At 37.7% G+C, this 72089-nt stretch overlaps 2 pseudogenes; both read right to left on the minus strand.

Annotated features, from left to right (window-relative positions):
• Positions 1-263: 263 nt before the first annotated feature.
• On the minus strand, positions 264-17647 carry LOC101432609 (netrin-G1 pseudogene; annotated as a pseudogene).
• A 36845-nt stretch (positions 17648-54492) lies between these two features.
• On the minus strand, positions 54493-55957 carry LOC101432156 (SWI/SNF-related matrix-associated actin-dependent regulator of chromatin subfamily D member 2-like; annotated as a pseudogene).
• Between the last annotated feature and the right edge of the window lie 16132 nt (positions 55958-72089).

Genomic DNA, 72089 nt, shown 5'->3' on the forward strand with positions numbered 1-72089 from the left:
CCCAGATATGCCTGTTTTATTTATTTCCTCACATCATACAAAGTGTTGAGTGATGTTGGTGTAGAAAGGAACCTTGTTACCCCAGATGAGTTTTGTGGACACTTGTTCTTTAGGGTGTTAATAGATGTGATTTGTTTAAGCAAGTTTGGGAAGCTTTAGCCAGTAATCTTTATTCTAAGCATTTCCACTGGAGTTCAATATCAATGCTTATTTTTTATAACAAGTAATTATGTTTACTAGGCTTCTCATTTGTATATTCTTATTTACTGGGCATCATTCTCCCTTCCATGCACCTTTACATCTGAGAGTGCATAAAAATAGTGTTCCAAGTGTTGCTCATCTACAAATATTTCCCTAGTGTCTGGTCTTAAAAGCCTTAGCCATAGTTCTGTGATTTTAAAGAAATCTCGGAAAGCAGACTTGGCCCTATGGATAGGGCGTCTGCCTACCACATGGGAGGTCCGCAGTTCAAACCCCGGGCCTCCTTGACCTGTGTGGAGCTGGCCCATACAGGTGAGTGCTGATGCATGCAAGGAGTGCTGTGCCACGCAGGGGTGCCCCCCTCATAGGGGAGCCCCACGTGCAAGGCACTGTGCAAGGAGTGCGCCCTGTAAGGAGAGCTACCCAGCATGAAAGAAAGTGCAGCCTGCCCAGGAATGGCGCTGCACACATGGAGAGTTGATGCAGCAAGATGACGCAACAAAAAAGAAACACAGATTCCCATGCTGCTGACAACAGAAGTGGACAAAAAGAAGAACACGCAGCAAAATGGACACCAAGAACAGACAACTGGGGCAAAGCGGGGCGAATCCGGCTGTCCATAGAGGGAACCCATATTATGCAGCTAAGGTCCAGCAAAAAATGTGAACCTATCTTTGATTTCAAAGTGGATTATTTTGCTATTTGTCATGTACTCCAGGGAGTACTCTTCTGTGCAAATGATTTCTGAGACCATATGCTGTGATAAATCCTTCATGGATTTAGGATCCATGTGAAAAGCATTTAAGCAGTCTGTGTCATAATACTGATGGGGCTGCTGTATTTGTTCATAATCAAGAGGTTTCTTCAGATCATTTGGTCTGGATACCCTGACAACTGTGTTGTGTGTAAGTTTAATGACTTTGCTTCAAGACAGAGTGATGTTAATCTGGAGAGGCTTGGGATACTTTTTCCAAGTAGCAGACTGCCAAAATGTGGTGGGATGTCTTTCTTCCAAACCAAACATCAGCTCAGGGGGATGAGCCAGCTCAGGGATAGCTGCATCAAACTCATTATTGCACATGTAGGGTTCTCCCATTCCACAGAATGTCTCCAGAGGGTCTCCATAGGTAATATCTGGAGGATCTAGTTTCACTTTTAGATGGTTTGTCATGTCCATGGATTCCAGCTGACAGGCCACATAATCCCAAATTTCCCCTTCTGTGTAAATCTGAGTCTTACAGACATCATAATATCCCCACACCAAAGGGTAAAGCTGCATCACTGAGGACCCTAATCCAAAGAGCTTGAATTGGCAAGAATCTTGACTAAGACACCTCTGAATTGTTGGCAGTCTTTGTGGTAACAAAAGCAAAGTTTTTGCTTATCTGTAATCTATGGCTATTTTACTTATACATACAAATATATACCTATATTTAGGGGTAGATCTGTGTATTTAAAAAAAGAAAAAAAAAAAAGAGGATGAGACCTCACAGTAGATTCTGCCACCAAATGTGAAGTGTTACAATATTGTGTGCATTTGAGTATATTGAGGACTTTGCTGGAAGCCTAACATACTTATGTGATAGGTGTCAAAGACAACTTTCAGCTTTTTCTCTGTCCTAGCACATACCAATTAGACTCAGGTCTATTTTGTTTTTTGTAAAAGATGTAGCAGGTAATACTTTAACCAAGTGATGGGTCTTCCATTGTACATCTGATAACTTTGAGTGGTCCTCGATGTTCACGACTCACAAAAGATGCTCAGACGTGCTGAGATATCAGTTTCGGAAGCATAGGCATGAGTGTCTATAGCCCAGTGTCTGTTTTCCATCAATTATTCTATTTTTCTGGCACCAACACCTGTGTGGCTCGTTCGCCCTTACACCGGCCGAGCAGAGCCGATTGCATCGGGCAGCGGCCTTGACCTGCCTTCTCCGCCTCGGGTGGCTACCTTGGAGCCCACCAGCGGCACCTAGATTTGCTTTTCTTTTATACCATCCAAAACATTTCTTCACATTCGTTTTTAGTTTTATTGATTTTTAAATAAATTGTTTAGGTTTTGTTTTAGTTGGAGAAACAGCAAATGTGCTGAAAGGGAAAGGATTTTGAATCAGAGACCAGACTTAGAAACCTACCCCTGATTTCTTACCATGTGACCTTGGTTACACCTCTCTGAACCTCAGTTTCCTTATCTGCAATGAAAGAGGTGTACTAAGTGGAAGACACTTAACTACTACTGTTTTTTAAACCTCCTCCCCTCCCCCCTTATCATCTGAATAGCACTTAGGCATGGTGAATGGTTTATATTTCGTGGTAACAAGCCACAGAGCTATTGCCATTTACAAAACAAATTTAATTGACGCTGATGCTATTTTTAAGGTCCAACCAATACCACAGATTTGCTTCCTTGCAAGTATAGATGTAAGCAAGTATATTATTAACATTGCTTTAAAAGTTTAATACCTACATGTCATTCACTTAAAATGCTGCTTTTGCAGCAGTTACTTGAGGTCAATAGGCTTCTTGTCTAGATTTGAATGGACTTATCAGATGACTTAATTGGCATAGTGAGCTTGCCCTACAGACAGCTTTACTTAGATTTTAGTTCCTTTTTTTTTGATGATTTCTCATTTCTTTGTAGATTGTGGTAGTTTTCAGATGCACATTAGTAATCTCAAATATGCTAGTTTTTCTCCCCCCCCTTTCCTACATTGCCTCTGGTGGAGGAAATATGATTTAATGTTACAACAATAATAATAATAACAATTGTATAGCACTTTATATTCAAGGCTTTTCTGTATCTGTTCTGTAATTTTCATCTCCATATAAACTCTGTAAAGTAGGTGGCACAAGGAAAACCGTCTTCCTAATTCAGATGAGGAAACTAAGTCCCAGAGAATCTATGATTTGTCTGAAATCACAAGAGTGTTTGGAATTCATTGTTAAAATTACCTGTGCAAAGATTATTATTTTTAAAGATTTATTTTTTTAATTTATTTCTTCTCACCCTCTCATTGTTTGCACTTGCTATGTCTCTTCCTTGAGTGCTCATCTTTTTTTTAAGGAGGCACCGGAAACTGAATCTGGGACCTCCCATGTGAGAGGGAACCACCTCTGCTCCTGCTCTGTTGTGTCTCTCATGTTTTCCTCCTTGTGTGTCTTGTTGTGTCATCTTGTTGCGTCAGCTCACTATGTGAGCCCATTGTGTCAGCTTGCTGTCCTGCTTGTCTTCTTTTAAGAGGCACTGGGAACTGAACCTGGGACTTCCCATGTGGTAGGTGGAGCTCAATTGCTTGAGCCACATCTGCTTTCCAGATTATTTTTACTGTATAAAATAAAGTGGGTTCTTAAACTTTTTTTTTGGACTGAACACTTCGAATCTCTGATGGTGTTTCGCTCCAGATAACAGCAGAGAAAAATAAAATACACATTTTTGTCTCTTTGTTTCTCTCCTCAACCCAACTAGTTGAATGAACCTCTAGTTTTAATAGACCTGCTTATGGATCCCAGGCTGATGTACCTGATAAGAAAAACTGTTTTGGCTGATTCATGATCCTATTTTACATGTGTATATAAATGTCAATTCTGAAGACACATGGCATAGATCTTTCTCCTAGCAATGCACTTTGATATTTCTTAACCACAGAACAAGAAGAATAAAAGCTGATCAACTTGTTCAAACTCTGTTCCATGGGGAATAGCAAACATCAAAATATTAACATCTTTTTTTTAAGAAAAGAGAATGCTGTATTCCAATAAGTTTAACAAATTCTGCCTATCATATCATGGACTCTCTTGGAGATTCACTTTAGCATATAAAGGACGCTAGGAATGCTGTAGTAAAGAAACCCTCATACCTCTTTTTAATAAAGATTTCCCCCACTTTATCAAACCACATAGCCTCCCCCCACACCCATTTGGGGAATTCCTATCCGCATTGCCTTTGGGTAATGGTGGATACTTTCATCTGATTCTCATGAGTCTTAGCCGTGTCTGCCACCTCGCTCCACACCTACTGGCAATGTGTGGTTGCATCACCTTTTGAGGAGTCTGGGACTGCTAGGTCCTGAGCAATCCTTTTCTTTTTTAACCTAAGCCTGATTTGAGGAAAGTCGCTTTGCTCTATTTAACAGTCCAATGTGTTTAGATTGTTACGGAGCTCATTTATCTGCTTTTCATTCTAAAAGCGTTTTGTAGACCACAGATAGGGACCTCCTTTTTCAGTGTCAGCAGTCTTTCCCTGTGTCTCTAAAGTTCTATTTATTATTTCAGTGATAGTTGAGACTAGAATTTATCTTAACATAATCTTCCCTTCTTCCATTATCAGGAAGGTTGAGTGGCAGAAGAATGTTGCAGATGAACAAATGGATCTGGGGCCAAGAGGCATGGGCTCAAAGCCTACTCCTTCCTAGCTTTGCAAGTGAGGCAATTTGCAAAACTGCATCTCTAATATGCAGATAATAATGTTATTATTATCTTCACCGATGATGCAGTTAATGATGAACACTCACTCACTATGGTCTAGGTCTGTGCTTATCCATTACTACTGAAATTTAGATGGATCTGGCTCTCATGACTTACTGGACCTGCAACGAATAAGCACTGAAACATTAGCCTTATCATTATTATTCTTTCGACAATTCTATTAATTATGTTGTAATTGTCAAACCCTCTCTGATTCCAGAAGTGGGGATAACTTTGATATAAATTGTTCATTGAAATTTTAATTCCAGTGCCCAGAGTTCCCGTTATGGAATTGAAATGTTATTTTGTTGTTATTAATAGCTTACACCAGTAAAGTACAGACTATTTTCTTTCTTGCTTATTTGAAAGAATTTGCCTGCCAAACTAAACCTCAGGGTAAAAGAGCTATGCATGTGGGAATGTGTCAGGATGTATCTAAATGAGCTTCAGGAAGGAAAAAGAGGCAATTATGCTAAACCTTCTGGAAATGCACAAACATCAAGAAAGTCAAAATTATGGAAAAAACAACCCAATTCTATTCCTGTGTTTATTTTTTATTTATTTTTTTGCTCCTAACCATTTCATTACATTTTGGTACAAAGTGAACGAATAGCTTCATTGTAAATTTGTTGTCACAACCTAAATAAAAGGCTCAAAAATGAAGAAAGGTAGGTTTATGATTTCTGTTCTATGCCTATTTATTCCTTTTAGAATTATAGGGGATATGGACTTGGCCCAATGGATAGGGAATCCTGCCAAATGGGAGGTCTGCCATTCAAATCCCGGGCCTCCTTGACCCACGTGGAGATGGCGCATGTGCAGTGCTGATGCATACAAGGAGTGCCCTGCCACGCAGAGGTGCCCCCCATGTAGGGGAGCCCCACGTGCAAGGAGTGCGCCCCGTAAGGAGAGCCACCCAGCATGAAAGAAAGTTCAGCCTGTCTAGGAATGGCGCTGCACACATGGAGAGCTGAGGCAGCAAGATGACGCAACAAAAAGAAACACAGATTCCCATGCTGCTGACAACAGAAGCGGACAAAGAAGAACACGCAGCAAATGGACACAGGAAACAGACAACTGGGGGGGGGGGGCAGGGGAGAGAAATAAATAATAAAAATAAAAAATAAAATTACAGTTTTCCTCTCTTGTTGTGGGAATAATTCTTGCTCAAGAGTTTTGAGTGTTAGTTTGTTTGAATCAACATTAGTTTCCTCTTCTTTTTTTATTATTGTTTTTAATTTATTGCTCTCCCCTCCCCCCCCCCCCCCAGTTGTCTGCTCTCTGTGTCCATTTGCTATGTGTTCTTCTGTGTCTACTCTTATTCTTGTCAGTGGCACCCGGAATTAGTGTCTCTTTGTTGCGTGATCTTGCTGCATCAGCTCTCTATGTGTGCTGTGCCATTCCTGGGCAGACTGCACTTTTTTCACACTGGGTGGCTCTCCTTACAGGGAGCAGTCCTTGGCTTAGCCAACCACTTTTCTAGAGCATCCATTAAAAATATTTTATACTTTGTGAACCAAGATACAAAATCCAGAATGTAATGCAGATACTTATATAACAAGAGAGAAAACAAATTTCCACAATTTTTATTTTACAAAATCAAAATAAAATAATAGTAATTGAGTACAAGCTTTTGTAATATAGTTTGGCTAATGAGAAAAATTGAAATCTTTTTTTAAAAATAACATTCTGCTAAAATTGGAGTTAAATTTAGTGTTCCATATCATCATATCAATTGCAAATGTTCATCTTTAAAAATAATTCTTAGCTCACAGAAACAGATTTGGTACATGGGCCATAGTTTGCTGAGCCCTGCTCTAGAAGAAACTTCAACTGGAAAATAACAATTGGGAGATTTCAATTAGCTTTTAAAGTGCTTTTATTTTATAGTAACTTCAATGAAACTCCTCATTTCTTTATATTGGCAATTTTTAAAAATCTTTGAGTATTAAATTACAATACCCTATGTGGCTAAAGTGGCAGAAAAAGAGAACTCTCAATAGATTCTGTGTGGGAGTCTTTTCAGGAAGGGAGTTTGTCAAAATGTGTCAAAATTCTAAAAAAGTGCACATACACTTTATTTGACCCAGTGCTTTCCTTCTAAGAAATTAATGTAATGAGGATTATATCAAAGCATATATGTGTGAGGTTCTTTATCACAGCATTGTTTATTGTAATGAAAATAAGGGCACATCCTAAATGCTCAGCTTTAGAGGGATAAGTCAACTCAATTAATGTGAAGACAAAAGATTATTATGCAGCTAATGCAAATTATTTTGTGGAACTTTATTTATTGACATGGAAAGATGAATACAATAATATGATTAATTGTTCTTAAAAAGCAAACTACAAACATTATGCATAGTGTTTATAAAATACGTGCAAGCATACACATAGAAAAAATGGGATTACAGGCTAAATGTTAACAGAGTTTATCTGTGAGGTAGAAATAAAGATTATTATTATAAGTAGCATAATAAGTACTATTTTCTATTTTTAATACATTTATTTTTTAATTTTTTAAAGATACTTTGGATTACATAAATGTTAAATAGAAAATACAGGGGATTTCCAAATGCCCCCCTCTCACACTTCCCACATTAACAACATCCTTCATTATTTTGCTATATATGTTACAATTGATGAACACATATTGAAGCATTGCCACTAACCATGGATTATAGTTTACATCACAGTTTACACACAATTTTCTAAATTATGACAAAATATATAATGGTCTATATCCATCATTGCAATGTCATGCAGGACAATTCCAATGTCTTGAAAGTGTTCCCATGTTAGTCTTCCCTCTCCCTCCCCACAGAACCTCTGGTGACCACTGACTTTATATCAATGATGAGTTCTTCCATTGCTAGAATAATAATAAGTCCATGGTAAAATAATAATAAGTCACTTTAGTCTATTGTTCATTCTCCAATCTTGAGAATTTTGGGATTGTTGTGTTACATATAATTTTGTGTGTGCAAATGTTATGCTTTCTTATTTAAAAAAATTTCAGGACGAGCTCTATAAATAAATTCTAAAGGAAATGTTATTTGCTTTAAGGCATTGGACCCCAACTTAGATTATATATTTTATTATTTTTTATGTATTCCTTCTATACAATATTAATTTTTTGGTTTCTGGTAATGCTCTTTATTATTTAGTTATATAAGTTGTAGGTTTACAGGAAAATCATAGAAAAAATACAGAGTTCTCATATACCAACCTATTATTAACACCTGCATTAATGTGGTACCTTTTTTACACTTGAGGAAAATATATTACTGTAATTATACTATTACTATAGTCCATAGTTTACATTAGTGTTCATTGTGTTGTAGAGGACCATTTTGTTATTGTTTTTATTTATTTAATTTGTATCTAGAAATATTTACACAAACTAAAATTTCCCACTTCAATCACAATACATTCTACAATTACAATAAGGATAATGTAAGTATCCATTCACATATGGTGGAATATGCTTCATATGACATTAATGCAAATGGTATATAATAAAAGAATGCAGAAAACATCATAATTTAGAAATATTGTAATTCCATGGTAATAACCTATCAATGTTCTATGATAATAGCAGTCTTAGAAATAGCAAGAGAGGCAGTGCCTATTTTATTTTATTTATTTTTAATTAAAAATTTTTTGGTCTTTTTTTTAAAGATCCATAGATCACAAAAAAAGTTACATTAAAAAATATAAGAGGTCCCCCTATACCCCACACCCCAATCCCCCCACTCCTCCCACATCATCAACCTCTTTCATCATTGTGGCACATTCATTGCATTTGGTGAATACATTGGAGCACTGCTACACTGTATGGATTATAGTTTACATTGTAGTTTACACTCTCCCCCAGTACATTCAGTGGGTTAAGGCAGGATATATAATGTCCAGCATCTGTCCCTTCAATATCATTTAGGACAACTCCAAGTCCCAAAAATGCCCCCACATCACATCTCTTCTTCCCTCTCCCTGCCCTCAGTAAACTACAGTGACCACTGTCTCCACATCAATGATACAATTTCTTTCATTGCTAGAGTCACAATAGTTCTATAGTAGAATACCAGTAAATCCACTCTAACCCATATTTTATTCTTCCATCCTGTGGACCCTGGGATGGTGGTGTCCACTCCACCTCTAAATTGAGAAGGGGCTTAGATCCCATGTGGCTGATGGATGTGATTCTCCTGCTTGCAGATGTAGGCACGCTCAGTTCCCTGGTGTGGTGGCTGAGCATCTTCACTTCCCTGTTAACTGACCTGGGTAAGTCCAATGAACCGGAGAGTAAGTGTTGCAACTCTGATGAGTCTCAGGGCCCAGCTGACACATGGACAGTCCAGAGATTCAAGTCTCCTGAGTATACACCAACCCCAGTACCAACCACAGATTCAGTAAAAGTGACAGAAGAGGCATGTGTAGAAAGGTCACATGAGTTCAATTCCATTACACTCAAGGAGCACAAATTCCAAAGTAGGGCTCACTGGAAAGGCAATGAACTCCAGAGCCATCTGTCATGACCATAGAATGTGTGTCTCCATAGCCCTCAGGAGCACCAGTACCTGGGGTTGTATCTACTTTGGCTATCTCTGGAATCCTGCTGAGACGGGTGTAAGTGTGACCCATCTGATGACCTCCTGACTCATTTTGAAGTCTCTTAACCATATAAACTCATTTGTTTACCCATTTTATTCAAGGTCTTTTTCTAGTTGTATAACCAGCTGGTGATTGGAAATAATCCCTCAGTGCCAGGGAACCTCAATCCTGGGAGTCATGTCTCACACTATGGGGAAGGTAATGCATATTTACATGCTGAGTTTGGCTTAGAGAGTGGCCACATTTGAGCAACATGGAGTTCTTAGGGGGTAACTCTTAGGCACCCTGCAGATCTAGACCTAGCTGAAATTTTTGGCACACAGGCTCATAAGCATAGTCATCAGTATCAAGGGCTCAACATTGCACCAAACTTCTTCACTGGTCTTTGGCCTTGCACTTGGGGGGTTGTTGATGTTCCATTGGGTAATGTGACAGGGCTCCCCTGGTTAGGAACTCAGCACTCCCTCAGTTGTCATTTGTAACTCTGCCTACTATGAAAATATCCAACGAATATCTGAACATTTTTATATACCCTATATACATGCCCTGGAGAACTCCTTCCCAACCATGTGTTCCCCATCAGTAACACCCCACACCAGTGTTCCTCCCCTGCCATCTGTGAACACTTCTGTGGCCCAAAACTTCTTCAAAAAATGAGGCCTAATATATTGCCAAATTTAATTAGTAGGAAAATGAAACAGTAATGATTGGTTGAAAGATTAGAAATAGAATACATACTAATTTAGAAAAACTAAAATAAAGTAAAAAATAAATTGGGGTATTAAAAAATGAAAATATCATAAAACTTTGTTTTTGACATTTTGCCTTTCATTACTTGTATATAGGTGTTGCCCTGTATGTACAGAGGCAAGGCAATCTCTTTCCTTCCTCATTGTCTACATCCTTTTTAAAAAAATTTTTAATTTTGTCTTCAAAAAAGTTTTAGATCACACTAAAGTTACATATACAATATAGGGGACTCCCATATATCCAACATCAAACCCTTTTTCCCATTCCCCAGCAATAATCTTTTTACATGGTCATGTTATATTTGCTACAGCTGATGTACTGATATTGAAACAGAGCTACCAACCATCGTTCAATTTTGGTTTACATTATGGTTTATATTTTAGACTGTACACTATTCTAAATTTTTAGTTACATTATGGCTTACATTATAGTTTGCAATTAGACTATACACTTTTATAAATTTTTGGTGAAATTTAACATATCCTATATCCATCATTGCACAATATTGTGGAACACTTCCATTGCCCCCCAGTTACCCCTGCTTCCATCCATTCTATTCCTCTCTCCCCCTGCTCTCAGTGCCCACAGAGAAAACCAAGCTTCAATGCTTGGAGGACCAGATTCATAGATCCTTGCAACAATGTGAGGGCTTGACACACTAGACTGTTTTCATCCTTTGGGAGTCAACAATGCCCTCGATAGACACCCTTCCCTCTGTTTGAGACTATCAGGCCTCCCCAGGAAGGGGGTACATCTTCCCACTATTATATGGGTCTCCACCAAATGATATAACATCATATGACAAGATGAGCATTCACACACTCCCTAGAAGCTTGCCCTGTGCCAGATGCCCCCCATTAACCACCTTAAACAAGTAACCCTTCCTTATTATATTTTCTAAAGAGTTTTCTCAACCTTATAGTTTCAGTCACATACCTGACAATCTCCCATGTTCATCTGCTCCCCCAACCCTCCCCTCAATTCCTTAGGCCATCTGACCCATCCTCCCAATCTTAGCCCCCCTCAATCCTGCAAAGCCCCACCAAATAGTATCCTTATGCCCCTGTCATATCCCTTCCCTGCAAAACTAATTACCTCCACTTTGTCATAGATTTCACCCATGTAGACACCAGCTCACAACCTTCTTCTCCCTCCAGTTTCCTGTAAGCCTATTATGCAGTCTCTAGCTCTCTGAAACAGCTTGATTTGCTTATTTCATATCAGAGAAGTTACGTAGTATTTGTCCTTCAAGGCTGGCTTGCTTCACTCAATATAAGGTCCTCAAGATTCATCCATGTTATCCCATGTGTTAGTACTGTATTCCTTCTTACAGCTGAGTAGTATTCCATTGGGTGTATATACCACATTTTGTTTATCCATTCATCTGTTGATGGGCATTTGGGTTGATTCCAACTTTTGGCAATAATGAATAATGCCGATATGAACTTGGTGTGCATATATCATTTTGTATCCTTATTTTCAGTTATTCTGGGTATATACCCAAGAGTGGAATCACTGGGTCAGATGACAAATCTATAGCTAGGTTTTTGAGGAAGCACCAAATTGTCCTCCAGAATGGCTGAATCCTTCAGCATTCCCACCAGCAGTAGATGAGGGTTTCCATTCCTCCACATCCTCTCCAACACTTGTAGTCTTCTGTTTTTTTAATAGCTGCCAGTCTAACGAGAGTAAGGTGGTATCTCATTGCAATTTTGGTTTGCATTTCCCTAATAGCTAGTGATTTTGAGCATCTTCTCATGTGCTTTTTAGCTATTTGTATTTCTTCTTTGGAGAAGTGTCTGTTCAAATCTCTTGCCCATTTTTAAAATGTGTTGTTTGTCTTTTTATTTTTGAGATATAGGATTTCTTTACATATGCAGGATATTAGTCTTATATCAGATATATGGTTAACAAATATTTTCTCCTATTGGGTAGACTCTCTTTTCACTTTCTTGACAAACTCCTTTGAGGTGCAAAAGGCTTTAATTTTGTGAAGGTCCCATTTATCTATTTGTTCTTTAGCTGCTCATGTTTTGGGTGTGAAGTTCATGAGGCCATTTCCTATTACAAGGTCCTGTAGATGCTTCCCTACATTGTTTTCCAAGTTCTTTATGGTCTTGGCTCTTATATTTAGGTTTTTGATCCATCTTAAGTTGATTTTTGTATAAGGTGTGAGAATGAATGAATCCTCTTTCATTCTTTTAGATATGGATATCCAGTGCTCCAAGTGCCATTCATTGAAGAGGCCATTCTCTTCCAGGTGAGTGGGCTTAGTGGCCTTATAGAATATCAGATGACTGTATATGTGAGTATCTATATCAGAGCTCTCAATTTGGTTCCATTGGTCAGTATGTCTATCCTTGTGCCAATACCATGCCATTTTGACCTCTATAGCTTTGTAGTATGTTTTAAATTCAGGTAATGTGATTCCTCCAATTTCATTTTTCCTTTTCAATATGTCTTTGGCTATTTAGGGCCTCTTTCCTTTCCAAATAAATTTCATAGTTAGTTTTTCTAGTTCATTAAAAATGTGCTGTTGATTTTTATTGGGATTGCATTAAATCATTAATTAGTGTGGGTAGGATAGACATCTTAATAATTTTAGTGTTCCTATTCATGAACAGGGAATATTCTTCCATTTATTTAGGTCTTCTTTGATTTCCTTGAACAGTGTTGTGTAGTTTTCTGTGTATAAGTCTTTTAAATCTTTGGTTAAATTTATTCCTACGTATTTGATTTTTTTATTTACTATTGTAAATGGTATTTGTTTCTTGATTCCTCCTCAGGTCACTCATTACTGGTGTATAAAAATGTTACTGATTTTTGTACATTGATCTTATAACCTGCTGCTTTACTGAACTCATAAGTTTAGAAGGTAGATTTCTCAGGACTTTCTATGTATAGGATCATGTCATCTGCAAATAGTGAAATTTTTACTTCTTCCTGTCCAATCTGGATGCCTTTTATATCTGGTTCTTGCCTCAGTGCTCAAGCAAGTACTCCTAACCCAATGTTAAATAGGAGGGGATACAGTGGGCATCCTTATCTTGTTTTTAGAGGGAAAGGTTTTAGGATTTCACTATTGTAAATGATGTTAGCTGTGGGCTTTTCATATATACTCTTTATCATGTTCAAAAAAGTTTCCTTCTTTTCCTATCTTTTGCAGTGTTTTTTTCAAGAAAGGGTGCTGTATTTTGTCAAATGCTTTTTCTGCATCTACAGATATGATCATGTGATTTTTTTCCTTCGATCCATTTATGTGGTGTATTACATTGATTTTCTTATGTTGAACCATCCTTGCATACCATGGATGAAACCCACTTGGTCATGGTGTATAACTCATTTAATGTGCTGTTGAATATGATTAGCAAGTATTTTGTTGAGGATTTTAGCATCTAGTTTCATTAGAGAGATTGGTCTGTAATTTTCCTTTCTTGTGGTGTGTTTGTTTGGCTTTAGTATTAGGGTAAATTTGGCATCATAGAATGAGTTAGGCAATGTTCCTTCTATTTTGATTTTTTGAAAAAGGTTAAGCAAAACTGATATTAGTTCTTTCCAGAATGTTTGGTAGAGTTCACCTGTGAAGCCATCTGGCTCAGGTCTCTTCTTAGTTGGGAGGTTTTTAATGACTTTTTCTATCTCTTTACTTGTGATTGGTTTGTTGAGATCATCAATTTCTTTTTTCTTTAATGTAGGCTGCTTATGAGTTTCTAGGAATTTGTCCATTTCCTCTAAATTGTCTTTCTAGTTGGATTAAAGTTTTTCAAAGTATCCTCTTATGATAGTCTTTATTTCTGTGGATTCAGTGGTGATATCCCCTTTCTCATTTCTTATTTTGTGTGTTTGCTTCTTATCTCTATTTTTTTTTCTTAGTCTAGCTAATGGTTTGTCAATTTTATTGGTCTCAAAGAGCCAGCTCTTTTGCTTGTTTATTTTTTCTAGTGTTTTCCTATTTTCTATTTCATTTAGTTCTGCTCTGATCTTTGTTATTTCTTTCTTTCTTCTTCCTTTGTGTTTAGTTTTTTAAATTTTTTGTTTTTTACTAATTCCTCCAAGTGTGCAGTTATGTCTTCAATTTTAGCTCTTTCTTCTTTTTTAATATAGGCATTTATGGCTATAAATTTCCCTCTCAGTACAGCTTTTGCTGTATCCCATAAGTTTTGATATGTGTGTCATCATTTTCATTAATTTCAAGGTAGTTACTGATTTCTTTTGAGAGTTCCTCCTTGACTCACTATTTGTGTAAGAGTGTGTTGCTTAACTTCCATATCTTGGTGCCTAATCTGGGTCTCTGGCCTTTGCAGATTTTCACCTTCATTCCACTGTGGTCAAAAAAATTATTTTGTATGATTTTAATCTTTCTGAATTCATTGAGACTTTCTCTGTGGCCTAGCATGTGGTCTACCTTGGAGAATAATCCACATTTGCTTGAGAAAAATGTATATACTACTGTATTTGGGTATAGTGTTCTGTATATGTCTATTAGGTCCAGATCCTCTAACATATTATTCAAAGTCTTTGTTTCTTTGTTTCTTTGTTTCTTTATTGATTCTCTGTTGAGATGTTCTGTCCAATGGTGGCAGTGGTGTATTAAAGTCTCCCACTATAATTGTCACGGCATTTATTCCTTCCCTTAGTTTTTTCCAGTGTTTACCTCATGTAGTTGGAGGTGTCCTGGTTAGGAGCATAAATGTTTATGTTTGTTCTTTCTTCTTGACAGATTACCCCTTTTACTAATATGTAGTGTCCATCTTTGTCTCTCACAATAGTTTTACATTTAAAGTCTACTTTGTCTGATGTTAGTGTAGCTACTCCTATGCTATTTTGGGTTACTGTTTACTTGCAAGATTGTTTTTTAGACAATCACTTTCAACCTCCTTACATCTAAGATGGGTTTCTTGTAGATAGCATATAGATGGGTCATATTTTCTTATCCATTCTTCCAATCTGTGTCTCTTGACAGGTGAGTTTAATCCATTGACATTCATTGTTATTACTCTCAAGGAATTACTTACATTAGCCATATTTTCTTTGGATTTGTGTATGTCATATGTTGTTTTTTCTCTTTTTGTCTTTTTAGTTGTTCTTACACTCTCTTCCAACTCTGTCTCTCCTGTTTTTCCTTTCCTTCTGCAGAATTCCCTTTAGTATTTCTTGAAGGGCAGGTTTCTCGTTGGCATACTCTCTTAGTTTCTATTTATGTGTGAATATTTTGTACTCTCCATCATTTTTGAATGCCAGCTTTGCTGTATTCTTTTCCAATATTCTTGACTGGAAATTTTTTTCTTTTAGTATCTTGATTATGTCATACCATTGCCTTCTTGCTTCTATGGTTTCAGAAAAGAAATCAGCACTTAATCTTATGCAGCTTCCCTTGTAGGTGATGGTTTTCTTTTCTCTTGCTGTCTTCAGTATTTTCTTTGTCTTGAGCATTAAATAATTTGACAAGTATATGTCTTGGTGTAGGCCTGTTGGGATTTATACTGTTTGGGGTGCATTGTGCTTCCTGGATATATCCATCCAACTCCCTCAATAGGTTTGGGATGTTTTCAGCCATTATTTCCTCCAAAACCCCTTCTGTCCCTTTCCCTTCTCTTCTTCTGGATGCCCATAATGCACATGTTTGTGCATTTTGTGTTGTCATTCAAGTCCCTAAGTCCCTGCTGGTTTTTTCCTATCTTTTATTGATCAATTCTAATATCTGTTTGATTTCAGATGTACTGTCTTCCACATCACTAATTCTTTCCTTTGCCTCTTCAAATCTGCTGTTATTTGCTGAGACAGTATTTTTGATTTCTTGGATTATGCCATTCATCACTATCATGTCCATTATCTTTTTGAGTATGTCTACAATTTCTTCTGTATACTCTCAAAGTGTTTTCTTAATATCCTTAATCTCTTCCTTTACTCCATTAAATTGGTTCATGACATTTGTTTGGAGAGCTGTGATCAGTTGTTCAATGTTCTGCTCCTCTTCCTGGATTTTAGTTTGTTCATTGGATTGGGCCATGTCTTCCTGATTATTAGTATGGTCTGTAGTTTTTTGTTGCTGTCTGGTCATTATTTTATCTTGATGAGTTTGCTCAGTTGATTAGCTTTTCCATCTAGTCTCAGGATTTATTTAGGTGTTATTTTTGTGTGTGTTATGTCTTCTCTTTGACACTTTGTTCTTCTTATTCTATTTCCTTGTTGTTGTTTAAGTTCCCTTGAAGGAAAATATAGGGCCAGGGAAAGCAAAAGAGTTAAAAAAAAGAAAAAGTGTAATAATAGTATTGATAGTAGATGTAAGCAGAAGAACCATGTGATACCCAGGAGAATAAATATTAAATTTGTGTAAGCTGTGTAGAGTTATAACAATAAAAAAGTGGAGTACCTACAATGAGATGGTAAACTGAATTATGGAGAATATAACATGAATTAAAAGTTCTGTGTGATCAGGAGAGAGGGAAAGAGAAAAGAAAGGACAATAACATAAAGAGTGAATAAAAGATAGAAAACAGGATAGAGGTGTTAGAAACAAAAAGTCAGAAAATTGGGGGCTAAACAAAGAAAGATGGAATGTAAGAGCAACAAGAGAAGATGGAAGATAGAAAGATCTAAAGGAAAGGGTATAGTGTTGGTAGCCAATATCAGTGCACACAGAAAAGAGGATATCGAGGATGAGGAAGCACAACAGACAAGAAACACTGCCTGCAGCACCTAATAGAAAAAAAAAGAAGAGAAAAAAAAGTCAATGGGGGATAAAGTGGAAGGAAAGATAAGAAAACAAACAAACAGAAAGCACCAGACAAGGCCTCAAGTAAGGTGGCCTCTTTACAATTGAATAAACTTCTTAGGAATCTGTCCTTCCCCCTTTCTCCCTTTCTCACTTCCCTCTCTCCCAGGGCAGCAGGAAGGTCATGTGAGAGCTCCCTTCTGAGATTCAAATGGGACCCGATGAACCAACCCACCACAGAAAAAAATGACAATTATTCTCTTTGAGAGCTAGCATCCACACCTTGCCAGGAACCCTAAGTATGCTATTGGAAGCCTACCAAGCATGTCCTCTTATCCCCCTCCCTTAGGTGTATTGCATAGGACTAGTTAATTTCCTGACTCCACCTTCTCCCAGGCCAATTTTCCTTACCCCATGGTGTTTAGGTAAATCGGGCTCTTTCAACAGATTCACCTCTCTTCCTATCCTCTCTCTAAGCCAGCTAGCATGCTCCTCCAAGCTCAAAAAGAGCGGGGACTAGACATTTTAACCTGCATTCCTTGGACCCCACTGAACCGTTCACCAGAATCCTCCCACTCTCGAAGTTTAGCTGAGACTGGTGGGCTAGGGGAATGCCTGTGTTAGGAGAGAGCTAGGTCCAGAGAACATGGGCTTGGGGAATGCAGGTTTGGGGTACACAGGGTTCAGGGAACAGGTTTGGGGATCATGGTTTTTTGGAATAAGGGGCTCGGGAACTCCACCATGTGATCAGAGGTGTTCAGGGAATGCTGTGGCTAGTAGCCCTAGTGGAAAGGCTTAGCCTTCCCACAGCTTGTGGGTTCAAGTGCCAGAAGCCCATGATTTTACCTTGAGCAAGCACTCCTTTTGTTGTATTCTCTCCAGATCAATATCCATAAACCTCATGCTTTACGGGTTCCCAAAACAGCTCACTCAGGCAGGATTCGGTCCTCACTCAGTTGGGTTTTTGCAGGAGAGATGATGAGGGTGCACTCACTCAGATGCCATCTTGTCCTGCCTCCCAAGTACTACTTTTTGACTGCTTGCTTGGTAACTGTAAGCACTCTGGGAAATGCTTTCTATAGAAATATGGTTATTTCCATAGCATGAGACTTGGAGAAGTTAAATAATTTCTCACTTTACTCTGTCCACACAGCTAGAAAAGGGACTAAAAACCAGTGGACCTGGATTTTGGACTCAAGTGTGTTTGATTTCAGAATTTATGATGCTATCTCACATGCCATACTGGCTCGCTTATTTTCTTTAGGCTAATTTATAATTTTTCTCTTTCTTTAAATAATTAACTGGGTATTTGGGAGAAAGTTAAATATGATTTTATCAGGTATAAGTACATTAAGAAGGCTCAATTGTCATGTAGAAGATTTAACCATTTCCTGTTCCATTACTTCTGTTTCTGGGGACGCCCACCTTCCTGTGCTTTCCGCTAACCCAAGGGACTTCCATAAAGATTTGGAAGGACAGAAGTCCTTTAGCAATACCTGCTAAAAAGCCTAGGTATTGTAGCTAGGCATTTTTTCTTGACTAAGTTCATAACCTAGTCAAGGAAAATTTGTTTTTCTCCAAAATGAAGAATAAGCTTCCATATTTTAAAAGTAAATTCCCTCACATCAGGAGACATTCTGAGTCTAAGTGCTTTTCAGAATTAGTGCAGGAAGTGGGAGTAGCAGTTGTTAATTGGAGATCAAGAAATTTCCTCTCACTCCCCACTGTTCTCCCCACTTCTTAACACATTCTGTTAAAAGTGAAGAGGGCTAGTATGAATACAAGAGAGGAATGTTAATTCATTGAGCTTAAATCTTATGTGCTTACAGAATGTTGCATCTACCCCAAATATATTATCACCTGGATTTAGACTTCATATTTTTTCAGTATGCTACAGATGTGATAAAAATGATGGCTATTAACTCTGACATTTTCCATTCACTGAAAAAGATGAACTGTTCTCTCCTCCTAAATTGCTCATTAAGATAATGAGTCCTGTCACCAAAGGTCTGTGATCATCTTGCCATTTTGGGTTGCGTGATTACTGGATAACAGAACACAGTCAACATGATCAATTTTTTTTCTGACCTGTTTTGTCACATCTTTTGTTTCCAGCACCTTGAAAATGGCATCATGGGCAAATTCATCTTTTTCTGGAATTGTGAAGAACCAAAGTTTTATTTATGAATGCAGTTAAATGATCTATTTTGGGAAGATCCAGGTTTACAGACAGACAGGTGGGGCTGTGTATCGTTATTATGGGAGACACATGGGAAATCTTGAATCACTGGTAAATTAAAAGAAATTATCAATATAAATCTTTGTATTGGGTTGAGAATGTAATGGTTATTACTGATTAAATCATTTTGGAGTAGGTAAAAATCAGGTTGCGCTGAGGATAGTGAATAGTTAAGAATGGTAATGAGGGGTTGAAGAGGGAATATAGAGAACTAGTATATAATAGAAGGTGTGATTTATTTTAGTTCCCATTCATTCATCTATTCATTAAACAAGTATACTTTTGAGGTCACTAAGTATTGAGGACACAAAACTGAGCAAGATGGACCCCAAACTCTCTTCTCATGGAAACTAGTTTCTTAGGTGGATGCTAAATGGCATCTTCCATAAATCTTGAGGGTCTATAACTCTCTCACCCCTCACCTATATATACTCATAATTATGATGACCGTGAAAATGAAAGGGAGAGGACAATGCGAAGGGCTGACTTTCTTAGCTGTATAAAGTTTAGATTGATTCAGATTTTTAAAAATACCCCTCACTGATCCAGACCAAACAGGGATGACTACTCTGATAATTGTTATTTTTTCACAATATTAAACTGGAGTTTTAATTCCCAAGAAGTGGTACTAAATGGCGACAAGTTGCCAATATCTGGTTTTGCCAGATATTGCAGATGGCGGCTTCTTGCTTGGTCCCTCTTTGTTTAAGCAGGGAATTTTTCCAATTTGGTATGTTTATTTTGCTATAGAAATAACATTAAGAAAGAATAATTTTCAAAGATAATGCTTTTTTAATGTAACTGGGTAAAATTTATTATCTTGCAAATATGAACATTCTTTCATAAACACTTCTCCATGAATAATTTTATTAACTGCCAATGAAAATTAAAACTTTTCTGGGATCTTCTGAAAAGATTTGAATACATTCTTTAACAGCTCTTCAAGGATCCTGGTCTGGATGACAAGATTTCCCCAGAAAATTGATCTTGACCTTCACTCCTTCACTGAACTGCATTTCAGTGATTAAGCTCCTTGTCTTTTATTTTATTTTTTTAAATATATTTTTATTTGTTTTTAAAAGATACTTAGATTACACAAAATATTATGTAAAAAAATATAAGGAATTCTCATATGGCCCACTCCCCACACCTCCCACCTTTCCCCACATTAACAATTTCTTTCATTACTGTGGTACATTCATTGCAATTGGTGAACACATTTTGAAACACTGACATTAATCATGGGTTATAGTTTACATTGTAGTTTGCCCTCTCTCCTACTCAATTCTGTATGTTATGGCCATATATATAACGACCCATATCTGTCTTTGCAATGTCACTCAGGACTACTCCAAATCATGAAATTGTCCCTATATCACATCTCTTTTTCCCTGTTTCTGCCTTCAGCAGCTCCAGTGGCCAATGTCTCCACATCAATGATATATTTCTTCCATTGCTAGAATTACAATAAGTCTATAATAGAATATCAATAAGTTCACTCTAGTCCATATTTTATTCCCCAGCCTGAGGATTCTGGGATGGTGATGCCCACTCCACCTCTAATCGAGAAGGGGATTCAGTCCCATGGATGGAACTCTCTTGCTTGCAGCTGTAGCCTCTCTCAGTTCCTTGGTATGGTGGTTGTCCATCCTCATATCCTTGTTTGTTGTCCTTGGTGAGTCCACTGAACTGAAGTGTAGGTGCTGCAACTCTTCTGAGGCTCAGGCCCAGCTGGCACTTGGACAGCCCATAGATTCAAGTCTCTTGGACATACACCTACAAACTCCAGCACCAACTATAGGTTCAAATAAAGGGGACAGAAAAGACACGTGTAGAGAATCCATATCTGAGTCCAAACTCTGTCACACCAGGGAGCACAAACTCCAAAGTACAGCCTACTGGCGAGACATCAACCACTGGAGCTATCTGTCATGACCATAGGACCTGGGTGTCTCCAGGGCCCTCAGGAGCCCCAATATCTACTTTGGCTGTCTATGAGATCCTGCTGAGATATGCATAACACCACCTCTGGTAAGACCTCCTGACTCATTTTGAAGTCTTTTAGCCATGAAAATCATTTGTCTTTACTTTTCTCTCCTTTTACTCAAGTTTTTTTCCAGTTGCATTGCTTGTTGGTGTTTGGTAGGAATCCCACAGAGCCAGAGAGGTTCATCCCTGGGAGTCATGTCCCATGCTGGGGGAAAGGTAATTTAACAGGTCTTTTATTGATGTATTTATTTTTAAAATTTATTTTATTTATTAAAAATTTTTAATTATCTTTTTTTAAAAGATACATAGATCACAAAAATGTTACATTAAAAAATATAAGACATTCCCATATACCCCACACACCAATCCCCCCACTTCTCCCATATCATCAACCTCTTTCATCATTGTGGCACATTCATTGCATTTGGTGAATACATTTTGGAGCACTGCTACACCACATGGATTATAGTTTGCATTGTAGTTTACACTCTACCCCAGTACATTCAGTGGGTTATGGCATGATATATAATGTCCAGCATTTGTTCCTGCAATATCATTTAGGACAACTCCAAGTCCTGAAAATGCCCCCCACATCACATCTCTTCTTTCCTCTCCCTGCCCTCAGCAACTACAGTGGCCAGTGTCTCCACATCAATGATACAATTTCTTCCATTGCTAGAGGCATAATAGTTCTATAGTAGCATACCAGTAAGTCTACTCTAATCCGTATTTTATCCTTCCATCCCTTTTAAGTTAATTTCTGTTTTAAGGCCAATTAGCTTCTCCTTTCAGAGTCTTTTTTCTCATATTTTGTATATAGCTCTGGAAGAGAGAAAAAGGGAATTTATCCTGAAGGGCAAGATGACTCTGAAACTTAAAGCGTTATTTACTCATAAAACAGTGTTTTAAAGACATTGTCTCTTTCTTGTATTCCTTTGTCCACAGCTCTTTGCAGACTCCCATCATAGCCATTGTTGTATACCTAAACAAATCTTTGGCAAAGGGGAAAGGAATTACTGTGATTGGCTTATTAGACCAATCATGATTCATCTATGAGGTCTGGAGAAATTCAGTCTCCCCCAAAGCCAGTGCCTTCTCAATGAAGGATGGACAAAACATGTGTTAACACAAAGGGTGTATGAATTACAATTGTTTAGGCAAGCAATGAGGTTTGCCAAAGTTTTGTTTATAAATAAATGTTATCAGTTTTGTTAAGTCTTTCCTTCCATATTTATTAAAAATATTTCTCATATGATTCTGTTTCTTATTCAAGTTATTCATTTGCTCTTCAAACTCATTTTTCATAGATAAAGTACAATGTTTTTAAAAACTAAATGTTTCTTGATCTAGAATTTCCTTTTTTGGAAAGACATTTATAGAAATATATATATTTTTAGAATCACTACCCTAAATTTCATGACCTAGAAATGAAGCAGGGGAAGGGGAAGAAAAGTTTACAGTTGAATGAAGACAAACAAATCTATTGGACCTTTGTCCAATAGATTTTTAAAATTTCACTATGCCCTGGTATTAGGAGCACTTAAACTCTGGTTTATTTAAGTATGTCCTTTAAGACAGTTAAATTGTCTGAGATGAAGATGGACAAGAAAGCTGAAGGGTGGTAGTAAATCTTTTTTTAAAAAGATTTATTTATTTATTTATTTATTTATGCCCCCGCCCCCCCATTGTTTGCTCTCTGCGTCCATCTGCTGCGCTCTCTCTGTCCGCTTCCGTTGTCAGCAGCACGGGAATCTGTGCTTCCCCGCCTTGCATCATTCCTCTGCATCAGCTCTCTGTGTGTGTGGCGCCATTCCTGGACAGGCTGCACCCTCCTTCGCGCTGGGTGGCCCTCCCTATGGGGCACACCCCCGGCGCATGAGGCTCCCCCAGGCGGGGGACACCCCTGCGTGGCATGGCACTCCCTGTGCACCAGCCCTTTGCATGGGCCAGCCCCACATGGGTCAAGGAGGCCCAGGGTTTGAACTGCGGACCCCCCATGTGGTAGACGGATGCCTCAACCACTGGGCCAAGTCCACTGCCCATGAGGGTAGTAGTAAATCTTTTGGTGGATACCTAAAAAATGTCTGGGACTGTACCAGGCTTCCATGTGTGTCCTTTATGAACCTCCACTTGAGGTAAGAATTAACCCATTTTAACCTCTGAGAAATTGAATCAGAGAGGACAAGTAACTTTTAAGGGGAAGAATTGAAAAATCAATTCTAAATATTTTCCATGTAATATGAAACCTGTAAAAGTGTATTTATAATAAATTATATATTTAGTAAAAATAGAATATATTTTTATAAAAGCAGGTTTATTGAAATACATCCACATACCATACAATATATCCAAAATGTACAATCAATGGCTTTTAGTATAATCATGTTGTACATTCATCACCACAAAAATTTTAGAACAATTTCATTTCTCCTAAAAGAAAAACTCCACACCCCTTAGCAGTCACCTCTCAATCCCTCTATCCTTCCCCAGCCTTACATAACTCCTAATCTAATTTAATCTTTATAAATTGATTTATATTTACATTTAAATAAATTTAAACATACACTATATAGCACTTGGTGTGTGGTTTCTTTCACTTAGCATAATGTTGACTGATATTAACATCTTGTAAAAATAACATACAACTGTTCAATTTCAAAGAAAAACAGTCATATATGCAATATTACCCATATTTCTACTTCAAATAAGCTTCTACAATGCAATACAGTCCCATGTTAACAACTTTTAGTTTTCTTTCTAGTAATATACATGACCTTAATCTTTCCCTTTCAAACACTGCCATACCCATATAATAGCACTGCTAGTTACAAACACTATGATATGCTTTAACCTTTTCTAGTCATTTCCAAAGATTGACAATCTTGCCCAGATTAAGCCTCAGATTTTCATTCTCTAACTTCATTATATTTTCTGGTGACCCATATTCTAGTTATTAACTCCATGAGTTTATACAATATATTTACTTCATGATAACACAACCATACAGTATTTGTCTAAAGGCAATCTAGGTATTGTTTTAAGTTTTACAAATATAATTGGAGACTTTAGGAATCTCTATACATACTTTGGCTAATAGTGCAGAGTCATTTTCTGTTTAGTACTCCAGTTCTGTAGAGGAGAAAGTATTACAAATCTAAAGAAAATTAGATGTTTGACTTGAATGGTTTCTGAAAAAGAAAATCAAAATAAGAATAATTTCTTTTAATTCCTGCTTTATATCAATACATAGTTTAACTATGCATATTTCTCTTACTGAATAGAATTTGCCCTTGTAACTAACAAAGTAATTGTTTGTGTGATGGGTATCAGAAAACTTACTGATGAATTTTTTCACAAAAAATTTTCCTGGATATGAGAGCCACACATGGCAGAATTATTGTCAAGCTGTGTACATACCCTGCCTGATTCTTAATTGCTGTTGTATCTAAATTTAAAAATTGGGTGTTTTTGAATACTGACCACATTTGACTCTGTGGTTAGGTTCCCCTAAAGTGGAAGTTACCTGGAGGCAGAAAAGCCACAGGAAAAGGCTAAACTGAATATTTTTAAGTGAGGATAGACTTAGGTCTGAAAGCTGGAGGGAAAAGATAACCCAGAGCAAGGGAGGGGAGCTGAACAAATCATTACTGCTGGGGAAGAAAATTTGTATAAAAACAAAGAGAACAACCCAGGACTCCAGGAGGAGGAGTAGAGGAAAGGACATAAACAGCAAATCCTCTCCTAGAAGAGAAAGAGTCACACAACATAAGGTATTCTTAAATCTGCTGCTTATGCCAAGGGCAAGAGGCAGGTACAGAGAGACCTGAGATAATCTCAACTGTTAATGCTGCTATAAAGGTATAGTATTAATTGGGCCAAGCAGGGAAGAAGAGCCTTAACACATAACCAATCTACACTAAAATCCTAAGCAAGAGGGAGAAACTGACTTTCAGAGTTAGCACATCAAAATAATCAAGGGCCCAAATATTAACAAAAGTTCACAAGTTATACAAAGAAACAGGAATAGATAACACAATCAAAGGAACCAATTAAAACTTCAGAGGAAACACAGACATTGGAACAACTAATTAAAGACTTTCAGTCAAATCTCCCAAATCAATTCAAAGAGCTGAAGGAAAACATGGATAGAAATAAAATAAGTATGAATATAGAACTGAACGATGTTAAGAAGGCAATGAGGCAGCGGACTTGGCCCAGTGGTTAGGGCATCTGTCTACCACATGGGAGGTCCACGGTTCAAACCCTGGGCCTCCTTGACCCATGTGGAGCTGGCCCATGCACAGTGCTGATGCATGCAAGGAGTGCCGTGCCATGCAGGGGTGTCCCCACATAGGGGAGCCCCATGCACAAGGAGTGCACCCCATAAGGGGAGCCACCCAGTATGAAAGAAAGTGCAGCCTGCCCAGGAAAGGTGCCGCACACATGGAGAGCTGACACAGCAAGATGACGCAGCAAAAAGAAACACAGATTCCCGTCCCGCTGACAACAACAGAAGTGGACAAAGAAGACACAGCAAATAGACACAGAGAACAGACAACTGGGGTGGGGGAGGGACGGGGAGAGAAATAAATAAATAAATAAATCTTTAAAAAAAAAAAGAAGGCAATGAATGAACAAAAAGAATTAGAAATTTTAAAAGAAACGTAACAGAACTTAAAGAGATGAAAAATATGGGGTTTAAAAATACACTAAATGCCTTTAATGGATTTTAATAGGCAGATGAAAGAACCACTAGACTAGAAGACAGGGCAATAAAAATCATACAGTCAGAAAAGTAGATGAAGAATGAAAAAAGTAAGTAGACCCTAAGGGAACTGTGGGACAACTAGAAGTTTATCAACATATACTTTATGGGAGTCCCAGAGGGAAAGGAGAAGGAAAAAGGGATAGAAAGAATATTTGAGGAAATAATGGCTGAAAATTACTCAAATCTTATAAAAGACATGAATATACATGTCCAAGAAGTGCAACAAACTTCAAACAGGATAAACACTAATTGACCAACTCCAAGATATATGCTAATGAGAAGGTCAAATGCTAAAAATAAAGAGAATTCTGGCAGTCAATGAGATTCTGCTGAGATATGCATAAGTATAACCTCTGGAATGAACACCCAACTTGAAATCTCTTAGCCATAAAAAAATCATTTGTATTTAATATTTCCCCCTTTTGGTTAAGGTTCTTTTCCAAATGCATTGCTAGTTGGTGCTTGGTAATAATCCCTCAATGCCAAGGAGGCTTATCCCCAGGAGTCATGTCCCATGCTGGGGAGGAAGGTAATGAGTTGATATGGTGAGTTTGGCTTAGAGAGAGGCCACATTTGAGCAACAAGGAAATTTTCAGGAGGTAACTCTTAGGCAATATACAATACTAGGCTAAGTTTCAGTTTCACAAGAACTAGGTTCATAAGTACAATCATCAGTATCAAGGACCTGGTGTAATGGTCTGTCCTCCTTTGCTAGGCACTGCCCATGCACTCGAGGGATTCTTGCCACTCTATTAGAGAATGTAGCAGCATTTCCCAAGATGAGAATTCAGTATTCTTTTTGCTATTGTGTGGGTGTCCACACAATATGACAATGCCCCATGACCACTTGAATATATTCATATGCCTTAGAGGCATGCCCCAGGTATAGACCTCACCACACATACCCCTATCACCAACACCATGCACCACTGCTCCTCCCCTGCTACTGTTGTGACCCTTCTGTGATCAAAATCTTCTGCAAAAGAAAGCAAAAAAAAATAAAAATAATATAATAAAATAGCAACAAAATAAAAAATAAACAAAAATAAAATACAAAAATATTTTTCATCAACATAAGATCTGTTATCTTTTAGGTACAGTGACAATTTCTTCCACATATTCTACTAGTGTCTTGTTTTTTGCATTATAAGCAGAGAAGCTTTAGGTTACATAAAAGTCACATGGAAAATATTGGGAATTCCCATATACCCAACTCCCTCTTCCTCTACCACTCTCCCCTATTAATAACATTTTAAATGTTTATGGTACATTTGTTACAATTGATGTACAAATATTGAAGCATCACTACTAACCATAGTCAATGGTTTACATTATGGTTTACATTTTGCATTGTACACTTTAGCGGCCTCAAAAGGCAGGGCCCTCAAGGACTCTAGAGACATCTAGATATTATAGACTGAGCAATCTCAGGAATTTGGCACCCTGTCAGTGGACATTACCTTGGAATATATGCTCCCCAATTTAACAGAGTTAGACTCATTTATAATTTCCCTAATAGGACTCTTCTGTCCCTTTTATTTGAACCTGTAATTGGCACTATACTCATTAAAAATATGTTCCAGTGACTTAAATCTTCATTCTGTTCGTTTGCTTGTTGAGCTCTGAATCTCAGCAGTTGCAACACCTACTCACCAGTTAATTGGACCCACCAAGGACAACTATCAAAAGACTGATGGTGGACAACACCCATCCCAAAAAACAGAGAGTATCTACAAATGCAAGCAAGACAGTTCAATCCATTTTCTCCATAGGATCTAAGTCCCCTCTCAATCAGAACAGAGTGAGCATCACCATCCTAAAATCCTCAAGATTAAGGAATGAACAAACATAAAGTGGGAATGCAACTATGCACTAAAGCAGACATTATTATTCTAGCAATGGAAGAACTTGCAGCATTGATATAAAGGCAGTGGCCACCAGAGGTCCTGCTGTGAGGGAGAGTGAAGAACAGGTGTACGTGGGACACTTTGGGGATATTGGAATTGTCCTGCATGACATTGCAATGAAGGATACAGACCATTATCCATTTTGTAAAAACCTATAAAACTGTGCAGTGTAAAGTATAAACTATAATGCAAACTATAGACCATGGTTAATTGTAACAAACATACCACACTTATGAAAGATGTTGTTGTTAATGTGGGAAAGTGTAGGAGGAGAGCGGTGGGTTATATGGGAATCCCCTATATATTTTTTTCTGAAGTTCCAGCTCTGGGACCTCATATGTGAGCAGCCAGTGCTCAACCACTGAACTACTCCAGCTCCCCTGAGTTCACTTTCATTTGTTTGCTTGTTTGTGTTTTTAGAAGGTACCAGGGATTGAATCCATGACCTCATATAGGAAGGAGGCACTCAACCATGTGAGCTACATCTACTCCCTCCCCTATATTTTTGATGCAACATTTATGTAATCTAAAGATTCTTTATAAATAAGAAAATAAAAATATAAAAACATTAAGAAAACAGCGATTTCTGAAAGCAGCAAGAGAAAATATTCATCACATACAAGGGATCCTCAAGAAGACTAAGATCTGACTTATTGGCTGAAACCATGGAGCCAAGAAGACAGTCATATGAAATATTTAAGGTACTGAAAGAGAAAAATTGCCAGCCAAAATTTCTTTATCTGGAAAAACTCTTCTTCAAAAATGAGGGAAAGATTAAGGTATTCATGGATAAACAAAAACTGAGTTTCTCACACCTACAGTCCTAGAGACTCACAAGAAATGCTAAACGGAGTTCTTCAGGTTGGAAGGAAAGGATGGGAAATAGTAGTTTGTAGCAATGTGAAGAAGTGAAGATCTCCAGGAAAGGTAATTATGTGGATAAATACAAAATCCGATAGTATGATATTGCTGGTATGTAACTTTACTCTTCTCTATAAGACTTATAATACAACTGAAGAAAAAATAATCATATTTCTATGTTATAGACATGCAAAATCAAAGGAAGTAATGTGTGACAAAAACAACATAGAGAGAAGAAACAGAAGGATATAGGTTACAGAAACTGTATGCTATTAATATAAAGTTGGTATCTTTTTTAACTAGTCTGCTATAAACTTAGGTTATTTAATATAAACTCCAAGGTAACCAAAATGAAAGGATTTGAACTATATACAGAAATAGAAATGAGAATGGGATCAATGAGTTCTATCAATTATACACACAAAAAGGTTGCAATAAAGGAAAAGAGAGACAAAAAGGATATGACATATGAGAAACAAAGGATAAATTGGCTGAAGTAAGTCCTGCCTTATCAGTAATTAAATTGAATGTAAATGTATTAGACTCCCTGTAGCAGTTTAGCATTGTTTATGAATTCCAAAAATAGACATTGGGTTATGTTCGTAAACTGTTCTGTTCCTCTGGGCATGATTAAATATGATTAGGGCCATGTCAATAGGATGTTAGACCATCCCCTTGGTGGGCAGGGACTCACAGAGGAAACCACATGACAGAGAAGAGAGTTGGAGTTTTTGAGCTGGAGCCCAGGAAGTAGACAGAAGCAGATATGGCAAAAGCCCTAGGAAGAGAAACAAGCCTTTCACCAGAGAGTCTAGAGCTGATGTTGTCGAGAGGGCAAAGCAGCTGAGCCCAGAGAGAAGCAAGCCCAGGAAGAGAGGAACGCAGGAAGTCTGAACTCTTGGCAGACATCAGCAGCCATCATGCCCCAACATGTGGCAATAAACTTTGGTGAGGGAAGTAAATTACACTTTATGGCTTGGTAACTGTAAGCTTATACTCCAAATAAATATCCTTTTAAAAAGCCAACAAATTTCTGGTGTTTTGCAGGAGCACCCTTTTGAATGACTAATACAGAATTTGGTACTGGAGAGTGAGGTCATGGTTTTGCAATTACCAAAATGCTGGAATGGTTTTATAAATGGGTAAGACGTATTTTTGGGGGAATTTGTGAGCTGTTTGATAGAAAAGACCAAGATTGTTTTGTAGAGACTGTTGGTAAATATATGGACACTAAAAAGACTTTGTATGATGCCTTTGAAGTAAATGATGAAGCAATTATTGGAAACTGGAAGAAAGGCGATCTGTATTTTAAAGTTGCAGAGAACTTAGCAAGATTAACTCCTTGTGTTTTATGGAAAGCAGAATTTGAAAGTGGCAAGCCTGGGCATTTAGCTGAAGAACTTTCCTGGATAAACTTGAACAATGCAGCTTGGCTTCTCCTTGCAGATTATAGCAAAATGCTAGATGAGTGAGATAAACTGAGGACTGAATTGTTGGGCACAAAGAAACCAGAAACTGATTCTGGAAATCCCAAGCCTCTGGAAATCAAGTTCCCAGATGATAGTGCCCCATTTGAGGATTTAACTAAACTTGGAACTTGTAAATCAGGATTGAAGATGCAGTTATCTTGAAAGACTTATGGAAAGTCTTACTGTCTGAGGACTTGGACCCCTACTTCTTGCCTGCTAAACCAACAAGCTTTTTGAGAGAGCTATATGAACAAAACCACTGTCAGCTTGGACTGAAAGGGACAAGGAAAGGAGAGATTGAAGGAGAAAGAGCTTTAGGACAAAAACCATGGAAGTTGAGATCTGGAATTAAGACATAACTTTGGGCCAAGAGAGGAACCCCACCCAGTGTACAGAGAGGTGAGTTTGCCCCAGCAGTTGAACAAGGTGGATGTTTCCACTCAAGGTTTGGGGAGAGTTTTGCCACCCCATTGTACAGAGAGGGTGGAGCACATTCCTCAAGGAGTAGGGCAGTTAAGGTCAGCACCCCATAGGTCTGAGGGGTAGACCTGTCCTCCATGGATTAGAGAAAGTCAGGTGGTCAACTTGTTGCTATGAGAGGGTTGAGCCTGTATCCCAAAGGTTAGGGAGGATGTTGCCTTCACCTCACAGTACTAGGGGGGTTAAGTCTTTAGTCCAAAGATTAGGTAAGGCATGACAATCACTCCAATGCTCTTGGAGGGTGAGGTCTGGAGTTTGGTTGACACCCAGATGTTTGATGATGGTGGAACCAAGAAAATGGCCATTGGGCAAGCCTGTGGAAAGGGTGGGTCTGCACTAGACCCCAAGGAGAAGAAATCATTGTCTTAAGAATACCTCTAACACCAAGGTCCTCTGGTGATGGCAGATAGCTCTGGAGATTGGTGCATTGCCAGTGGGCCCTACTTCAGAGTTTGTCCTCCTGAGTGTGACAGAGTTGGACTCAGATGTGACTTCTCTCCACATGCCTCTTCTGTCCCTTCTATTTGAACCTATATTTGGTGCTGGAGTTGGTAGGAGTATGTCCAAGAGATTTGAATCTTTGGACTGTCCATGTGTCAGCTGGGCCCTGAGCTTCAGCAGAGTTGCAACACCTACTCTTCAGTTCATTGGATTTACCTAGTTTAACTAACAAGGAGGTGAGGATGGACAATCACCATATGAATGAACCAAGAGAGTCTACAGCTGCAAACAAGAAAGTCCCATCCATTAGCCCTATGGGATTGTGGCTGCATCTCAATTAGTAGTGGAGTGGGCATCACTATACCAGAATCCTAAGGCTTGGGGATAAAATATGGAGTAGCAAGGATCAACTGGTATTCTACCATAGACTTATAGGTATTTTAGCTATGGAAGAAATTATATTATTGATGTGAAGACAGCAGTCACTAGAGGTACTGAAGGCAGGGAAAGGAAAAAAGAGGTGTAATATGGGGGCATTTTTGGGACCTGGAATTGTCCTGAGTGACATTGCAATGCCAAATACAGGCCATTATATATCCTGTCATAACATACAGAATTGAGTGGGAGAGAGTGTAAATGCCAATGTAAAGTATAATCCATGCTTAGTGGCAATGCTCCAAAATGTGTTCAGCAATTGCAATGAATATACCACACCAACGACAAAAGTTGTTAGTGTGGGAAAGGTGGGAGTTATGGGAAATGGAGCATATGGGAATATCTTTTAAAAAAATAAATAAATGTGGGGGAAAAATAATGACTCTGGAATATGCTCTGCAGATTTGCCGAACTGTAGAGGACCCATGACTCACATTTCCCTCCAAATTTCTCCTTATGATAATGAAAAGGTTTTCCCTTTGTCTGTCCATTTATGTATTGGAAGCAGATAAATGTGTTTAAGTGTCAGAGGTCTAGAGCCAGACTCCTGAGACTTAGCCCCCAGACAAACTGTATTTCTTCAAATTGATTGTGATGTGATTTTGTACTTAGCATTGCTACTGATTTAAGGTTTTTTGAATATTGTAATGTCTTTCTAGAATTCAGTGGGTGGAGTGCAGCAGTTTGGCATTGTTCATGAATTCAAAAAATAGGTAGTGGATTATGTTTATAAACTGATCTGTTCCTCTGGGCATGATTAAATTAAGATTAGGACTTTGATTGGGCCATGTCAGTAGGGTGTTAGACTATCCCCTTGGTGGGCAGGGACTCACAGAGGAAACCATGTGACAGAGAAGAGAGTTGGAGTTTTTGAGCTGGAGCCCAAGAAGTAAACAGACAGAAGCAGATATGACAAAGGCTCTAGGAAAAGAGACAAACCATTCACCTGATAGTCTGTAGCTGGCCTTGTGGAGAGGACAAATCAACTGAGCCCAGAGAGAATCAAGCCCCAGAAAGAGAGGAACCCAGGGAAGCCTGAACCTTTCCAGACACTGGTAGCCATCTTGCCCCAACATGTGGCAATAGACTTTGGTAAGGGAAGTAACTTACGCTTTATGGCCTGGTAACTGTAAACTTCTATCCCAAATAAATACCCTTTTTAATAGCCAACAGATTTCTGGTATTTTGCATCAGTACCTTTTGACTGACAAATGCATTCCCCAATCAAAAGGTACAGAATGGGGAAGCAGCTGTGGCTGAAGCAATTGAGCTCCTGATTACCATATGGAGCACTTGGGTTTGATCCCTGGGACCTACTGGTAAAAAAAGAAAAGAGGCGTCCCAGACTTGTGTGGTGTGGCGCAGGCCCATGCATCATGAAGTGATGCACCAGAAAGAAGATGATGCAACCAGATTGGGGGAGGAGGAAAGATATAGAATAGCAAAAAACATAAAAAAGCACAATCTGAGTATATGTTTTTACAAGAGATACATCTTAGACCCAAAGACACAAATAGGTTGAAAGTAAAGGATGGAAAAATATATTCAATGCAAATATTAACCAGAAAAGAGTTGCAATAGCTATATTAATATTGGACATAATAGACTTTAAGTCAAAAACTGTTACAAGAGACAAAGAAGGATACTATATTTTAATAAAAGGGTCAATCCTCCAAGAAGAAATAAGAACCATAAGCATTTATGCACCAAACTATGGTGCTTCCAAAGTACATAAGGCAAACACTGACAAAACTGAAGGGGGAAATAGATACCTCTACAATAATACCTGGAGACTTCAATATACCACTTCAATCAATGGATGAAACATCTAGACAGAAGATCAATAAGAAAACAGAGAGCTTGAACAATACTATATAAATGAAGTAGAGTAAATGACATATACAGAACATTGCATACAAAAGCAGCAGAATACATATTCTTCTTAAGTGCACATGGATCATTCTCCAGGATAGATCACATGTTACATCACAAAACAATTCTCAACCAATTTAAAAAGATTTTATCTTCTCTGATAACGGAATGAAGCTAGAAATCAGTAACAGAGGGGTGACTGCAAAACCCACAAATAGGGGAGTGGATGAACTTTAGTGTTTGAGTGACTGCCTTGATTGTATGAGGTCCTGGGTGCAATCCCCCATAATTCCAAAAAAGAAAATCCACAAATATGTAGAAGAAACACAATATATTCTTAATCAATAATGAATCAAAGAAGAAATTACAAGGGAAATTGGGAAATATCATCAGACAAATGAAAACACCTTTCAAAACTTAAGGAACATAGTAAAGGCAGGGCTGAAAAGAAAAGGTATAGCTCCAAATGCTTACATTAAAAAAGAAGAATGATTACAAATAAGAGTTCTAACCTCTCATCTGGAAGAACTAGAAAAAGAGGAGCAAATTAAATGCAAAGCAAGCAGAAGGAAAGAAATTAATATTAGAGGATAAATAAAAAGAGAAAAAAATTAAAGGGAATCAACTAAATCAAAGTTAATTCTTTGAAAAGATCGATAAATATGACAACCTTTAGTTAGCCTGACAAAGTAAAGAAGAGAAAAGATGCAAAAAACTAAAATCAGGAATGAAAATGAGAATGTTAAAACCAATCCCACTGAAATGAAGGATTATAAGAGAATACTATGGACAACTTAGATAATTTAGAATAAATGGACAAATTACTAGAATCACACAAACTACATACACTGGCTTAAGAAAAAAAATAAGATCTCAACAGACAAATAAGAAGTAAAGAGATTGAACCAATAATCAAAAACCTCCCAACAAAGAAAAGGTTAAGATCAGATAGGCTCACTGGAATTAACACTAATCTTGCTCAAAATCTTCTAAAATATTTATGAGGAGGGAACACTTCTTACTCATTCTCTGAGGGCAGCATGATCCTAATGTGAAAGCCAGAGAAAGACATACTCACACAGTTTACAGACTCTTTTTTTTTTTTTTTATTGACTTTGTAATAATATTACATTAAAAATATATATGTGAGGTCCCATTCAACCCCACCTACAGACTCTTATCCCTCATGAATATAGATGCAAAAGTCCTCAACAATACACTACAAAACTGATCTAAAAGCATATTAAAATAATTATTGACTACAATCGAATGGGGTTTATCCCAAGTATACAGGAGTTGATCAATAAAATTAATGTAATACAGTATTTAATAAACAAAGAGAAAAAACACACAAACATCTCAATTGATGCAAAAAAAAGCGCATTTGACAAAAACTTGGCACCTCTTCTTGATAAAAACACTTAGAAAACTAGGTATTGGAGGAAACTTTCTCAATATGATAAAGGGCATATATGAAAAACCCATAGCTAACATCATTCGCAATGGTGAAAGACTGAAATCCTGCCCTCTAAGATCAAGAATAAGACAAGGATGCCCACCACCACCACTGTTATTCAAATTGTATTGGAAATTCTAGCCAGAGTAATTAGGCAAGAAAAAGAAATAAATGGCCTCCAAATTGGTAAAGCAGGGGTAAAACTTTCCCTATTTTTCAGATGAGATGATCTTATGTATAGAAAATCCTGAAAATTCCAAAACAAAGTTACTAGCCCTAACAAATAAATTCACAAAAGTGGTGGGGAGAAAATCAATAGCCAAAACTCAATTGTGTCAATAATTTTAGTAATGTACAGAAGAGGAATTAAAGAAAAAAAATCCATTTACAATAGCAACTAAAAGTTTCAAATACCTTGGAGTAAATTTAACCAATGATGTAAAGGTCCTGTACATGGAAAACTATAAAACATTGCTAAAAGAAGACCTAAATAAATTGGAGGACATTTCATGTTCATGGATTGGAGGTCTAAAAATAAATATCAAGATGTCAATTCTCCCCAAAGTGAATTACTGAGTCAAGGCAATCTCAGTTAAAATTCCAACAGCTTTCCTTGCAGAAATGAAAGTCAATCATCAAATTCATAAGGAAAGGTAAGGGATCCCAATTAGTCAAAACCATCTTGAAAAAGAAGAATGAAGATGGTGGACTCATACTTCCTAGTTTTAAAATTTATTCCAGATCTAAATAGCATGGTACCAACACAAAGACATACAGAACAATGGAATCAAATTGACATCAGAAATAAACTCTCGTATCTTTAGCTAACTGATCTTTGACAAGGATACCACATTCACTCAGTGGGGAAACAATAGTCTCTTCAAGAAACCATGCTGGAAGAACTGGATAGCCATATGCAACAGAATGAAAGTGGACCTCTACCTCATACCATATTTGGAATGAAATAAAAATGGTTCAAAGACCTAAATATAAGAAGTAAAACTATAAAACTCCTAAAAGGACATAAGGAACTTTTTCAAGACCTTGTGTTCAGAAATGGTTTCTCAGACTTTTTACCAAAAGCATGAACAACAAAAGAAAAAATAGATAAATGAGACATCATCAAAATTAAAAACTTTTGCACTTCAAAGGGCTTCATAAAGAAAGTAAAAAGACAACCTACAGAATGGAAGAAAATATTTTGAAATCAAATATCTGATAAGGGTTTAATATCCAGAACATATAAAGAACTACTTAACAACAAACAAGAAAACATATAATCCAATTAAAAAATGGGAAAAAAAACTTGAATAGACACTTCTCCAAAGAAGATATACAAATGACCAAAAGATACATGAAAAGATGCTCAATGTTATTAGGCAATGGGGAAATGAAAATCAAGACCAAATAAGATACCCTACTCACCCATTAGAATGGCTAGTGTTTTAGTTTCCCAGGCTGCTCAAGCACATAACCATGAAATGGGTCAGAACAAACAATGGAAATCTATTTGCCTACTGTTTTGAAGCCAAAGAAATTCCTAATCTAGGCATCAAGGTGATGCTTTCTCCTGGAAGACTGTAGCATTCTCGGACTGGCTGCCAGTCATCCTGGAGGCACAACTTTTATATGGAATTAACATCACTGAATTGTATATTTGAAATGGGGGAAAGGGGAAATTTTTGGTCACATAGAAACCCATAGAACTACACAACACACAGAATGCACTCTAAACTGTGGACTAAAGTTAATAGCATAACTTGTATCATCAGTTGTCCTAAAAGTACCATCCTAATGCAAAATTTTAATAATAGAAAAACTGTAAGTGTGTTTAATAGTGGTTATATGGGAACTCTGTACTTTCTGCATGATTTTTCTGTGAAATTACAACTGCTCTAATAATTTTTTTCAAATCATCCACGGAAGAGCAGTAATGGAATGTCAATTATATATGAATAGTTAAATGGATCTTGAAAGGATTTTAAAGGTTCAATTAATGAAAATAATATTTCTTATGAAAATAGCATATGCTTGGAAATATTTATTTACTCTTTCAGTACATAGGCCAGCTGCTTAATCAATTAGTCAGTCAATCAACAGATCAACAAAGGAGATATTCCTTGAAATATCATCATAAAACAGAGTGCCAAGGTGAGTTCTATTTTCTCATAGGACAATGTTATAATTAGGACTCTGATAATAAGCACCCATTTTTGGAAAACTCATATTTGTGACCAAAATATGGTACAAAGATATGTAAACTTGAATATAAACTTGTAACATATCTTAATATGACAAAAAATATATATTTAAGAACCATAAAGTGAGCATTGATACAATGTCCTTCCCTCTTCTAAACAACTTAAGGTATTCTGAAATTTCAAAAAATGTGGTAACAGACTTCTGAAATGTATCTTTAGAAAAGATGAGGGAGAAGCAGTGATACCTGATGATGGCAGGTGGTGTTTATGAACTCATAATGCAGTTAAAAATCTCCTTTTTTCCCTAAATGCCAACTATACCTCTTTCTCACAGCTTACTTGAGTCACTGCTCAGAAACCAATGGATGAATGTGAAATATATCAATATATGCAGCAGGGTGTTAATTAATTAGCAATGAATGAAAATTCATGATATATGAAGAACTCAGAAATGAACTGACTGTAGGAATTCCTGTGTTTCAGATAAAATATTTTTACTTTGTGAGTTGTAAAATCCTCTCTTGGTTAATTTGAGTAGTATCTCTCTTGCCGTCAATAAATGGTATGAAATATACCATATGTTTTGAACTAAAATTATTTTTGCTTTGAGAAATTTTGCATCCTCCTTTGAAATAAATACTAGGACCTCAAAAGCTCAAGACTGAGAATGGTTCCTTTGAGTAGCATTTAGCATACTATCAGTAAGAGTGAACCTGGAAAGTATGTCAGCCTAAATAATGCCGCAGAGATTTTTATGAAGAGTAGAAAATGGGGTTGGAAAGAATGAGGCATTGTTAGCATATAAAACCTTTCTTATAAAGTGAAAATCAAAAGATCCAGTGGTCTATTCTCAAAATTCCTCTTTATCAGGAGGGTCATAGTCATGACTCAACACTTCCAAGGGAGAATGAGAAATATGCCTACTGTTTTCTGGTAAGATTAAAAGAAGAAATTTCTTAAGTGAATTGTTACATTGGCTAAAATTCAGATTTTAAAATTTGATTCACTTTTGTAGGAGGTACCAGGAATTAAACCCAGGATCTTGTACATAGGAAGCTGGCACTCAGCCACTGAGCTACATCCACTCCCCAGTGAAAGCTGTTTTTTTTTGCTTGTTTGTTTGCTTTGATCTTAGGAGACACCAGGGATAGAACCCAGGACCTTGTGCATGAAAGCAGTACTCAGTCATTTGAGCTACATCCACTCCCCTAACTTTGACTCTTAATTATAATTTTTCCTGGGCTTTTAGGCCACTGTCTTAGTTTGCCAGTGCTAAATACCACAAAATCTGTTGGCTTAAACAACAGGAGTTCATTGATTCATGGCTTTGAGGCTAAAAGAAGTCCAAAATCAAAATACCAGCAAGGCTTCTTTTCTCTCAGAGTCTGTAGCATTCTGGTGCTGACCACCAACAATCCTCAGGGTTCCCTGACTGGTATTTCTGCCTCCCATCAAATGGTGATGACCTCTCCTATCTGGTCTCTGTGACTTCTGGGTTCTCTTTATAAAGGCTGCAATAGTTTGGATTAAGCCCCTCTCTGGTTTGAGTCATCACATCTGAACCAAAATAACATATTCAAAATGTCCTATTTCCAATGGGTTCACGCCCATAGGGACTTGGGTTAAGATTAAGAACATGTGTTTGTCAGGGTACATACTTCAATCTATCACATAGTGCTGATTAGTCTTATCTTATATTCATGAATTTTACCAACATGACATCTTATGTTGATGAGCATCTTCAAAGTTCATTCAATGCTTCGGTCTCCTAGGCCAGGCATAGCTCTCACACTTGTCCCTCCTAAAATCTCCAAAACCTTTTCACCATCCCTCCTCTTATTTATGATCATATTTACTATTTCACTGAGTAAAAAATTAAACAGAAGAGGACTTCTATAAGCTGCCACCACCTTTTCTACACCACCTCTTCTACACAGAAAGCATATGCTTTCTCTCCTGACATTATAGATAAAAATGTTACAACAGAAAAAAAAACTAGGACTACTACTAATGGGACCCTTAATTACCAGATATCATATCTTTTCCCCTATTCCAAGGCTTTGAACCAGGAGCCAAGAAGTTCTCCCTCCTAGCTTTTGTAAAAACAAAACAAAATAAAAACCAAACAAAACACGTGGACATTACTTCTTGAGCATTCTCTCAGCATACATTCTTTAAAGTCTCCTACCTAAAGAAGGAGAAGGAGAAGAAGAAGGAGAAAAGAAGTAGAGGATGAGGAACAGCAGTAAGAGGAAGTGAGGAGGTAGAGAAGCAGAAACAGAAGAAGAAGAAGAAACATAAAAATAAAGAAGAAACGTTCACTTCTCTTGACCTCACATTCTCTTCATTCCTGTCCCTTCTTGCCTCTTCTTTAGAGTGAAAGTTTTGAAATGAATTTTTCTACTGGTTTTCTCCAATTCTTCACTTGTTCTTTCTTGAAAGCCACATCTTGAAACACCAACATCTCTAGTGAAGATCATCATGGACCACCTTGTTGCCAAATGATATTCTCAGTCCTTATTTTACTGGACTCCAAATATTTGACAGGGTTGGTTTCTCCCACCTCTTTGAAATATGTTGCTGGCTTGACTTCTAGGACACTATACTATTTTGTCCTCCTACCTCATTGGCCACTCTTTCTCAGTCCTACTCAGGTCTCTGAACTTTAAACTTTGAGGTGTCCCAATACTCAGGCTTTTAATTTCTCTATTTTATTTACATCACTACTTAGTCAAAATTATCCAACTTCATGATGATTCCCAAATTTATACCTTCAGCTCAGATCTCTCTCCTGAACTTCAGATTCATGATCCATCTGTCTATTTGACATTGCTACCTGGATGTCTAATACACCTTTTAATCTTAACTTGTCCCAAACCCTGTTTTTCTCAGTCTTCCACATCCAGCAAAAGGCATTTTTTTTATTTTTATTTTTTATTTTTTATTGACTTTGTAATAATATTACATTAAAAATATATATGTGAGGTCCCATTCAACCCCACCCCCCCACCCCCCCTCTCCCCCCCCCAACAACACTCGTTCCCATCATCATGACACATCCATTGGATTTGGTAAGTACATCTTTGGGCACCTCTGCACCTCATAGACAATGGTTCACATCATGGCCCATACTCTCCTCCATTCCATCCAGTGGGCCCTGTGAGGATTTACAATGTCCGGTGATTACCTCTGAAGCACCATCCAGGGCAGCTCCATGTCCCAAAGACGCCTCCACCTCTCATCTCTTCCTGCCTTTCCCCATACCCATCGTCCACCATTTTTCTAATTCCTCAGCTAAAACCTCAAACCCATGACTCTTTTCTTTCTTGATCCCACATCTGATCCATCTGCAGCTCTTTTTGTCCTCAAATATTTCCATAATCCTATCATTTCTCACTATCACCATGACTGCCAGTCTAGTGTGATACACCATCATTTCATACCCAAAGTAGTGAATAGCTTCTACCTTGTTTCCCTTTTTCTGTCCTTTTCTCCCCTCCAGTTTATGTTCGATTCAGGTACCAGAAGGATACTTTTTAAACTGAAGCCAGATCATGTAATTTCTCTGTTCAAAACTTCCATGCCTGCTTCTTATCTCACTTGAAATAAAAGTCAGATGCCATGATATGTGCCTCCTATCCTAGATAATTATGTCTAACATCATCTTCTCCTACTCTATCCCCCATTCCTTCCCTTCCATCCACACTGGAACTGGGGTGTTCCTCTGACAGGCCTGGTATACTTCTACTTTGGGCCTTTTCCTCTGCTTTGAATATTCTTTCCCCATATATTTGCAAGACTTGCTCCCTCATTATCTTAAAGTTTTCATTCATCTTTTATTGAGGTGTTCCCTTACCACTTTTTAAAAACTGCAACCACCATACTCTTTCCTCTATATTTTTCCATAGAATTTTCACCAACTGGCATATTACAAAGTATTTTATATTTTCCAAAATATTTACTTAATTATTTATTTAATGTCCATCTTCTCTTTTAGAATATAAACTCTATGATGGCAAGGGTTAAAAAAAAATGTTTAAAAACATTTTTTTTATTAGGAGGTACCAGGGATTGAACCTGGGATGTAGTACATGGGAAGCAGGCACTCAACCACTTGAGCTACTTCTGCTGTTTTAGGGTAATTCCAGTACATAAGGAACACTTCCTGGCACATTCACTTCCTGGCACATTATAGATAGTTTGTAAATATTTGAATATGTTAATGCATGAATAAAATTGGATAGGTTGTAAATGTATTTGTAAAACTTTTCAAAAGTTGTGAAATAAATTAGTAATTTACAGCATTAGGTTTTGGTCTTTTAACATAAGAATTCTGTTGTATAAAATGTAAAAGATACTCTTTACACTGATTAGAACATACATTGATTATAATATTAAGGCAATATAGGGAATTGAATGAATGCTAGTCAAGCCAAAGGTTACACCTTTTGTTGTTAATTTATAGCTATTTTTTTTACAAAATAGATTTTTAACCCTTTTCAGTTCAGTGGATATGAATATTTCCTTATATTTTTTTCTTTCAAATATAGATTATCTCTGTAGGTCATCTGTAGAAATTCACATTTATAAATGATCTTTTGAATGCCAACACAAATAGCAGGGCAGACGAAAGTTAGCTAAAATTAGATTTTCCAGTAACTCCTAAGCTCTAAATTAGAGGTTTTCAAACTGGAAGGTGCACAAGAACCCCCTGGAGCTGCTTGTTAAATACAGCTTCCTGGGCTCCACTCTAGGTTGATTTCCTAGAATCTCTGGTGATAGCCTCGGGAATCTTCTCCTTCACAATGCCTCAAGGGATTCTGATGCAGGAGCTCTGTGGACTTCACTTTATAATGTGCTGCTCTGATCATTCAAAAAATGTTCAGTATTTTTCCTAGAAATCAAGTAAAACTGACGATGAGGAGAAAAATGTCATAAATTTCAGTCCTTGTTATCATTTGTGGCTTGGCTGCAAACTTTACCTTATCCCCAAGGTGCCATCTTGCTTATGCTGTGGGTTACAAAGGGCAATAAATAATTTTGACTAAGCTCTTCTTGATCAATACCAACTTATCACCCTTCCTGGAAAAATAATTCTAATGAATGTCACTTAATTATAAGTGGTTTGCTGATTTATCATCAACTCCACAAATGGCTACATTTTTTTTGGTTTGTTTTAAGGTTTTGTCTCCTTTTTCCTAAGAGAACCAGATGATTAAAGCAGTCAGAATATGACGCACTGTTTCTAGGGAGACCAGAAACTACTCAGTTCTTATGCTGGCTGTTTTTTTCACTCTCTTACCAGCTGTTATTCCTTCTGAGTAAAAGATTTTTACAAAGTGGAAATGTGAGACTTCAAAATCTTTCTCTTTAGCTCTATTTGGTGTGAGAGAGGAATGCCACTAAATGCCTTTCATTATTCTGGGACAAAGAAGCAAAAAATGTAGGATTTTTGGTGGTGACATCTCCTGTCACCATGATGTTTGTTTTCTGGAATTGTAGTTATTTTGTTTTACATTTTTCTTAGCATATTATAATCATGAGTGGGAAGGCGTGGAGTGCTTTTAATGCACTCACCTCCTACTGCTATGAGAGAAGGAAACTGACATATTAGTAACTGCAGAGTATTCAATGAAATTCTATCAGCTGCTTTATAACAATAACTGCTCTTTGGGAACTTACTATGTCCAGGTACTCTTATAAGTGTTTCCTACTATCTCATTTAATCTTACATCAGCCTATGAAATTGGTTCTATTAAGCTCACTGTATTGAATGAGGGAACTGAAACATGTTGAGTCTAAGTGACTTGAACATCACTGGTAAGTGATGAAAGTAGAATTTGGACCCAGACAATTTAGCCCCAGAGCCCACACATTGGTTATGGTCACTGCTCCAAGAGAAGCTACTGATGAATCAATTGTGTATGTTGTTATAGCGTTGCTCTATAACTATAATTAAGGTCACATTCATGTGGGATGTGTGTGTGCAAGTCACAAGGCTGAACCAGAAGTTAGTTGAGTAAGTTGGAAAATATCCTAGAATTAGGGCATAGCAGGGACCTCTGGTGCTTGCATGACAGCCCCTAAATCCATCTCCAATTTCAGCAGGCGCTGTGGTGGACAGTTTTTTGATAGTTCAGTCTCAACTCAACACAGTCAGCCTCTCATCTGGAACCCAGATATAGGTCTTTCTCAATTCTACACCAGGTCTTCCCTGATGCTCTGGGAGTACTTATGCTGTGTTCAAGAGCAGCCAGAAGCATGGGATAGCCCATATGACATTTGTATGGGAAATAAGAACTAAGAACATGCATTTTTCTCCTCTTGGAGAGAACAGTAAGCTAAATATTGGTTAGAGCTCTCTTCATACAAATGTGGCAGAAGATTTTTGAGGCAATGTTTTCTTGATATTCTGAAAAGGAATTTTGAGAAAAAGTTCTGTTTTCCTCCATTCCCCTTTGAGGAAAGAACTATGAGTCTATTGCAACATGTAGAGAACTCTGGGCTTCTAACAGTGCTACAATCTTCTATGTAAATTATAACTTAATTTATTAAAAGACTTCTGCTTTATTAAACCTCCTGTCTCTTGCTATTAAATAGATGTTACAATGAAAAGGAATGAAAAACCGGTGAGTGTGGAATGTACCTAGAGTTGCCATGGAAACAGGAGGTACAACCATTCAGTAAAGAGATAGTGTTCAGCCAGAATGTCTGCAAATTGCCCCAATAATCATATGACTATATAAATGAGCTGGATAACCATGGTCGGTGCTATCTGTTCACCGTTCAACCCCATACTTAGGTAGGAATAAAAGGTTTACCTAGCATGTACAGCTATGCAGTCACAAAGCTAGTAGACGTCATCTATGCTGGGGTTCTTACCTTTGTTTTTGCAAAGAGCAGGAGAGAGAGAGTGACTGGAACAAAAATAATTTACATTTGTGTAGCTCTGTCCATATTTCCAAGTTATTTTATGTTCAATGACTCATTCAGATTTTTAAAGAGCCATGTAATGCAGGTAACCGTGGCCTTGCTATCCCAGTGTCACAAGGAAAACACTGAGGAAGGGTGGATTGTTCAAGGTCACATGACTAAAAAAGAAGTCAAAATGGGACTAGATTCCTGGACTTTTAATTTGTGAAGCCTTTCCTTTCTGCATAGCCTTAGCAGAAGGGTTGGGGGTCAGTTCCTATGAAACTTGCAAGAAATCCTGATGCCACTGTTTGAAGTTCCTGCTGAGGTGTTATATGTGGGTCCACCTTCTCTCCATTCTGCCTTCCATTTTTGCCCTTATTTAGACCTCAAATTCTTTTCCTGTAGGACAGTTTCTTTCTTCATGAAACCTTACTAAGTTAACTTAATCCCATATACAGATCTCTCTTGAATTCCCACATCATGTATTCTAAGCACTTTTTTGACTTTTATATATGAGAACCTTGACTCCACCTGGATTATCACATCTCTGCAGGCAAATGTTATAAAATATTATTGTGTCTTCTTTCATTTTTCTCAAATTTCTGGCAGTGTTGGATGCAAATTGTTTCAATATAGTGATTGAAAGTCTTATGGTTTACAGAATCCTCTATACTAGATTCCTATACTAGAGTTTGGTTGTTGTTATTATTTGCTTGTTTTGTTGTTTGCTTTCTTATTAAAGTAATATTTACATTTGTGAGATCGGATCCTTTTATGACCTATCTGCACTCATGACAGGGGCAAGTAAATAATTTGCTAACAATGCCAGAGCCTTTATGTAGCAGTTTGATATTGTTTATGAATTCCAAAAATAGATATTGGATTGTGTTTGTAAACTGGTCTGTTCCTCTGGGCATATTAGATTGTATTCAATTCAGAGGTTTCACTTTTACTTAATGAAATCACGATTAAGGCTTTGATTCAGCCATGTCAGTAGGACATTGAGTCCCTGCCCCCTTGGTGGGTGGGCACTCATAGAGAAAAATGAAATGACAGAGGAGAGAGTTTTAGTTTTGAGGCTGGAGCTCTGGGAAGTAAATACACAGGAGAAGAACACAGAGAAATAAAGACAGTGCTGTAGACACAGCAGAGGCCCCAGGGAAGAGCATGAGCCTGATAGTGTACAGTTGCAACTGAGCCCAGAGAGAAATGAGCCCCAGAAGAGAAACTAGACTTATCCCAGCCTATAGCTGAGAATGGAAAAGCTAGGACCATGGAGCCTTAAGAGGAAGAAGGAAGGCTGAACCCTTGCAAAGATCACCTACCATTTTGCTTGACATGTGACAAATGACTTTGGGTAAGAAAGTACCTCTTATGGTACCTCGAATTGGACTCTTTAGGGCCTGGTATCTGTAAGCTTCTACCCCAAATAAATACGCTTTATAAAAACCCAGCAGATTTCTGGTACTTTGCATCAGCAACCCTTTGGCCGAATAATACACCCTCTCAATTGCCATGGCCTCCCTAGGTTCCTGTAGTAATTAGTGAATTCAGAACCAGGCTTGACATCTAGAAACTTAGGATATTTTACTGACCTCAGAAGGTTTTTCTACATTATGAGAATGAGTTGTGAGCTTGCTCAAAGGAAATAAAAGGAAGCCCCAAATCTTTATACAAGTGAAGGCCCTCTTAAAATTGAAATATATTTATTGTTCCTTTCCTAGTTTATGCCTTATCTAGACATAGAGAATAAAGTTTCTTAATGAATAATGGCATAAGTTCAATAAAATAATATTTCTGATTCTTGAAATAGTTGTTAGTGAGTCAGGAGGTTAGAGGTATGGCCCTATATCCATTCAGGCTTGAGACAGATGGAGACTCTGTCTTCAAGGAGTGACTTCCAAGTTCACCCTGAGGGTGTCTCCATTTCAGTGGCATACAGTATCCTCTTATGATCTCATCTATCTCTGCAGGGTCAGTGGTAATGTCCCATCTCTCATTTCTGATTTTATTTATTTGAATCTTCTCTCTTTCTTCTCTGTCAGTCTAGCTAAAAGTTTGTCAGTTTTGTTGATCTTCTCAAAGAACCAATGTTTGGTTTTGCTAATTCTGTTGTTTTCTTATTCTTGATTCCATTTATTCAGTTCTGATCTTTACTATTGCTTTCCTTCAGTTTGGTTTGGTTTTTGTTTGCTGTTCTTTTACTAGCTCCTCCAGGTGTTCAGTAAGATCTTCAATTTTAGCTCTTTCTTCTTTTTTAATGTAAGCATTGAGGGTTATACATTTCCCTCTTAGCACTGCCTTTGGAGTGTCCCATAGGTTTTGATATATTCTATTCTCATTTTCATTCATGTCAAGTATTTGCTAAAATCTCTTGTAATTTCTTCTTTGACTTACTGATTATTTAAAAGTGTGTTGTTTAATCTCCATATATATATATTTAAATGTTAAATTAAAAAATATAAGAGGTCCCCAAAACTCCCCACCCCCCTTACCCCACTCCTCCCACATCAATAACCTCTTTCATCATCATGGGACATTCATTGCATTTGGTGAATACATTTTGGAGCACTGCTCCACCACATGGATAATGGTTTACATTGTAGTTTACACTCTCCCCCAGTCCACCCAGTCCAGCATCTGTCCCTGCAGTACCACCCAGGACTACTCCAAGTCCTGAAATAATCTCCATATATTTATGAATTTTATGTTTTTTTGTCCATTATTGATTTCCAGCATCATTATGGTATGGTCAGAGAGAGTGTTTTATATGATTTCAATCTTTTAAAAATTATGACATCTTGTCTTGTGACCCAACATATGGTCTACCCTGGAGAAGGACCCAAGAGCCCTTGAGAAGAATGTATACACTGCTGTTTTGGAGTGCAATGCTCTATAGATATCTGTTAGGTCTAGTTGATTTTTTATATTGTTCAAGCCATCTGTTTATTTATTTATCCTCTGTGTAGATGTTCTTTCCAATACTGAGAATAGTGTATTGATGTCTCCAACTATTATTGTAGAGACATCTATTTATTCCTTCAATTTTGCCAGTGCATGCCCTGTGTATTTTGGGGCACTCAGGTTAGGTGCATAAATATTTAGTATAGTTATTTATTCTTGGTGAGTTGCCCCTTTTATTAATGTATAATGACCTTCTTCATCCCTTATAACAGTCTTGCATTCAAAATCTATTTTATCTGGGCCATGGACTTGGCCCAGTGGTTAGGGCGTCTGTCTACCACATGGGAGGTCCGCAATTCAAACCCCGGGCCTCCTTGACCTGTGTGCAGCTGGCCCATGCATGGTGCTGATGCGCGCAAGGAGTGCCATGCCATGCAGGGGTGTCCCCTGCGTAGGGGAGCCCCACACGCAAGAAGTGCACTCTGTAAGGAGAGCCGCCTAGCACGAAAGAAAGTGCAGCCTGCTCAGGAATGGTGCCACACACACGGAGAGTCGACACAACAAGATGACACAACAACAACAAAAAAGAAACACAGATTCTGTGCCACTGACAACAACAGAAGCGGACAAAGAAGACGCAGCAAATAGACACAGAGAACAGACAACTGGGGTGGGGGGAAGGGGAGATAAATAAATAAATAAATAAATAAAAATCTTTTAAAAAATCTATTTTATCTGATATTAGTGTTGCTACTTTAGCTTTTTTTTGGTTGCTATTTGCATTGAAACCTTTTTCCAAACTTTCACTTTTAACCTGGTTGTGTCTTACATCTGAGGTGAGTCACTAGACAACATATAGATGGCTCATATGTTTATCCATTCTATCAGTCTATGTCTTTTTTAAAAAATTTTTTAATTCATTTTGTAAAAATATTATATTAAAAAAAATGAGGTCCCATTCAACCCCACCACCCCCACCCCACCATTCCCCCCCCTAGCAACACTCTCTCCCATCATCATGTATCAGTCTATGTCTTTTGATTGGGAAGTTCAAGCCATTAACATTCAATGTTATCACTGTAAATGTATTACTTACTTCATCCATTTCCTCTTTGGCTTTCAGTTGTCATATCTTATTGTTTGTCTTTTTATCCTTTAATTTACCCTCATTAATAATCTTCCTTTCCATACTCTTCTCCAAGTCTCATGCCCTTGTTTTGTCCTTTCAGGCAACAGAACTCCCTTTAGTATCTCTTGCAAATCTGGTCTTTTGGCAACATTCTCTATAAATTTTTGTTTGTTTGTGAAGACTTTGAGCTCCCTCTCATTTTTGAAGGACAGTTTTGCCAGATACAGAATTCTAGGCTGGCAGTTTTTCTCTTTCTGTTCCTTAAATACAGCATACCTTTTCCTTTTCCCAATTCTGGTTTCTGATGAGAGCTCAGTCTGTAATCTTCTTGAGGTTCGCATGTATGTGATGCTTTGCTTTTCTCTTGCTGCTTTCAGAATCTGCTCTTTATCTCTGATATTTGTCATTCTGTATAGTAGATGTCTCAGGGTAAGTCTATTTGGATTTATTCTGTTTGGGCTGTGTTGTCCTTCTTGGATATTGAAATTTACATCTTTTGTGAGGGTTGGGAAGTTTCAGTCATTATTTCCTCAAATATTCTTTCTGCCCCTTTTCCATTTTTCTTTCCTCTGGGACACAGATAATGCACATGCATGTGCATTTTGCATTGTCACTCAATTTCCTGAGACTCTGTTCCATTTTTTCCATTCTCGTCTCTTCGAATTTCCAGTATTTTTCAGTTTGGATGCTCTGTATTCAAAATCACTAATTCTATCTTCAAGCAATTCAAATATGCTCTTATGTGCCTGTAATGTCTCTTTTTTTTTAATTTTAAATTTATCTTGAAATAAGCATTAGATGACAGAAATGTTACAGTGAAAATATAGAAGGATTTCCATATACTCCTCCCACACTTTTTCTCATTAACAACATCTTTCATTAGTGTGGTTCATTTGTTACAATTGATGAACACATATTGAAGCACTGCTACTAACCGTGGTCTATAGTTTATATTATGGTTTACACTTTGCACTACACATTTTTATAGGTTTTCACAGAATATATAATGGCCTGTATCTATCATAGTTATGTCATGTAGAGCAATTTCAATGTCCCCAAAATGCCTCATGTTGTACCAATTCTTCCCTCTCCCTCCCCTCAGAATCCCTGTGGCCTTTTCCTTTATATCAATGCTACAACTACTTCCATTGCTAGAATAATAATGCGCCTATTTTAGTCCATAGTTGCATTCCCACCTTATGTGTACTCATTCCTCAATCTTGAAGATTTTAGGGTGATAATACTCACTCTGTTTCTTATTGAGAGAGGGCTTAGATCCCATGGGGCAAAGGGCATAACTGTCTTGGTTACAGTTACAGATGTTCTCTATTTTTTTGGGGATAGATGTTACCATCCTTTTGTTAGTTGCCCTGAGTGAGTCCAGTGAAATGGAAAGTAGGTGTTGCAACTCTGCTGAGATTCCCTCTAATGTATTTTTAATCTCATCCATCATATCTGTCATCCCCATAACCTCTGCTACTTTTCTTTACAGGCTTTCAAATTATTCTTTATACTTAGCCAGTGTCTTCTTAATATCCTTTATCTCTTTGGTTATTTTTTCTTTCAATTCTTTGAATTGATTTAGGAGTTTTGTGTGATTATCATTGATAAAATCCTGAAATACTTTAGGATATTTGGTTTGTTCCTTTGGTGGGGCCATCTCTTTCTGTTTTCTAGTATGACTTGTAATTTTTTGCTGATGTCTAGGCTAGGCTTCTGATTATGCTGTTGAATTTACTTTGATGGATAATTTCTCTCTCCTGCCTATTATTTTTTTTCACAACTCTTCTTTGATATTTGGCTCAACTTAGTCTTTCTAATTGCCCAGTTTAAGTTATTAAAATAAGGCTAAGGACTCAATAATGGAGCATAAATGTTCTCCCAGGAGATAGAGAACTGAGACACCTAAAAGTGGCTTTTCTCTGAAATTTCCAGGCTGGCCAGCACATGGTACTTGTCAATGTACCTTACCATGGAAGTGTTTTCACTCTCTGCCTTCCTGTGTTTTTGTCTGGCCAGAACTGACATTCAAAGTGGGCTTTCCTGGCCAAATTAACTAAAGAGAAGCCCCCCAACGACCCCTCCCTTTTTCACTCTAACAGCTGACAGGGAGAAAAGTGTCTGTTTCCCTCTCAGTTGACTGCAGTGAGCCAGGCATTTTACCTGAATTTAATATCTTGGGGATGGGGGAGGGAAGCCCTTCCTGGCCACCATGGAGGTTTGGTAACTCATATTTGTTGATTTGGGTTCTTTGTCTCTCTGTCCCTCATCTTCCTGGGAGTTGTGGAGCACTGTCCTGGTCTGCTGACCCCCAAAGCAGGTCTCTCAGACAGCTTTTGGTCCTTTGTCCATTGTTTTTGTGGGAGAGTTGAGTCCTGCTTGCCTAACCTGATGGCATCTTCCTGGAACATTTTTTCTACCACATATATTTGTAAATAAAGTTTTCTTGGAACACAGTTCTGCTATTTTGTTCATGTATTGTTTATGGCTGCTTTTATGCTTTTGTAAAGTATGCTTTACATGGTATAGTTGAGTAGTGTGACAGAGGCTGTATACAGCCTAAATATTCACTTTTGGATCTTCACAGAAAAAGTTTGCTAATTCCTGCTCTAGGAAAAAATACCTAAGCAAGAAGAGAAATAAATCTAGGAGGATACCTTAGGTTAATGAAGTTAGGATGAATGAAAAACTTGGTAAAGTTTACTGTTGTTTAAATAATAAAGGACCAAAACAAACTAAAATAATTTGGAAAGATTCCAGACCTGAAGTGTTTTTGATGACAACATGAGTGGGAGGAAAGACCAGAAGAGGTAAGTTTATGCTAAAGCCCTTGACTTGTTCAGGCAGCACTCCAGTATATAGGTTTTCAGATTTGCATGAACAATGGCACCCCATATAAGGAGGATCCCCTCCCACCATATGTCCATCTTAAAGTGATAATTTGTCCTCACTCACTTGTGGACAAGGACGGAGGTTGCGGGGCTGGAGGGAGCACAGGTAGTTGTGTGTACAACCATGGTGTGATGTGTGAGCTGCTGAGCTCCTGAGAGAGTGGTTCCTGTGGGCATAACTAGTGATTTTTGCTGGGGCACTACAACCAGAACCAGTCCCCTCTCCCCACCTGCTATCAGTATCTAATATTTAAAAACAGTTTTATTGACATATAGTCACATACCATACTCTCCATTCAAAGTGTGTAATCACTGTATTGTGCATTCATCCCCACAAAAAATTTTTTTAGAAAAATATCATTACTCCAAAAAAAGAACTCCACATCCCTTAGCAGTCACCTCTCAACCCCTCTATCCTTCCCCAACCCAACATAACCACTAATCTAATTCCATCTTTATAAATGATTTATATTTACATTTTATATAAATGGAATCATATGACAATATGTTGTAATTTGTGTCTGGTTTCTTTCACTTAGCATAATGCTTATTTTGTTTTGCCTGATGTTAACTTGTAACATTAACATACAATTTTTCAGTTTCAAATAAAAATAGTCATACATGCAATATTATCCATATTCATGTTTCACATGAGGTTTCACTATGTGATACAGTCCCATTTTACATTTTTAAGCTTTCCTTCTATTAATATACATGACCTTAGACTTTCCTTTTCAACCACTGTCATACCCATATAATAGAACTGCTGGATACAAACACTATCATGTGCTTTCACCTTTTGTATTCATTTCCAAAGATTAACAGTCTTTTATCAATTCTGCATAGATTTACTCTCAGCTTTCCATTCTCTAGTCTCATTCTATTTTCTGGTGACCTAATTCTAATTATTAATTCCATGAGTTTACACAATATATTTAGTTCATAATAGTGCATTCATACAGTATTTGTCCTTTTGTGTCTGGCTTGTTTCACTAACAACGTAGTGTCCTCCAGGTTCATCCATGTTGTCATATGCTTCATGACTTTATTTCTTTTTTCCACTGCATAATATGCATACACCACAGTTTGTTTATCCATTCATTGGTTGATGGAAACCTGGGTTTTTTCCATCTTTTGGTAATTGTGAATAATTCCACGATGAACATCGGTATGCACATGTCTGTTCCTGTCACTCTTCTCGGTTCTTCTGGGTAGTGGTATTGCTGGATCACATAGCAAGTCTATTTTTGACTTCTTAGGAATTGCCAAACAATCCTTCACAGTGTCTGTAACGTTGTACATTCCCACTATCAGTAAATAAGCATTCCTATCTTTCTACATCTTCTCCAATATTTGTAGTTCTCTGTTTTTAAAAAAATACTGGCTTCTATTAGGTGTTGTAACAATTTGATATGGTTTATGAATTCCAAAAATAGATATTGGATTATGTTTGTAAACTGGTCTGTACCTGGGCATGATTAAATTATGATTAGGGCTTTGATTGGGCCATGTCAGGACACTGAGTCCCTGCCCCCTTGGTGGGTAGGGACTCACAGATAAAACTACATGGCAGATCAGAGGAGTTAATTGAATTTTTGATGTTGGAGTTTTGATACTGGAGTTTTGAGCTGGAGCCTAGGAAGTAAGGATACAGAGGAGCAGAGCAGTTGAGCCTGGAGAGAATCAAGACCTGGGGAGACAGAGCCGGTTGCCTAATAGTCTATAGATGGCCTGGTGTAGCAAGGCAAAACCTACAGAGCCTCATAGTCTACAGCTGACCTTGTGGAGAAAAAAGGGGAGCTGAGCCCAGAAAGAAATGAGCTCCAGGAAGAGAGGCACCCAGAAAGCCTGAATCTTGGCAGATGTCCACAGCTGTCTTTGCTTCAACACATGGCAATAGACTTTGGTGAGGGATGTAAATTATGCTTTATGACCTGGTGACTGTAAACTTCTACCCCAAATAAATACTCTGTATAAAACCCAACAGATTTCTGGCATTTTGCATCAGCACCTGTTTGGCTGACTAATACAGGTATGAAATGACATCTCATTATAGTTTTGATTTGCATTACCCTAATTGCTTGATGTTGAACTTTTTCTCATGTGATTTTTTTCACCATTTGTATTTCTTCTTTGGACAAATGTCTGTTCAAGTCTTTGTCCATTTTTAAAGTAGCAGTTTGTCTTTTTATTGTTCAGTTGTAGCATCTCTTTATATATCAGCGATATTAAACCTTATCATGCATAACCTTTCTAAATATTTCTCTCATTGAGTTAGCTGCCTTTTCACCCTTTTGACAAATTCCTTTGAGGTGCAAAAGTGTTTTAATTTTAAGGACGTTAATTTATGTTTCCTTCTTTCCCTCCCTCCCTCCCTCCCTCCCTCCCTCCCTCCCTCCCTCCCTCCCTCCCTCCCTCCCTTCCTTCCTTCCTTCCTTCCTTCCTTCCTTCCTTCCTTCCTTCCTTCCTTCCTTCCTTCCTTCTCTCCCTCCCTCCCTAAACCAATAAACAAAAGGATTTATTTGGAAATGTCCAAACCTGCCGGAAGTGGCTCTTGTGAAGCCCTGGGCCCACTCTCTTTACCAAGCTCCAGAGGGCAACAACAATCCTCCCAGCCTCCCTCCTTCACCTTTCCTGCTACCCACTGTGCACACACCCATACCTCAGGCCATCCTAGAGAACTAGGATATCCCCTCCCTGGAGGAGTTTTCACCTCCCTGGGTCCAAAAGCTAGATTGGCAGCCCTTTCTAGAACCCTTGGAAAATGATGGCGGCAGGAGCTGCTTGCATATATTGAGGAAAAAAAATAAGGAAGGAGGCCCAAAACAGGGCTCCCTGAAAAAACCCAACTTACCCCTGTACAAAAAAAGTGGCTCCCACATAAAAAAATCTGCTTCCTAAATAGTGTAAATAGTCAAAGGAAAGGGAAAAATCAGCAGCAAGACTGGGTTTGTAGGAATAGCAAAAAGTGTTGTGTTAGAAAAGCTAGGAAGAGTTTGGGGCTGGGCCCCACTTCCTGACCTTGCTCCCAAGAACCAGCTCTGACACTTACCCCAAGGTAGATCCTGTAAACATGCAAACCCAGTGGCTTTTGGTTCTGAAATTTCTGTTACAATGTCAAAGCACAGCCTCCAGCAGTCCTACTTGGGCCTGCCTCCAGTGGGCAGAGAAGGCATTTTTTTTTTACTATTTTTTTTGTCTTTATTTATTTTTTAATATTACATTAAAAAAATATGAGGTCCCCATATACCCTCCACCCCTTCACCCCACTCCTTCTCCCATAACAACAATCTCCTCCATGATCATGAGACATTCATTGCATTTGGTGAATACATCTCTGAGCACCACCTCATCTCATAGTCAATGGTCCACATCATAGTCCACACTCTACCATGTCCCACCCAGTGGGCCATGGGAGGACTTACAATGTGAGGTAACTGTCCCTACAGCATAACCCAGGACAACTCCAAGTCCCGAAAACACCTCCACATCTCATCTCTTCCTCCCATTCCCTACCCCCAGCAGCCACCATGACCACTTTCTCCACACCAATAAGAGGAGGCAAGTTTTGAACCCAATTAAAGCCAATGCAAAAGGTAAGTAATAAGGCGTTGGGAACCCAAACAACAAGAAATCCTACCACTACATTTATGAAACTAAAGCTGCTGGGTAGAGGGTAACAGGAGACACCCATCACACCTCCTTATCTTACGAGTCTGCAGTCCCTCCCCTTCTAGGCTGAGGAAGGTATTGCTCTAGGACTGGGAAGTAAGGAAAAGATAGTTGAACATTTAGGCCAGGAGAATTCCCAGAACCTGTTCCAGTTCCTGCCTTTGCTGCTGCACCTTGGCAAAGATGTGCTTCTCCACTGCTTCTTGGGCCCAGAGCTAGCTGTAGAAAGCAGCTCATCATTCCTTCTCAAGATTCCCAAGCACATCAGTGATGACCTTGAGGGCTCAGTGCTGTGAACACAACCATTTCTAGATGAAGTCCTGCGGGTCTGTGCTAAAGCTGATCATGAAATCCCTCTGGGTTTTCAGCTGGTTGATGGACTCCATGGTCTCATGGATTTTGGCATTAGGAGAGGTAATATCCTGCTGATTGGTGGTAGAAGCTAGAAAATTGCTCATTTGGGCCTTTGTTGGGTCATTCACTTCCACATCAATATCATTACCAGGCAGTCGTCTCTTCATTAGGGTCCACTCTAATGACATAGTTGATGACAATGGTGTTTGGATGCTGCAGCAACCCAGCCAACTTCATGAGAATCTAAGAGAAATGGAGGTGACTACAACCGAAGATCTGGCTAATGTAATGGTTGCAATTCATGTACTTGTGTTTATGCATCTTGCAGCTGGTTGTGTTTGATGTATAGCCACAGGGCCTGCATGATGATAGCCTTGTCTGGGTGTATACTGCCAGCAGCCTCCCCAAGTAGGGCTCCAAATTGCACTGGGAAGACTGATGATCTAGCATGAGCAGGAGGGTGTAGTTGACTTTGAAGTCTCCAGGTTGTTTCACCTGGAAGCCATCTGTCTCCTGGGTGGTGGGCATCTGATGCCTGGTTGTCAGACTCATACATTTCCTTGTCCAGCTCACTGAGAAGGCTCTTAAACAACAAAGAAAACTTCCTCTTCTGTTTTCTTGGATCATCCACCAGTTTTCCCTTCACTTGGAGTTTCAAGGAAGCCAACTTGTTCTCTGATGGGGTTCCCTCTGAGATGTCCGAAGTTCCTGCACTGTCACCTTCTACCTTGCTGGGACTGAGTGTATTGGATATATAGATCTGAAGCTTTTGCTTTTGCTGTCAGAGGCTTTTTGATGGCCTACTGGATCCCTATCCAATTGTGAGTGATGGTCTGGTCCAGATTTGGCTCAAAAGCCAAGAGATCCATGCATGCCTGAGATTCTGGGACCAGCTCCTGAATTTGCTGAGGTAGAAACTTATCCACCTTCTTCCTCCTCTTTAGCCCCGGCACTGGGTGGGCATCAGGGGCTGGGCCTGGGGCATGAGCAGGAACTTTTGAAATGCGTCCATCACTTGGCAGGAGGCATGCCAAGTTGAAGGGGAGCAGCTGTGTCAAATGAGGGCCCAGCAGAGAATCCCACCAGCAAGCCAGCCAAGGGCATCAGACTCCTGGCAACATGCCAGGCTACTGGTAGGACACTGTGGGGACCATGGGCCCCATGGGGCACAAGGCAATGGTCCTGGAGACCACTACTGCTTCCAGTCACCCTGGTCCCCTGAGCACCCATCTTGGCAGCATGCTGGTCCAGCAGGGGAAAAAACCATACCCTGATGGCAAGGCTTAGGCACTGGCGGCCAGTCTCAGCAGGGGCAGCGGGAACCCACCTATGCCACAACCAACATGGCTCTGTACCATTTCTTTTTACTTTTGTGGCTTTTCCTTTGGGTGTAAAGTTTCAGAAACTACTGCCTACTACAAAACCTTGGAGATGTTTCCCTATATTTCCTTCTAGTAATTTTATGGTCCTGGCTTCCATATTTAGGTCCTTAATCCATTTTGGGTTGATTCTTGTATAGGGAGTGAGATAGAGGTCCTCTTTCATTCTTTTGGTTAGGGATTTCCAGTTCTCCCAGCACCATTAGTTAAGACTGTTTTGGCCTGTCAGCATGGACTTTGTAGTTTTGTCAAAAAACAGTTGGCTATAGAGTTGAGGGTTTATTTCCAGACTCTCAATTTTATTCCACTGATCACTGTGTCTATCTTTAGTCCAATGTCACATAACTTTGTAATATACAACTGTGTATCTCAGTATATACACTGTATATATCACTATAACTTTGTAATATATTTCAAGATCAGGCAATAAAAGTCCTCCCACATCACTCTTCTCCTTTTAGGATGCTTTTTGGTTATTCCAGTGCAATTTCCCTTCCAAATAAATGTGGTAATTGCCTTTTCTATTTCTGTAAAGTGGGCTATTGGGATTTTAATCAGTATTGTATTAAATTTATCAGTTTGGGTAGAATTAATGTCTTTACAATATTTAGTCTTCCAATCCATGAACACAGAATGTCTTTCCATTTGTTTAGGTCTTTGATTTCTTTTATCATTGTTTTGTCATTTTCTGAATATAGGTCCTGTAAATCTTTGGTTAAAATGATTCCTGGGTATTTGAGTCTTTTTGTTGTATTGTAAATGGAATTTTTTCCCCTGATTTCCAGCTTTGATTGTTCAATAACAGTGTTCAGAAACATTAGTGAATTTTGCATCTTGATCTTATATCCTGCCACTTTGCTGAACTTGTTTATTAACTCAAGTAACTTTGTTGTAGACATTTCAAAATTTTCTAAATATAGGATCATGTCATCTACAAATAGTGAGAATTTTACTTCCTCTTTTCCTATTTGAATGAATTTTTTCTTGTCAAATTACTTTAGCTAGAATTTCTATCACAGTATTGAATAACAGGCGAGGCAGTGGGCATACTGTCTTGTTCCTGATTTTACTGGGAAATCCTTCAACCTTTCCACATTGAGTATGATGTTGTCTGTGGGTTTTTCATATATGATCTTTATCATATTGAGGAATTTTCCTTCTATTCCTATCTTTTCAATTGTTTTTTATCAAGAAAGGATGCTGGATTTTGTCAAATGTCTTTTCTACATCAATGAAGATGTTTATTTTTTTTAAACTTTATTTTTAAAGAAGTTTATGTCTACAGAAAAGTTACATTGAAAATATAGAGATTGCCCTATATGCTTCCTCACATTTTCCCCTATTAACAACATTTTTCATTAATGTAGTACATTTGTTACAATTGAAAAACAAATATTAAAGCATTGCTACTAACTTTGGTCTATAGTTAACGTTATGGTTTACACTTTGCACCATACAATTTGATAGGTTTTGACAAAATGTATAATTGTGTGTATTCACCATTGCAATATCATGCAGAACAATTCCAATGTTCCCAAAATTTCCCATGTTCCACTGTTCTTTCCTCTCCAAACCCTCAGAACCGCTAGTGACCACTATTTTTATATCAACGTTACAAGTTCTTTCATTACTAGAATAATAATGTCTATTTTAGTCCATAGTTGAATTCTTCACTTATGTTTGTTCATTCCTCAGTCTTGAGGATTTTGGGATGGTGATGCCCACTCTGCTTCCAACTGAGTGGAATCAATTTGTTAATGTGTTGTATTATGCTAATTGATTTCCTTATGTTGAACCACCCTTGCATATCAGAAATAAATCCCACTTGGTCATGGTATATAATTATTTTTATATGCTGTAGAATTCTATTTGCAAATACTTTGTTGAGAATTTTTGCATCTATGTTCATGAGAGCACGTGGTCCATAATTTTCTTTTCTTGTAGTGTCTTTTACTGGCTTTACTATTAGGGTAATTCTGGCTTCATAAAATGTGCTGGGTAATTTTCCCTCCTTCTCAATTTTTTGGAAGAGTTTACAGAGGATTGTTGTTAATTCTTCTTGAAATGTTTGGTAGAATTCACTTCTGAAGCAATCTGATCCTGAACTTTTTTGTTGGGAGATTTTTGATGACTGCTTCAATCTCTGTAATGTGATTGGTTTGTTGAGTTCTTGTATTTCTTGTAGAGTCAATGTAGGTTTTTGTGTGTTTTAGGAATTTGTCCTTTTCATTTAGGTTGTCTAGTTTGTTGGCATAGAGTTTCTCACAATATCCTATTATGATCTGTATTAGTCAGCCAAAGGGTGCTAGTGCAAAATTCCAGAAATCTGTTGGCTTTTATAAAGGGTTTTTATTTAGGGTAGAAACTTACAGTTACCAGGCCATAAAGCATAAGTTACTTCCCTCACCGAAGTCTGTTGCCATATGTTAGAGCAAGATGGCTGCCAATGTCTGCAAGGGTTCAGGCTTCCTCTTCCTCTTAATTCTCTGTGGTCCCAGATTCTTCCAATATTAACTGTAAGTTGGAATAAGGTGTGTCTGTCTCCCAGGGCTTGTTCTTTTTCAGGCCAGCTGTAGATGTCAGGAGTCTCTGCCATGTCTAATGGAGTCTTCTCTCTCTTCTCACATATCTGCTTCTCTGTGTATTTACTTCCCCTGGCTCCAACCTTAAAATGACAACTGTCTCCTCTGCCATGTTGTTTTCTCTGTGACATGGTGCAATCAAAGTCTTAATCATTATTTAATCAAGTAAAAGTGAAACCTCTGAATTCTATGCAATCTAAGGGTATCACTAGTCCAGAGAAACAGACCAGATTACAAACATAATCAGTATTTCTTTTTTGAATTCATCAAAAATAGCTCCCACAAGATCCTTTTTATTTTTTGTGCTACAGTCTTAACTCCCCCCTTTCATTTCTGATTTTTATTTGCATCTCGGCTAACAATTTTTTTCTCTTTCCATACCCTCTTTATATCATACTACTGTCTTCTCACCTTCATGGTTTCTGAGGAGAAATCTGCTCTAAGTTGTACTTGGTATTCCTTGTATGTGATGGTTTGTTTTTTCCTTGTTGTTCTCAGAATTTTCTCTTTATTTTTGACATTTGACATTCTGAGTGGTAAAATGTCTTAGATTATGCCTATCCAGATTTACTCTGATTGAGGTATATGGTGCTTCTTGGACATGTAAATTTATTTCTTTCATGAGGGTTGGGTAATTTTCAGCCATTATTTCCTCAAATATTCTTTATGTCTCTTTTCCCTTCTCTTCTCATCCTGGAACTTTCATGACACATATGTTGTTGAACTTTGTGTTATCATTCCACTCCTTGAGCTCCTACTCAATTTTTTCCCTTCTTTTCTCTCCCTTCAATTTCAGCTGTTCTGTCTTCCATATCACTTATTCTTTCTCTACCACTTTGACTCTGCTTTTGTATGCACACTAAGTTTTTTTCATTTAAGGAGGTGCCAGGGCTTCAATTTCCTTGTACATGGGAAGCAGGCTCTCAACAACTGAGCTATACCCACTCCCTTCTAATTCTTTTTTTTTTTTTTTACCAGGAGGTCCCAGGGATCAAACCTGGGTCCTCCATATGGTAAATGGGAGCTCAATTGCTTGAGCCACAGCAACTTCCCTCTAATGTGTTTTTGATCTCACCTATTGTGCCTTTCTTTCCTATAAGGTCTGCTATTTTTTTAATTCAGGTTTTCAAATATTTCTTTGTGCTAGCCCAGTGTCCTCTTGATGTTCCTTATCCCTAGGTATTTCATCATTCAACTCTTTGATTTGATTTTGGAGATTTGTATGAAAATTGTTGATTAGTTGTTTCAAATCCTCTGTGTCATCTGAGGCTTTGTTATATTCCTTTGCTTGGGCCATTTCTTCTATTTTCTTAGTATGGCTTGTAATTTTTTGCTGATGTCTAGGCATCTGATTTTGATGGTGAGTTTAATTTGATGCTCAATTTTTCCCTCTTTAATAAGGATTTAGTGGCAGGAGACTGTGTGTTACTGCTGTTCTTTGATTCTTGGTTTAACCTCTTCTAGGTCTTTAGGATTGTTTCTGTTACTCAAATCTGTGTCATGGACCCAGTAATCAGTTGTACACCTGCTTCTAAGGACCATGGGGAGGAGACTGAAGGCTGGAAAAAGCCTCACTTACTTATTTACTTTTAGTTTCCTCACATGCACTTCCTTGGGGAGCTAGCAGATGGTGATCTTCGGCAGCCCTCTCAGTTCAAAGCCTCATGGGAGTGTGTTTGCTGCAACCAACAGCAACAATGGGACAGAGGATCCTGCCTTGAAGCTAATCAGAGCCTTGCAATTCAAACTTTCTCAGAGACTGTTCTTCAAACATTATTGGCAACCCCTCCCTTCTCTCAGGTCAGAAATTGTTGCACTCCCCGCTGCGTCATCAACGACAAGACCAGGTCAGTAAGGAGGGTGACTGAGAGGGTCAGATCCCTTTGATCCTGTGCTGGTTCCCAAGGCAAAACAGTTACCCAGCCCCACCTGGCCTGGAAGGGCTCATGTGACATAGCAGGCCAAATTGTTGGCCAAAAGCTGAATCAGCATTAAGCTATGTCCCTCTCTTTTCTGGTTCCTCTGGAGGTGGATCACTGTTGCTCCCTTTGTCTGTTGCCACTGGCCAGAGCCCAGAGAATTCAAAACTGTCTCCTCAGAGTGTCAGGGGCAGGGCATCAGCAACTGTATCTGTGACTTCCACTCACAGTTTTCCTGTTGAGATTCTTTTCCTATGCCCTTCTCGCTTCTGGATGGTGTCTACCCTTCCTCTGGTGTCCTAAACCCTAGAACAATTTTTTCCCCAGGTGGTTTCTGTCTGTCCTCTTGTTGTTTTTCTGGGAGGGAAGTGTGTCCTGTATCTCTCTAAGTTGCCATCTTCTTGAAAGTCTAATCAGTCTAATTTTAGACGATTTTTTTTTTCCCTTGGGGAAAGGTTGCCTTTCTTTATTCATACAAATTTGCCCTATGAACTAGAAGCTGCTCATTTTAAAGATGATGATTTAATTTTGGATAGGTTTAAAAATGATTTGAGAAGTAAACTGACATGTGACTCTCAATAAATTAGAGGAAACCATGAGATGTATAAAAATAGACCAGCAGAAGAATATTCTATCTATTCAATGGAAGGTAAGAAAAGAGGAGAAAAATAAGAAAATATAGTAAATAGAATTATAAAATAGTTGGTTAGAAGTAATTTCAAATGTAACAGTAATCACAATAAATATGAATGCATAAAACATTGATCCAAAGGCATAGATGCTCAGATTAGCCATTTAAAATGACTATTGTTAGGCAAGGGAATAAATGACTGTTTCCATGGAAACATACACATGGCATGGTAGTTGTCAATTGATAGTTATTTCTGTGTTTTTTTTTTTCTGTATTGAGTGAATTATTCAGAATCAAAGTATTATCCAATATCCTGGAGTCCAGAAGTGGGCAATCTAAGGTTTTATCTTTCAATTAATGATCTGTTGCACCAGTGACTCTGCTTAGAAAATCTTAATATGATGTAATGATATGAAAGAAAACTCAGGAAAATTTCCAACAGTTTTTAATAAACACTTAGATGGAAAAATTTCTACCTTAATAAAAATAAACCTTAATGAAATAATACTAAATACCTGATTCTGGAAATTAAATTTTGGTTAACTTGTTCAGAACCACATTTGTCAGAAAGGACTGTATGATTAAAATGTGCATAGAGTCATGGAGAAATTCAGTCTCACATACTTTGCATAAAAATGGACTAATTAGGAAGAACAGAGAAATTATAATACAGTAAGTCCTTTATTGCATGGCTGCTTGTTTAAAGGATTGGTAGATTTTTTCTATCAGCTTGATCTTGCTCGGCTTAGCAGAAAGAACTGAACACTTGCTCTGTTTCTATGATTAAAAATCATATATATATGCACACACACGCACATAAACACACATAATAAGAACACATATTGGGAAATATATGATTGGAGAATAATTACTAATTTAATTACTAATTTTCAGTAATACTAAGTACTTCCTTAAATATCTTATTGCTAAAATGTAAAGTAATGCAGAATGCATGTTCTGTTTTTGGACCTTGTGAAGCAAAAGCCAGTCTAAATAGTACAGATATTGATAACCATTTTGGTCCTTTACAGTATTGTCTAATGTCTGAGAGTGTTTACACTGCAGAATTAAAGAATATCCAAAGCTTTGTTGCACCTGTTCTGTTAAAAAGAAAGATAACATTCAGGAACAGTCTCATTAGAACACTATTTGAGTATCCTGTTCATGTGCAAATGGTTTCCACATTGAAATAATTAAACCTCCAAATACCTCAATGTCATAAAAATTTATAACTAGGGAAATAGGAAAACTGGTTTTGTGACTTTACAGAGAGTATTTAATTAGAAGTCAGGTCAAGCTGTTCTTTTAGTCATTAGTTAACACAGTAAAAACAGTAAAAGAAACAACATGTTATCTATAGATGTCTTAGAATAATTTGGAAGGCAAATCTATAGTGGACTAAGCTATATAGTCAACATCTGATGCTCAATAATAACTTAAATTAAACCCAGGGAAATGGTAAGACAGGAAAGAGGAAAGAGAAAAAACTGGCTGGTGAGGAAAGAGTATCTGCTGGGTTAAAATGCTTTTGAGCATATTTAGCTGAGGTAGAATAGTGAAGAGAAAAGACTGTTATGTGACCAGCATTTTAGCCCTACTTACTGAGGAATAGCAGGAAATCTTATGATTATTGGTTAATCTTGTTGGGGCTCAATTGAAAAAAGCTAACTTTAAGTACTGCACTTTTACTTCGAATTCGACTGAGAATAAATACAAAATTTCTAACTCGGTGCTGGCTTCAAACATAAATGTCATTTGAAAAATGTTAGAACCTATCTGTTAGGCATTTTGCTTGGTGCAATAGTTCACTTAGCTATTTAAGAAAAATTCCTGCCTTCAAAAACCTAATATTTCAGTGGTGGATATGGGGAAGTAAAGAGGCAATTACAGTATGATATGTGATTATAGGATGCTTTGGGAGTACATAGCGTTTGTCATTTGACTCAATTTGGGATATCAGAGAAGAATTTCTGGAAAAGGTGCTATTTTTAGTTGAAATCTTAAGCACGCATAAGATTAGCCAATGGGAGTTGGTGGAGGGTAGGTGGGGAAGTATATTTCAGGCAGAGAAAACTGCATGGTCAACTTTCAGTGACTAGAAAAATTGTGGTGTAGCCAGGAAACTGTAAGTAGTTCTTTATAGTTCAAGAATAAAGTAGTGGGTTGGAGGAAGTAGAGAAAAGAAGTGAGATTATTAAGAACTATTTTATAATCCATGCTAAGGAGTTTGAACTCCATGGCAAAGGCCACAGGAAATCTCCGGATAATTTAACTAGGGATATATGGTTATATTTGTGCTTTAAGAAGGTCACTTTGGAAGAGGTTTGAAGAATGATCTGGAGGGAAGCGGACTTGGCCCAGTGGTTAGGGCATCTGTCTACCACATGGTAGGTCCGTGGTTCAAATCCCGGGCTTCCTTGACCCGTGTGGAGCTGGCCCATGCACAGTGCTGATGTGCGCAAGGAGTGCCCTGCCATGCAGGGGTGTCCCTGGTGTAGGGGAGCCCCACGTGCAAGGAGTGCGCCCCATAAGGAGAGTTGCCCAGCGTGAAAGAAAGAGCAGCCTGTCCAAGAATGGCTCCACCCACACGGAGAGCTGACACAACAAGATGACTCAACAAAAAGAAACAGAGATTCCTGTGCCACTGACAACAACAGAAGTGGACAAAGAAAAGACGCAGTGAATAGACACAGAGAACAGACAACTGGGGCGGGAGGGTGAGGGGAGAGAAATAAACAAATAAATAAATCTTAAAAAAGAAAAAAGAAAAAAAAAGAATGATCTGGAAAGGACAGACTACAGACCAAGAGAGAAGTCAGGAAGCTTTAAAGCCAAGAGTGCCTACAACTGCAAGTAGGAGAATCGCATCCACCATCCATGTTGAATCTAAGCCTTCTCTCGATACAGGGGTGGAGTAGACACAACCATCCCAGGGTCCACAGGATGGATGAATATGGTAGGGATTGGAGTGGACTTACTGGTATTCTACTATGGAACTATTGTGATCAGTAATGGAAGAAATTGTAGCATTGATGTGGAGACAGTGGCCATGGAAGCTGCTGAGGGTAGGGAGAGGGAAGAAGAGATATGATGTGGGGGTATTTTCAGGACTTGGAGTTGTCCTGGGTGGTACTGCAGGGACAGATGTTGGACATTGTATGTCCTGCCATGGCCCACTGGGTGGACTGGGGGAGAGTGTAAACTACAATGTAAACCATTATCCATGTGGTGCAGCAGTGCTCCAAAATGTACTCACCAAATGCAATGAATGTCCCAAGATGATGAAAGAGGTTGTTGATGTGGAAGGAGTGGGATGAGTGGGGTGGGGGGTTTATTGGGACCTCTTATACTTTTTGAGTGTAACATTTAGAAGAAAATGAAGAGAAAAAAAGAAAAAAAAAGTAATCCAGGCAAAAGATCTAAACTAGATAAAGCAGCTGTGGGGATAGAATTGTCTTAGCCATTTGGAGTGAACAAATTTGTGATGGTTAGGCAATGGTGTCAAGTGGGCCAGGTAATTGTGCCCAGTTGTTTAGTCAAGCAAGCCCTGGGCTAACTGTAATACAAAGGCGTTTATGGACTTTAGTCACCATTGACTTTACAGCAGTGGTAAATCATAGATAGCTGGTTATAATTACATCAGTCAGGGAGATTACCATCAGCAGTGAGTGAGCTTAACCCAATCAGTTGAATCCCTTAAAAGGGGAAGTGATTCCAGAATTGAGAGAGAATTTCCTAACTCATCTTTGGAAAGCCAGCATATCCCAGAACTTTTTAAGAATGTTTGGAGCTCCTGCTTGCAGCCTGCCTGCAGAACCTGGACTTGTGCATCCCCTTGGCTGCGTGAGAGATTGATAAATCTCTTACTATTGACAGAAATCCCTTGTTGGTTCTGTTTCCCTAGAGAACCCTGACTAATACAGGACTTAATATCTAACTTGATACAAGGGAAGAAGGAGAAGTTAAAGCTGATTTGGGAAATTGGCAGTTGATATTGTTATCTTATAGAAAACTGATGGGAGTGGGCTTTTGGAAGAAGGGAGATGATATACTTGGATTTAATTGTTCTAAAATAAAATTTTCTTAGAAAAGTAGACAGGTTACTAGGAGAGCAGCATGTGTCTTGGCCATATCAGGCAGGAATAGAAAAAATAATATATCTTTAAACGTTATTTTGTGGGAGCATCATTTCACCACCATACAACACCTTCCACACAGATGCCCCTTTACAAACTCCTCTCTCTCAAATCTCTGCTTTAAACTTATTTCTAGGTTAATTGTGAAAGATTAGTCACAGCCTCACTAACCAGAGATACTGTTCCAGTTTAACTGTGACATCCACGAGGGCTTCAAGACTGAAAACTATGAAAAAAGATAATAAATTAATAATGATATCTTATTGTGTTAGTCTTCTATTGCTGCTGTAACAAATTACCACAAACTTCATGGCTTCAAATAGCACAGATTTATTATTTTACAAGTTCCGTGGTTCAGAAGCCAGATGTGAGTCTTAACTGGGTTAAAAATCAAGGGTTGGAAGGGCTCTAAGATTCGAAGGGAGAATCTATTTCCTTGCCTTCCTTGCCAGATCGAGCCTCTACAGGCTGCCTAAATTCCTTGAGTGAAGGTATGATTCGTCCATCTTCAAAGCCATCTGTGAAGGATTGCATCCTCCTCACATTGCATCACTCTTTCACTCTTTTGCCTTCCTTTCCCACTTTTAAGGATTCTTGTAATTACATTGGACCCACCTGAATAATCTGAGATAATCTCCCTATTTTAAAGTCAGCTGATTGTTCACCTTAATTCCATAGACAACTTTTGTCATATTATATAACATATTCATAATTTCCAGGAATTAGGACACAGATATCTTTGGAAAAGGGGTATTCTTAATCTACCACACTTAAGAAATATAATAAATCAGCATTTTAATCACTTTAATTTATAAGGATTTTCTTCTGCTTTTCTAATTTCATCTCATCAAGGTAATCAATGACTTCCACATGGTGAAGTACAACAGATCTCAATTCTTGTCATAACTTGACTTAAGAGCAGCTTGGACTTGTGAATGATTCATTCTTTTTTAATAACCAGTTCTTTACCTCATTTATAGCACATCTTACTCTCATGACTTTCCATCTATCTCATTAGCTATTTCTTCTCAGTGTTCCCTTTCCCCTGTGTATTAATGTTACAGTGCCATGGTGCAGTTCGTTGTCCTTTTCTTTGCAGCAGCTAAACTCACTTCTTCGGTGAGGTCATCCACTCTTTTTGCTTTAAATGTCATTCATATGCTAACAACTTTCAGATATATCTAGATCTCTCAAAGTGCAGATTTGTCTATTCAACTGCTTCTTCCACATCTCCATTTGAATGTCTACTAAACATTTCAAGGTCAACAATTTCATAATTAAATTGCTACTTTTTCCATCCAAACCTGTTCTATATTTGTGGCCTTCCCACCTCAGTTGAAGTCACCTTCATCCTTCCAAGTTCCTAGGACAAAGGCTTTACATTCACCCTTGAATCTTTTCTTCACACCTGTATCTAGTCTGTCAGGAAGTCCTGTGGTTTTGCTTTTATTATATATTAATTCTGATATACCCAGAATTAATCATGTCTCAATACCTGCACTGCTACTGACTTGGTCTATAAAATATTTTCAGGATTTCATGATTCAGACAAACTTGTTGAAAGTTGTTTCGCAATAAGAAACACCACTCTCAGAAACATGATATATAAAAATGAAAGAAAATGATATTCTTTATGCAGGCAAAACTTCAATAATTTTGTGATGTCTTTATTTACCTTACAAATTCCAGGGCAAATGTGCTATACGGCATGAACTTTCTTCAATTCTAATTTCAGATATTACTTTTTTTAAGAAGAAAGAAAAGTCATCTGATTTTGAAAATTATAGGACCATTTCATTGTTTTCGATGACTGGTCAAAGTCAGAATATTCCTGGGTAAGTTTCTGGACAAGGTAGATGACAATATGCTTTGTTTTAGATCATACCTACGACTTTTAGCAAACATATTAACACTTATCTTTAATAGTTGGAATAAGAAACCTAGAGTAGTGGATCTTGATTTTGCAGGTAGGCAAGCATGAACCTACAATATTTTTATGCATCTATACTACTCCTAAATATGTATTCCTTAATATACCCTCCAAATACCTGGATAATTACTAACCATTAATAGCATGAGGATAAATATGATGCATTGAAATAATTTTTAATTTATAGAACCCTGCTTTTTAATGTGATGATCACTTTGATTTCCCATGAAGATGAAGGTAAAAAGTGAAATTTGCACCCCAGGTATAGATTTTTCATGTCAAACTTCCTGGTTTCAGGACAAGATGATTTTGTAAAATTGTATTTCAAGGCTTTCTTTACTACTAAAATGGTTTGTATTTCTAGTTACTAGTTCTGATTAAGCTCTTCCTCCTTATGCCTCCTCCTGGGGGTATTTGTTTGAGATAAATATTATAAAAATTTTTTTCTATGCTGTTCTTTAACCATCTTTCACAAAAACTTTCTTTGTGACGGTTTTTCATTTTAACATACATATTAAAAAATACTTGCTACAGCAGCTTGCATACTGGAACCTCCCATAAAAAACCTAATATTACTGAGAATATTGATGAGAATGCACTCTTTGTCCCCAATGATGGTGCTAAGCTATTTTTGATCTTTTCTTCAAAAAGATCCTTCAAAGGAGACATGATGACTTGGACCTTCTGAACTAAAACATCACTTAGAAAATAAATAAATACAAATTAATTTGAGAAGAACCTAATATTTAAGAAGAATCATTTGAAATAATGATTACAGGGGAGAGAAAAACCACTCTTTTAGGCACATCAATTACCATTCCTTTCTTTTGGACCTGCACCTTAACAGATGGTCCAGGAGTACCTGTGGACAGCCTCTTTTTCAGAACACTATCTGCGACTTTATTCATATATTTAGGAAATTGTCACCTATCTTGTGTAAATGCTAAGTCTGTCTGAGCAGTTGCCATATCTCTGATTCTCAAAGGGTGTTTTGCTCTTGAAATTTCTGCTGATGATTATAGTCAATAGACACATGAACAGTGGTATTAGGAGCATGAGGACTGCTGATGTAAGAATTATCAATAGAAACCATGAAATTGTATGTTTAAAACGATTAGAAACATAATAATGAATAAAATCACCACAAAAGAGAACATTATGAACAAAGAGTAGTGGAAAGGAATAAAATCGACATAGTCATAGAATCAACAAAAATACAAGGCTATCTAAGTTACATTTAGCAATAGAAGCACAAATTCAACTTAACTTTATGCACCTTTTTGATTGTTTTTGGAAATTAAAAACTCCATGTTGATCAATATAGTGCAGCCTGGTGGCAGCGGTGGGAATGGTGGTTGCAAGCCAAAGTGACTAGAAAGTTTGGATTTTCCATATGAGGCAGGATTTTATGTTTTAAATCTTAACAACATGGAAATTAGGAACTGAGACTTTCCTACAAAGCTGCATTCCTAGTGTAAGACTGAAAAGGAAAGTGGTCTGCCTACAAGGATGGTATATAATAAGGAACATTATATATTTCAGTTTAGGTCTTGGTGGGGAAATAAAAAATCTCTCATTAATTTGTAACCATGTTTCTGCACTCATATAAGCTTGAGGTTTGGATTTACAATAACTTCATGTGTAAAAGTTACCAAGCTGAGAAGTTTAACATAAAAAGATGCTCAGCCAGTCTGAGAGTGGCTGGCAGAAGCAAATACAAACTCTTTAGACAGCCCACCCTAAACTTAGGGTGTACAAGATTGCCATTGATAGAGACTTTCAAAACCCAGAGTCAGACACAAATAAAAGTTCTATTGATGGTTAGAGTCAATAAATAGATTAGTTGCTTAAGAACTTTAGATATAAGAATCACCAATAGAGACTATGAAACGTGTATTTAAAATGATTGGAGATATAAATAATGAATCAAAATCACAATAAAAGGGCATTATGAATAAAAAGCATGCTTAAAAGTAATAAACTATAACTTCCAGGAATTAAAAGTACACTTATTAAATTAAAAATATAATGGAACAATTTAAAAAATTAAATCCCACTGAAGAATGAATTATTAAACTGGAAAATAGATGCAAGGAAATTAGGTATAAGGCAAAACAAAGAGATAAAGAGATAAGAAATATGAAAGAGAAGTTTAGAGATATGGCAACTATTTTAAGAAGACTAAACACACATTTAACAAGAACTCCAGATGGACAAGAGGGATTCAACAAATATTTGCTGATAACCCCTTCTGTGCAAGGGTTAGTCTAGGTACTTGAGACATCAGTAAACAAAATGAGTAAAAGCACTGATCTGCATGTTCCTAACACTATAGTAAAATTATAAGTAAATAAATTATAAAGTATATTAGATAGTACAAAAATAAATAGAAAAGGATAAAGGATAGCAAGAGTGTAGGTGGTCTGGGGGAAGGGTACTGTAATTTACAATTACTGTGACAATGATAGATTTTATTGAGAAGATGACATAGGAACCAAGATTTGCATGAGGTAAGAAAGTTAGCTATACTTATACCTGTGGATACTCCTCCAGGTAGATAGCACAAAAGCCCTAAGACAGGAAGATACCTAGAGTGCTCCATGAATGAAAAGGAGGCCAGAACTTGGAAATAATGGTAAGAGATGAAATAAGAGAGGAAATAGGAGTTCAGACAGTGTACAACCTTATTGGCCATTGAAATTAATTTGGTTTATGCATTAAGTGAAAAGGGGAGCAACAGGAATATTTTGAGCACAAGAGTGATATGACTTAACTGATACTTTAAAAAGGACATGTCTGGTTGCTAGGTTGGGTAAAAAAAGTAGGGAGGGGCAAGTTGATGGATGAATTAGTAAGCTAAAGAGGTAATAGAGGTAAGTTCAGGGGAAATGGCAGCAATGGAAGTGGGAAGATATGTCAAAGTCTGGATATATTTTGTTGGTTTGTCTTGTTTTTAGGAGGTACTGGGGATTGAACCTGGGATCTTGTAAAAGGTTAGCAGGTGCTCAACCACTTGAACACATCTGCTCCCTTGGGGACAAACAGATTAACTGATGGATTGGATATGGGTTGTAAGAAAAAGAAAGGAGCCAAGGATGATGTTTAGATCTTTGACCTGAGGAATTGCAAAGATGGAATCTCCATCAGTTGAAATAGGGAAGGCTGCAAATAGAGGAGGTTTTGGAAGGAAGGTAAATTCTGTTTTGAATGTAGAGTGTTTGAGATTAGACATTAAGTGGAGATGCTAACTAAGCAGTTAGATTTATCTGGGAGACTGATCTGGGTTTGAAATACAAATGTTTTGTAAAGTCATGAAAACAGAAGAGACAAGTTAGGGAATGTAGTGGGTTAAATGGTGGCCTCAAAGATATGTCCATGTTCTAATCTCCAGAACACATGAACATTACTCCATATGCCCAAAGAGTGAATATTATTTTGCAAGGCTAAAGATGTGATTAAGTTAAGAATATTGAAAGGAGGGCCTTATCCTGAATTATCTTGCTATACCCTAAATGTAATTGCACACACACACACACACACACACACACACACACACACACAGAAGGGATGTGAAGATGGAGGCAGATTGGAATGATGCAGCTACAAACCAAAGAATTTCAAAAGCCACCAGAAGATTGAAGCAGGAAACAGATTCTTCTTTAGAGCCTCTACAAGGCTGATGCCCTACTGACATCCTGCTTTTGGACTCCAGAACTGAAAAGAAAATAAATTTATATTGTTTTTAAAAACCCAGTTTGTGGTAATTTGTTATAGCAGTTACAGGGAGCGAGTGTAGATGGAGAAGAGGACAGGATCAAGACTAAGCCCTGGAGCATGCCAACATTGGGACATCAGAGGAAACAGACCATCAAAGAGAGCAAGGAGTGACAATAAATGTAAATAGACTAAAATCTCCAGTTGAAGACAATGATAGATTAGAACAACATTAGTCTGCATGCTGTTAATAAGGGGCATAATTAAAACATAAGGACACAGAAAGCAAAACCATGGAAAAAATTTATCAAGTAAATGCTTGTTAAAAAAAATTAAAGAACTAAAATAGCTATACCAGTATCAGACAAAATAGACTTTAAGGCAAAAATCATTTTTTAAATAATAAGGCTACGATTAAATGATAAAAGTAATAATTCATAAGGAAGATATAAAAATTCTGAATATACATGTAAAGACAGTTTCAAATTTATAGTCGAATTGATAGAATTACAAGGAAGAATTTAAAAATTTGCAAACATAATGTGATATTTCAATACTTCTTTCAGGAAATTGATATAGACTTAAAATCAGTAAGATTATATTTGATTTGATCAACATATTAAAAATCTAATTGAAATACAGAACCCTATGCTCTTTTTAACCATACTTGTAATGTATACAAAAATTAAACTATATTTTAGTTAATGTTTTCTGTCCCCACGACTCAACTCTTCCATTGTAGTGTGAAAACAGCCATAGACAATGCATAAACAAATGGGCATGGTTGTGTTCAATAAAATTTTATTTACATAGTTTGCTGGCTTGTGCTAGATGACAAAGCAAGCCTCAATAGATACCAAAGACTCTGAAACTTAGTCCATAATAAAATTAAGCCAAAAATCAAATCCACAAATAATCAAAGGAATTTTGTCTTATTTTTTGAAATTTAAAAATATACTTTAAAATATCAAATGTCAAAGTACATATGTAAACAAATTACATAAAATATTAATTTGAGTACATAGATGAAGTGGACAGTGTCCTACAAAAGTATTTATGATTAAAACTGGT

Source organism: Dasypus novemcinctus, chromosome 1, assembly GCF_030445035.2.
Source record: "Dasypus novemcinctus isolate mDasNov1 chromosome 1, mDasNov1.1.hap2, whole genome shotgun sequence".
NCBI lineage: Eukaryota > Metazoa > Chordata > Mammalia > Cingulata > Dasypodidae > Dasypus > Dasypus novemcinctus.